This window comes from Phlebotomus papatasi, chromosome 3 (genome assembly GCF_024763615.1).
Source record: "Phlebotomus papatasi isolate M1 chromosome 3, Ppap_2.1, whole genome shotgun sequence".
In the NCBI taxonomy this organism is placed as follows: Eukaryota; Metazoa; Arthropoda; class Insecta; order Diptera; family Psychodidae; genus Phlebotomus; species Phlebotomus papatasi.
This window is the reverse complement of record NC_077224.1, coordinates 42,471,142-42,543,230: the sequence shown is the minus strand read 5'-3', so window position 1 is coordinate 42,543,230 and position 72,089 is coordinate 42,471,142. Positions and strand designations below refer to the sequence as shown.

Genomic DNA, 72,089 nt, shown 5'->3' with positions numbered 1-72,089 from the left:
ACAGTATTCACTATTGACATATTCTGCGAAAAATAGAGACCTCTTGCTGCCTAAACAATATGTATTCGACGTAAGGTAATTATTTGAAAATTTCTACATCAAAATTATTTGACAAAATTGGAATAAAATTAAAATACAAAATACAAAAGGTGGTTCTATTATTTTGGTCACCACTGTAGTTTTTATTATGTTGAAGAAAGATGTACAGAAAATATGTTTTTTTTTTAGTTTAGAAAGAAGTGGTTCTAACAGGATATAAACCAGTTATACACCGATTAGTGATTTCTGTCGATAAAAACAATTAAGTACCGTCGTTGCGGGTGACTTTGCACTCGGGGGGTGACTTTGCACTCTGCTGTTCGTGAGACTTTAAACAATTCTAGCACTTATTGATAGTCTTCGCCGATCCGGTCTACCATGTCAAAGTATATAGGGATATGTTAAGTACCAAGTAAGGTACAATGATCCTCAAAAGGATTCTTGTGGTTTCAGTAATAGTCAATGAAATGCTAATATAGGTATTTTGTCAAAAAACGGCTCCGTGAAAAAGTTATCTGAAGATGCAAATTTAAAATCGATTTCAGAGTAGTAAATTGCCCAAATCTATTCTAAATTTATCTGGCTAGAATAATCCACTTCGATTTTGTTGATTATTTTTATTAAAATATTTTTTTCCCTATTATCTTTCTAAGAACGCATGATTTATGTTATAAAATTGCATGTAATGGTCTTTCTAAAGCTTTATTATAAAAGTATTTGGCTAAAAATTATCCAATTTTTTGATAATTTAAGATAAAGTGACCGAGATCTACAAGATGGTGTGGTCGCCATCTTGGTTTGACGTTTCTGTCCGCCATTTTGAATAACTGTCAAAACCTAAAACTGGTCCGATTGAGCTGAAATTTTAGTATGTTCTAGCTGATGTCAAAACCTTTTCAGGACATATATAACATCCGGCCTAGATCAAGCGATTGCCTGGATACAGGAGCTCCAAGTTCAAAATTTTGACATTTTCATGAATACAGAACTACGGAGAGCTTCTTTTATCGAAATCATCACAAAAAAGACAGTACTATCGTTAGGCGATGAGATCTAAATAACAAATAAAAAGAAAAGTAATGTTTTTCTTTATAACAGCATATTATTTGAAGATCTGAAAAACTGTTTTTGCAAAAATGAAAAAATAAAAAAATTAATAAATGCACTTTTCATTTATTTTTTTTTTAATTATGTAAGAGTAAATAAATATATAAAATAAAAGCCTCAACCATTTTTAATGGTTACTGAGGCATTTCATTTAGATTTTAAAATTAAGGATTAGTAAATAAAGATCCCCAAAATATGATGATTTCAAAATTTTAAAATTTGAGCCTCTGTATCTAGGTTAATACTTAACGTAGACTGGGACATAGATACGTTCTGAAAAGGTCTTGACATCAGCTACAACATACTAAAATTTCAACTCAATCGGACCAGTTTTGGGTTTTGACACATATTCAAAATGGCGGACAGAAACGTCAAATCAAGATGGCGATCATGTCATCTTGTAGATCTCGTGCATATTACTCTTAGATGTAAAGATCTTCATTGTCGTTTATTATCAGAAATTGTTGATTTTTTAGTATTTATTTAAAAGTGCAAAGTCACCCGCACCTTATCCCAAGTGCAAGCCTTTTTTCTTGATTTTTTTAAACATAGTAAAATTTTATAAAATTAATGCTAGTGGCACAAAATCCATTCATTAACAACTGAATACAAATAATTTTACTCAAAAACCCCCCTCCCTTCACTTTAACTGTCCACTTTTAGAGAGCAAAGTTGAGAAATAGCGAAAAAACGTGCAAAGTCACCCGCAACGACGGTAACTCCTAATATATTTTGCCGAACTATTGACTGCTTTATAAATAGGTGCTCATCGGCTGTGAACCTGTAAACAATAAACAATGTGTAAGTATTTTCGAGGTATATCATCCAGATCGAAGTACGATGTTAGGCTGTACGATTTGACACTTTTCTTTATTAAAAACGTTCTATTGACTTTATCACAAAAAAAAACTTTATCGGTGTTAAGAAAAATTCAAGTGATGAGGATAATTTGTAGTCTGAATGGTCCCGGAGAAATAATAAAAAATAAATTTAACCCCTTTTGTTATTTATTTCTAAATGCAATCAAACTTCTTAATGTTACGTAATATTGATACATCTGTATTGAAATAAGCAGTATATAATCCTTGGTATAATCTATACAAATTAAGCAAAAACGTTTTAGATTTGTATAGAAAGTTCATGGAAAAAAAGTAGATCAGCAAAATTTTCATGAACTTCTATTAACTCTGATCGAACTAAAGCCAAGTGAGAATTTTTACAAACTTTAGTTCAATGTTAATTGTATTTATGTACAGAGAAATCGTCAATCAGAGCAAATGACACTCAAATCATCCAGTTTTTTCTCAGTGGAGACAGAAAAATTCCTGCCTTCACCCAGAATCAAACTGGAGCCCTCTCGTTAACTAGACGAGTGCTCTACACTGAGAGAAATCCGAAAAAATTAAAATAACATTCCGGAAATGTTAATTTTACCCTGCATTATTGATCCGAAATCGGTGTCAATATTAGTCCTTTTAGGTGTATTGGGGGTAAAAGTTACCCTTTTTCATATTAATTTTACCCTTAAAAAGGTGTAAAATTAACATTGAAAAATGTTGATATATTTTTACACCTAAAAATGTTAGTTACGAGGAAAAAATGTTAATCGTACCCTCTTTTTTTCTCAGTGTACCAATTGAGTGAGCTATTATTTGGGTGGAGGCAGGAATTTCTTCTGTCTCCACTGAGAAAAAAACTGGATAAATAAAGCCTTAAGATTTTACTTAATTTATAATTCGTATGATATATAGTAATAATTTAAAAACATATTTTTAAATAACTAAAACTTAAATAAAAAAATAATAACAATTGACAGGGAAATTTAGAATGAATTTCTCTCAATAGTGGCTCTTTTTGTTTTGAGGAAAAAGTTATAGTATCATTGAATTGAATTGTATCATTGAAGGATGTTCTTTTGTTATAAAGGGGTGGCAAAGAGCCCGAGGATTTATGAAATGTTCGAAATCATGAGAAGGGGTTTGCGCAAAATTAGTTCTTTAAAATTTTTGAGTGCATATCTGTTTAATATCGATTTAAATTAGTTCATAAATCAATAGAAAATTATTTTGAAATTAAACCTGAATTTTTGGTACATTTGGGTTTGAATAATTCAAGACGGTTACACTGGTAAAAACGAAAGGATCAAATTGATCCAAATTTGATCCTTTTGCATGGATAGATCACATTTCAAACTGTGAATGAACATTTATACTTATCATAATAGAACATGTCATTTTGATCTATCCTTTGAGAAAGGATCCAATTTGGGTTAATTTGATTCTTTTATTTTTACCAGTGTATTTTTCCGGTGAAAGGTGTCGTACGAAATATTAAGCAGGGCTACCCTCAAGACATATCCGAAAATGAACGACATCGCCTAATTCAATTTTGACAAAAATTCGAAAAAAATCATTTTTACGTAAATTATGGTGGATAGAGGGAAAATTAGGGGATAGGGAGATAAACCAAGGAGACAATATCACTTTAGAAGGGGTTATCAAAGACCGGAACTGTTTGGATTACTGTTGGATGTTGGATGAACTTACTGTTTGGATTTTAGATGGATCTTGGACCGAAAAAACTCGAAAAACGGTATTTTCAAAATAATAGCTTTATCGATACATTACCGATTCATTACTGATTGTGACCAATGCAGTCGAGCTTGTCATTTTTTGATTATTCAAATGAATCCAAATTTGATCAAATCGGTACAAAAATAGGTCGTCTTGACCTCGAGGCATTTAAAAATAAACTTTGACTTTGAATAATTCAAAATAACGATTTAACCGGTGTACGGACGAAATGTTCAGATGGACTACCTCCAAAATTTATTCAAAATAAGACGAAATCGCTTAATCCAATTTTAAGATAGGCCAAAAAAAAAAAAACATTTTTTGGTGTGGTTGGATGGCTTGGGGGTGGGAGTGGATTAAGTAAGTTAGTTCTCTAGGGCATGTTGATCTCTATGGGACATCGGTTTTCTATCGGTTTTAGAAAACAGATTTAAAATCCATTTCTGTAAAAATTGTCTTTCTATTGATAATAATGAATAAAAAACTTATTTCAGATTGAGCAGATAGGTTTACGTGCATCTTTTATCAATTGATATCGCTGAATTTTAAAATCTAAACTTTTTGCAATGTTTTGAAATCTAAAAATGCAATTGTTGAATTTTAATCTTGGAATGTGAAGAGCCTATTTAGTGCATAATAAGTTTTATAGGCACAATTTCGTCAAACTTTTCTCAAATTTAAAATAAAAAAAGGCATTTGTCATTACAAATGTTTCTTTCACGACTTTTAAGTCCTATCTCTTCGTTTTCAAAGCTTTTGAAACAAACAAAATGAGATATTTAGCTCATTTCTCGTGTCATTCAAAGGAATTCTTTATAAATATGAAAGAGCTTATTTGATCATCTATTGTGCATTGTGCCATCCTCAGCAGAAATTGTAAAAAATGATATTTTAAGAAGGTATGAATTGTATCATCATCTTTCACATTTTTTTTCAGTGAATATTTGTTGAGACAGTCAATTGAATGATATCACAATGTTCCTAGAAAGAGTAAACTTTTGCTTTTTCTTTTATATTCTCCAACTCTCGGTGTATTCGTAAAATTTTAAAATTCTTTTTATTGCAAAGTTTTATTATTTCCGTTATTTTTCTTTCCTATAAAATAAATTATGTATCATGTTTCTCCAAGCCTATTACGTATACACACCCTCATGCAGCACATTTCTATACACTTTATATCGAAAGTATAAAAAAATTTTATGTCGAAAGTTGTTAAAAAAGGGACGCGCTTCCCCACTAAGGACCTATACTATGTATGGTATCTATATATATATAATGGTGGTGGAAATGTTTATATATAGGCGCTTGGGCGCCATTAAAAACTACATCCGCGCACCCTCCACATCTCATGTAACTCCCAACGAGCACTAAAAACGAATACATACTTAATTTTCATTTCGATGAGCGGCGTAGAGATGGGGTGGATTGGCGGTTAGAAATTGAGGGGGATGCTGCTGCCGCTTCGCTCCACAAAAACGGAGCGGCAGCTGGGAGTTGGGGGTTGGCCCGAGCAACCAGGGGACCGAACCCGAGAGGGAGGATGGGTCGACGGAATAGAAATACGCGAGCGGGAGAGTTACTGGTGGAATGAACATAAAAAATACGCTTTTCCCAAAAACTTGCTTTTTATGACGGGGAATTTGCTTGGAGCCGCTAAATTCAAGTCAGAAGCTTCCCATCCTCCTCAGGCCCACTTTCTCCTGCCATACACTTACAAATAAACAGAATCCATATTTTTTTATTATTGTATTTTACACACAGAGATATATATTTGCTCCTTTTATTATACATCTACGCGTATATATATATTTTTTTTATATATTTTATAGTGTAGAATGAGGGTACTAGGGGGTGAAAAGCCCCGCTTCTCAGCTTCTGCTTTCAGCATCCACCGAAGAGGACGAGCCTGTGCCGAAAAGGACGCTACAATAAAGAATATATGGGTTGCGATGGGTGTGGGATGGTTAGTTACTCTCTCCTTGACTGTTCGCTCTGTCGAGCGACTGCCTAGGCTCAGGAAGGGAATAAAGAATAGAAGTTTGGTATATAAAATTCACTATTATCAGAAATGCATTAACTATAGCTCGCGGGCCAAATTCTTGTTTCTCAATGGAACATCACCCCTTTTTGCAACTAATCCTGTTCGTTGCAAAAGTACACTCATAGTTTTTTTGCTGAAGTCAACCACAGATGCATAATCATTTCCTAGAAGGGTTGGAAGATATTCTTTGGTGCAAATTTATATTTTAAAATTTCGGCAAGCTTTTGCCAAAATGGGGCGAACAATATTGTTATTAATCTTGTCGAAGACGAACAATGGTGTAAATAGTAAATTCATAGTTTTTTTAGGGCTTTGTAAAATGGGTATTTATATTCCTAGAATATTCGAAACAACCTGGCCTATCATATTCCTTGATAAACATGTGAATGATAGGTTCTCTTTCTAAATTGAGTTCTGTATTTACTTGTTGCATGCCTTGAGCTTTGAACTCAAACATTTACATCAATATCAATATCAATATCATCATAGGTGGAATGATAACTTTTCGACACTATCGAATCGATAGTATCGATAAATCTCTGTTACATTAAGTGAATGTCAACTGTTTACGCATTGCTGGGCCATTCATTGTGACATTCTTAAAAAGATGTGACTGTTTATAAATATTTACATTAGGGTAAATGTCCTAATTCAAAACCATTTCCAGACACTTTAACTTTGACAGAAGATTCAACCCATTAAGTTCATATTTTTTCTAAAGAGAATTACATAAATTTGCTCCTTGGCTCTTCTAAAATGTTACTGTTTAGTGAAAAATCTTTAGATTTTTCACTAAACAACCAATTTGAAAACTTCTTAAATACAAGAAAAATACGCGAGTGTAAAATGCTTGTATTGGAAACATATTAATCCAAATGGAGACAAGGGAAATGTTCTAATTGGAGACAAACAGTGTAAGTGAAACTGCGACGAAAGGCTTCCAAAACCTTGTTGAGTTGCTCTTGAGTGCAGGATTTGTTATTATTCCTGGTTTTTTTCTCCTTTCCCATCTAAAACAATAAGAAAATCTCTCCAAAAAAATCATATTTTCGAGGTTTCCTATTGAAGCATTTGCAGACACTTCAGAAAAACCCTTTTTGTTCACGGAATAGGTTATTATTTCATTTGAAAACTTCACGTACCATTAACAATAAAGATTAGCACTTAATCTAACTAAAATTATCCAGAAATATGACATAAATGTTAAACAAAACGAATAAACAACAGTCACTTTATTGTGTTTTTCATTGGAAAACATGGTCGATCGATGAAAAATTCTATGGTGAAAAGGTACACTTTTAATTTTTCTGAGAAATTAACAAATTAAAATTTGTGAATATGAATGGATTTTCTCTTTATTTGGAGCAAAATTAACTAAATAATGGAACTGTGGTATAGAAAATATATAAATATAATAATTTAGTACTGTATTTATCATGAAAACAATGACGTTTCCATTTGGAGTAGCGAAAAATTTCCATTTGGAGCAGGTTTTGAATTAGCTTAATTTACCCTAGTTATAAAAAGTGCAGCTATCATTCAAATTTTTCAGAATCGACAGTCGACATGATCGAAAAGAAATTATCATGTCACCCCAGGCTTTCGGTGACACGTACTTTATTTATTCATTCACTAATCAGATTGGAGAGACGTGTCTGTTGTCTATAAATATATGGATTTGCTGTTCTTCGACATTTTTCGACCTTACTAAGATAGTACTTATCCTTACCATACACAAGTGGAGTTTGAAAAATTTAAAGATATATATGAAATGCAAATAAAGGGACATTCTTACCTTTTGATAATTCCGCTGTGAGGCTGAAGTACTTCCTGTTCGAATTTCGAAGTGCTCAAGTGTCAAAATTTATCGATCGTCACTTAGGTAAAAAAAATATAAATGAAGCAATGACCTCAATGTGATCCTTCAGCTCTAGATCTTGGCTTCTGTGTACCAGAATGTACACACAGTGCTGTTTCTATCACGATACAATACACCAACCTCAGATGGATATTCAAGTACCAAGCCGTTTGCTGTGCAACAAAGAAAGAAAAAAAATCATTCCTAACTAATTACAAGAAACTGTTGTAGCAAAAAGTAGAGCAAAGAAAAAACTAACCACCCCATTGCAAAAGAAAGCGGAATAGGAATAACAAGCGAAAAATTCCTTGGAATTTTCCACTATTTTTCCTTAAAAAATTCCATAGGAATTTTCCATAATAGGTTCCAAGGAAAATTTAATGGATTTATGCTGGATTTTTTCTATAGAATACATCCATGGAAATGCTCCTGGAATTTATGTGGATTTTTCCACCAAAATAAAATGGAGAAAAAATGAAGCTGTCACATGCACCTCATGATTTTACTTCCGAATTTTATAGAAACGGCAAAGATTACGAGGATTATAATATGTTTTTATAAACCAGCAATAACGAATTGACACTTTGAGCAATAAAAAAATATTTTATTAAAAAAAAATTTTTTTCCTAAAATATATATTAATTAACATAAAAACAGCATTATTTTAGGTTGGCGACCTATTTAATGTAATCACTTCATTATTATCTACACGAAACGCAGCATCGCATAATTAATTATATTATAATTGCCACATGAATCACTAGAAATGTTTACGGAAGGTTTGGAAACAAATTCTAAAAGTTTTCACAACACCATTTTACTTGTTTGACATTTCAGAAAACTAGTGGAAAAATCCATATAAAACACTATGGAAAGATAGTGGAAATTTCCATATGTTTTTTCCAGCTTATCCCGCGGACGTTTCACGTGTGAGTTTCCATATAAATCTTCCGCGGAATACCGCGGAATTTAACGCTGGAATTCCAGCATGTCGTACTAGTAAATTCCATGGAGCACTATGATTTCCATGGAATTTCCGGCTTTAAATTCCATAGGAAAACTTAGTGGAATTTTAGCGTCAAATTCCAGCGAATTTAGCCATTTGGACGCAAGTTTTCCATTGGAATTTTTGCGGAATTTTGCTATGGGGCAAGAACCACTGAAGATGACACGATACGTGTCGAAAGCTCTGGTAAATTGTGTGTTTTACTTTTGCGTTGTACCCAATACATCGACGCTCACCAGAAGGATATTCTGTCCTAAAATAAGAGTATCAGATGGGTCAGTTGCTAAAAGGATCAGTTTAATAGAACTCTTTATATCGAAACTCGTTTTTGTACCAACCTCTCTCAGGTTGGACTAATTCTAGAAAGATTTGATAGCCGAAAACTCTGCAGCTACCCTGACTCGAACCCGGAGGACTTCACAGTCTTAAAAATAATACTCACTGCTCACTCTACCAAATGATCCGTAAGGGTCCTTGCTTTCTACTTTAACTTGAAGAAAAAAACTGGAACACATCGTTTGCTTGACAAAGTCTAAGGCGAACATCACCCATCCCAAACTACTTTATAAAAAACGATTTGTTTAAACATTTCAGAAATGGTTTTTCTATCACTTAGGATATATGGACAAAAACAATTAGGGACGCCGATCTCCGAGCAATGTTGGCTTAAATTGAGTGAAACTGTCAATGTATATCACCACCGATAACAACACCGAGAAAAATTTTATGGGTAGTATTAATGTTTTTCTGGGTAAAATCAAATGAAATTATGGGTATTTTGGCCCCAATGGTAGAATACATTTGATTTTAAAGTATTTTTTGATTTAAATACAGATGACTTTTACTTCAAATATTTTTACATTTGATCTGAAAGGCAGTAATCATAGCCACAACAAATATATTTGTATTTATTTTGAATGGCACTGTATTTGAAAAGAAAACATGTCTTTTAAATCAAATACATTTGCACTTTATTTCTAAAGTGGATTTTAAACACTTTCATGGGTAGAATCAAAAATTTCTGGGTAACACTACCATAGTTTCAATAGTAGAAATATTTGTTTTAACCACGATTTACCATTAATTTAAATACACAATGGGTAAAATTAAAAATTTCCTTGGTATATTTAAATGTACTTTACCATAGATTCAATGGCAAATATGTTTGCTTTGATATTCCTCCACATTAAATCAAATAATATTCTCGGGTAGATATAACAGTACCAGGGTATATTTAAAAAACTCTTGCTATGATTTCAAAAATAAATTTATTTGACATAAATAATGTGTATTCACAATAAAATTGTATTACATTAATTTCTATGGGGTGTTGCACGACTTTCTAGTAGTTTCGTGAAGTCTTCTTCTCAGCTTTTGGATGTATGTTCTTCTGCTTTCTCCCAATTGTGTTTACCAGTTTCAGAAGAAATAAGATATTTCAAAAGACTGATTGTGTTTTGCCCCGTAAAGATAAACGATGACATAATGAAATCTGAAAGACAGAAAATAAAATTAAATGGAATTAAAAATCTGAATCTATATGGTATCTATTGAAATAGCGGAAATAGCTATTGAAAATAGAGTGCTGAAATAATTATAGTCCTATCCCATAATCTTTAAAAGAAACCAACAATAAGTCTCGAAAAAACTTATACGTATAATATGATGTCCTTTTATGTTAATCATAAAAAATTTAATTTTGATTATAGAATCTTGTTTTCTCAAAACTTTAGTAGAATTTCGTTTTTTATTCTGGTGATAATTATAATTCCAGGTAATAATTGTAGGGCTACAGTATTTATTTTTCACCAATGGCGGTTAATAATTTGTAATTATTCAATGTAACTTACTTGATCAGTGGTAGTGCTCCTCGTCTACTTTTATTACAGCGCTCACTTTTCTAAGTTGTGTTTTGCAGATTTACGGCCTTTACTGTTTGCTCTGAGTTCTGCTGCTATCTGCGAATCACTTTTCCAATTCCATGGAAAAGACAATGATTGTCCTTTGCCCAGTGAACGGATTCAACGGTTACCACGATTGATAAAAGAAAGAATAAAAATAAAAATGAAATTAAAAACTTTTCCAGTATGATATTTTCCAAAGCGATAATTGAAAATACATATTCAACATAAATAAGTTGATATAATTAACATTTTTATAATAAAAAAATTATGCGAGGTCCAATATTTCTTTGTAAAGATCAATGCTAACTTTCACAGATTATGTAATTCTTATTGCATTACAAAAAAAAATCAATTTTCTTACCTTGATACTATTTAGGTCTCTCCTAGATGGAATTTTTGAAGAAAAGTAGTTCGATAAAACAGATGGGGATAATTTTCCAGCTTCTGCTCACGGACGTTTCCAATCAACAATGACTTGCAATCAGGATGATCGATTGAACTTGAAAAATATTGAAAATTACAAATCGTTAGTAAAGTATTAAATAATAAAAAATTCTTACGACGAATTTTAAATTTAAATAAAATAATAAAAAGTTTGACATTCCATTTTAGCTTAAAAGAAGAAATAAATTTAATTTAATTTACCGAATATGGTTAATACTTTTCTGGCAAATATTTTTTTACTTACCCAATCTAACGATTTCCAACACTTTATCAAATTTCTTTGTCGATCACTTGATGATTTTTGCCACTTTATAAGTTTACTTATTCACTCTAACATTTTTTTAGTTTTTTTTTCATTTTCAAATAGATTGGAAATAATTTGTGTGACAACTTTTCAACTCAGCGGTTTCTTCAAGACTGACTCGTTTTAATGTTTTCCGTACTGATAAAATCAGTCATAGATCTGAATGTAATTTCCTTTTTTTCAAATACTTATGCTATTGATTCAAAAAATAGTATTAGATTTGATTGGTTTTTCATTCTAAATAAATATAAATTTCATTCAAATTATTAATTGTTATAATCAATGCATATAGAAACTAATATTATTTATTTTATGCAAACACGTCATTTGAAGAACACAATACACTGACCCTCGTGCATTTGCGTTCGTGCGTGTACGTCAGCCAAATATTAAATTTTTGGATGATTTAGAGCGAAATTCATTCAATTTTTTTAAAATGAAAATTTAAAAAACCTAATCAATAAGAATGCTTTAATAATTGGTATTTACCTTATTCTTTATAACATAAGTAAGTTTCTTAGGCATGTTTAAGAGAGATTCATGAAGAATTTTTAGCTCAATCCGCTCCCTCTACCAAAATTTCAGCCCGATCCGTGCTATAGAGCCGGAGCTAATTAACTTAGAAAATTGGAAAGTTTTCTTTTTAATTATAGCACTGTAGTTTTACGAACTTATGATGTTAAAAGGAGATCGGCATTTCACGAAAGTTTACCAAAACGCCCTCATTGATCAAATTATGAGAGTTAGAAACAGAGCTATAACCATTTAAAGAAAAATAATTTGATTCTAGCCCGGGAAGTTTTGCGTTTTTTTTTTTAGTCGAAGCTCTAAGGCCCAGCTATAACATACTGAAATTTGAGCGTGATTGATGCCATAGAGACCAAGCTATTGAGAAAACAAAAAAGAGGGTTTTTACGAAAATGTGAAATTAGTTGCAAATGACATGTTGTTTCATTTGGCTAAAGTTTAAGTTTAAATAATAAAATGTAATTATTTTTACATATTGTATTCGATTAGAATAAGTAGTTATTCACTTAAAACGTATTGATATTTATGATGAAAGGAATTTAATTTTCACCCTAATTTAAATGAATAATTTTTCAAATTATGACGACTGCAGTAAATGTAAAAACTACTGTTATTTATATTTAACGACAAAAACCATTCGTATCAAATATTTACTCAAAGTTCTTTAATTTTTACATTTAAATGAAATGCATATTTTATACAGAAAAGTTTCCACAATTCAATTTAATACCTGATCATTTAATGTTTAGATAGAAAAAAAATCATTTGAAATAAAATTTTGAAACAATTGTTTAAAAAGTCTTTTTCATTTGAAATAAATACAGATAATATTAAGATGTATACAAAAATGTCAGTATTAAATTTTACCCATTAAATTAATGCTTGTTGCATTTGATTTCATAAAACAGTACTTTTAAATCAAAAGTAAAATTTTATTTTTGACAACACAACGTTGCACATTTAATATAAATGTGTAGTTTTTCATTTTCAATGTATAATTGTTATTTTTACCATATATTATCTTTGATTCAAAAGCTGAGGTATTTATTTCAAATATTTAAACATTCGCGCTAAAAGAAAAAGTATTTATTCTCCGTATGAATGTAAAAATATTTGAAATTATTGTTATTACTTTCAAAATCAAAATTATTTCGTTTGTATTGAAAGAAAAGTCAATTGATTCGAATATTTACCCAGAATTTTTAACATTAAATGCAAAATATTCAATTTAAATAAATTCCATTTTTCTCGGTGAATTAAACAATTTGATCACTAGATTGGACCAGCAAAAATTTATACACACCCCTTATTTACAATTCGTTGTTTGAAAATTGATTCGATCCGTTTAAGTATTTGCATTCTAGACAATGGAACACACAATTTTTATTTTTCTTTTAAAATAAAAATAACCTTATTATTCTACACTACAATAATACATTTATTAATAAAAAACAGGTAGGATCAGTTTAAATTTTAGAAATAGTTTAGTTTTTGTTGAAATGCTCGTAACGGGAAGTGATGACTACAAACTCAGGGTAAACCTGTCAGATCTTATTCCTTATCATCCTGAAGATAACTTACCTTATTAGAGATAATCGACGACGGTGAATCTTAACTAGACATTTAGGACAAATCGTGCTTTCGGTTAGCATTAGAATTTGCTAATAATAAGATTCTCAGAATTATACATGCAATTATTCAATTTCACAATTGTTCGGTTAATTTTTTCTTTTGGATTTTCGTTAATAAACTGTTTAAGTCTATATTCATGAAGGGGGGTCCACGTCCACGGCGCAATTGGTAAGTGCGTTCGGCTCTTAGGCAGTGTTCGAGTTACGCCCGGTGCAAATGATTGAAATATTTGAAAGGACATATTGGAATTGAACAATGTGCATAATGGCAAGAAAGCCCGGTATACTTCAAAATAAATAATATTAATAAATATTTCATGTACATAATTTTTTCAAATTAGATGTGGTATGCTCTGTATTGAAAGCTTTGGAAAATTATTTGATTTTATCAACAAGTTCTAACGCTGACTAGAAAGACAATTTATCCAAAGAGCTCAGTTACTAATAGTCCATTTGTTACGTATTTCGTGTATACTCTACAATTGTACACTTAAGCAAAGATTAGTTTGTTGATTTTTTTGTTGTAAAATTTTATCCAACAATTTATAAATATAAATGTCAAGCATCTGAACATCTTGGAAATTTCACAGTCTCTATTTGAATCTTGCTTATTGTGCAAAACAGGATAATGAGCAAGTAGAAACCGTCTCTTCACATTCACGCATATTGTGATTGTATTATGGATGGTGTTATTTCAATGAAAAATGAACATTTATAATTGTAGGTCTTTACAATCTCAGCTTTTGTTGTCTGAGGTAAAGTGCCACCATGTCAGATCGGGCTCAAATTTTGGATCTGTACATGTTTTGACACTCATATATCACAAATATCATGTGAACTAATAACAAATTTTCGTGGATGTTCGGAACATCCCGTCAAATCCATCGATGCTTCGTATAACCGCTTCTGGAGTGAGAACGCAAAGAGATATGGACAAGCGGTTTTCGGCAAAGCTTAAAAGTCGATAGGTGTCTAGAAGTTGGTGACGTCAATACTACCCGGTCCCTTCCGCCATTTTGGAACGCACTAAAATTTTGTTTTCTCAATAACTCAGCCCCTATGGCATCGATTAATCTCAAATTTTGGTATGTTATAGCTGGGTCTAAGACCTTTCGATTGAAAAAACTTAAGCATCCCGGCCCACCCACTGACCCGAACTATAAAGGGTCAAAAACATAATTTTCAAATGACCATATCTCGTGTTCTAATTGTCAGTTGTAAAATTTTGGTATTTTTGAAAACTCCCATACTCCCATGGAGCAAGTATAATTTTCTGACATCCTACCTGCATTCGATTTAACAGAATCGGTCGACACTTTTCCAACAGTAGGTCGCACTCTTCCCTAGATATTCCCTTACCTGAGCTATAATCAAAAATGTCTTGACCGTAGTGTATTTTCGGTGTTTATGAAGAGATTTGGATGAAATTTTAGTATATATTGGCCTCAATTCTGAGATCAAGATCAAGATTTCTCGCTGTCAAATTTTTCCAAGATCAAGATTTCATATTCTGACGCAAAGCATTTATGGAACTTAAAATGTCTTAGCTAAGAAACAAAGATTTCAACATTTTCCACACTTAACGAAACGTCACTTCTGACAAATATCTTAATTTTTTATTTAACGGGAATACAGAAAGTGCAAACCAAACTTGTGACCTGTAATATACCTTGAAATTCTTATGTAAAATAAGAGATAAGATTTTGCCAGGGGTCAGTTCTCCATTTCGGATATTCCGATGCATCCAGGCCACCAATTGGGCCCCTTATGCTTCCCCACTCCTATTCTATCTTATCCCCCGATACGGGTAGCCGCTCTATATCACAGCTCTGTGAGCAGTCAGTGCTGTTACTATATCACAGCATCCCTTCTCGGTGTGTGTTTTCGGATCAGTGACAGTGAATATTTGTATCGATTGAAGTACCACTTTCACATCGAAACTCGTTCTCGTACCAGCCTCTATTGTTTAGGCGGTTCACTTTTTTTGCAATATGCACCATTGACATTACTATTCATTTATTCACTGGACGAATTCAAAGCCGATATGGCATGAGAAATCTTTTTCTGCTGCTGCTCAGCTTTGAACTCCAGACCTCGCAGTCATAGAGCTACTACTCTATCCACTGACCCACTCGAGGCCCCAAATTCTTATGTAAGATGTGGTTTTTTTCAGGTATTATCAGAGTGTTGTACTTCGATACGAACATCTAGAAATATGTACTATTTCTATTAAATTACAAATCCAAACGCAGTACTTTTCTTAGTAATTCTATTTTTGTACCATCTCTTATAGAAATATTTATCATCAATAAGTCATTTCCGTATGAAACTCTTCAATTTGTTAGTATCTTGAAAATTCATTCCAAGCACCTCCGAGAATTTCTTGGAATTATTTCAAGAAAACAAGAAATTTGACGTCATGAAATCTTAAAATATTGGTTTCAGAATTAGAAATCTTGATATCCACACGGTTTATGTCTCTTGGATTTCAAGATTCCAAGACAATTGACAGATTTGACATCTTGATCTTGATATTTTGATTTCAGAATACAAAAATCTTGAAATTTTCTTAATCTGGATCTTGATCTTGGTCTCAGAATTGACGCCATTGTATGTGAGATCTAGATCTTTCTAACAGTGGGTGGAATTCGTCGTCACTCCACCCCACAGTACCCCGAGCCTTACTAAACCGAAATAAACAGCACTTTATCTCTAATGTTTATTAACCGATTTTAATTAACTTTCTTTTTCTTTTGTTGGCCTTCTGTAGTCAAACTATTTCAAATGGGAAATGATAAGTAGGGTAAAGTGATACAATTTGGACCTAGTGTTACAAGTTGGACAGGAATTTTTTCTTGATAAATACAGTACTATTTTTTTAAGCACAAGGAACCAAATTATAAAACTAAAAATTAAGTATACTAAATTTATCAAGAAAAGAAGCCCTGTCGAACTTGCTCCATTGTCCAACTTGTACCATGGTCCAACTTGTATCATTTTACCCTATTTGTTTTATCGTTTATACAAAGTCAAAACTCAAATAGAACGAAGGGTTTGTTTCTGATAGAAATGATCGGACAATTTTTGTAGGGCCTTCGTAAATTAGCTTCCATGGTCCAAACTTGTATCACTTTACCCTAATAAGCTCAAAAATAAGCTTATGGTAGCTGAGATTCTTTACAGGCGACCTTAAAATGTTTGCAACTCGGATTGCGTGAAAATTCGATTGCGGGCTGAATTTTGGGGGTAAAAAATCTCGTCGAACCAATCTTATCCGTTTCATCATCCAAAAACATCCAATGGAAGCTGCGTGCACTAGCTTAACAATTAGGAAAGGTTTTTTTTTCAATTTGACGAAATGTGATTTCAACATCAAATTCATCCTCATGTTTCAGGTATCTAATTTAGAAAGTATAAGAAATTCTTTCTTTGTGTTTCATAGCTACAGAAATTTAGCCCGCTTGTTAAAAGTTTGACGATGCCTGATATATTTATACTGTGTAGGTACACATTACAAAATATAATAGAGGGTTCGGGCTTCAAAAAAGGTGGTGGGCTGATGAGGAAGGTGGTTTTTGGGCGCGCGAGGGTGTAGCAAAAAAAGGGGGTTTGAAAGTGTCACTCATACCCACATAAATCGCACGCGAAACTTGAGCGACATCACAATGTGAACCAGCATCTATTACAGTGTTTAGAAAATATTTCATGTCGACCCTGGGTATAAGAGAATTTGTGAATTTAAATTTAAATAATACAATACTGTTGGTACTGTTTGTTCGACATTGTATAGTGCCTAACAGGATGAAGTGTATAGGGAGAAACACATTGCCACCCTTCTTGTGCCTCATCCTTGGGGCCACCCTTCTACACCCTATGCCACTTTCTATGTACAATTTAAACTCCGCATTGAATTATATTTTATGAATATAAAATATAGCGCAAAAAGAGACACCACTGTGTGCGCTGGGTAATGATTTTTCCATAAAAGCTCTCCCCAACAACTACACACACACACTGTCTTTACCATTCCTGGAGCTTCTCCATCTCCATACAAAAACGCACACATTCACGTTTTTATGACTGGTTTTATGTGAATTTTATTTTTAAACCCTCTGAAATATCATATTCATGTCGCATTGAAAAAGATGCGAAAAAGAATTGATGTTACAGCCCAAAGTTTGTATACCCATCATCCAACATTACACTTTTGCGACTGTATCACTCCTCAGAGTATGATGTTATTTCGCATTAGAATGTATTATAGTGCCTTAATTCCTCCATACTGTATTTTCCTTTTTTTTTAGCCCCTCTTTTCTGGATTCTGCTAAATTATTGCAGTATTAATAATACCTCTTACAGAGATTACATAATGGCCAAAGCCACATCCGAATGTTCTCCACTTCCACTGATACTTGTACTGAATCACTGAGAAGTTATGTTTATGAAATTTTTACAACAAAGGTTCCGTAACGACTCTCTGAATTCGAAAATGGGATTTTAAAATAATTCTGATAGCATATTTTCAAGTGATTTAGTAGAGAAATGCTGGGGATTTGTATTAAAAAAAATCTTTTAGAATGTGCTTAAAATATTTATGTTTATATCAAAACTAAAACCACAATCAAAACTCAAGAAGAACGTCATTAAAATCTGAATATCAAAAGTACATAGTGGAGGATGGGACAGTTTCCCATAGCACATTTTTGGCCACGATTTATCAAATATCATGGTTACAATCTTCATTTATTATTTCTTTGACATTGTCTAAATACAAGTAGGGGAAAGTACTCTCCATTCGAACGTTCATGCCTTCGAATAATGTGAATTTTCTTTTAGTTTTCCTAAGAGACTTACACATTTCTATCAAATATTAGTTGGCTTATCATTAATTGTTGATAATTCCGTGATAATTTAGTGTAAATCTCTTACGAAAAACAAGAGAAATTCACATTATTTGAAGGCATGAACGTTCGATGGAAGAGCATTTTCCCCTACATAACATATATTTTTTATGAAATAATTGGTTATTCTAAAATACAAAATATTTAAAGTAAATGCATGCATGAAACTACCCCAGCTTTCTTTTGCTTAAACCCTTTTGGGGTTGAGTGGGTCATTAATCAGTAAGAACATGAGTTTTGACTTATAATTTCTAAAGTGAGAGGAAACCTGATGTATTCGTCTTTAAAGGGTTAATCGGGTTAATCAGTCTACAGATTTACTGCTTAACCCTTTAATACGATTGGGTCACCCGTAACCCATAGAGAAAATAATTTTTCCTGACGACTTGAAGTTATTTCTTTCTAATGTTTGTGCGTAATCGTTAAATAGGAGGTTGTAGGAATCTATAATATTTTTTCCAAATCTCCAAACATTTCCTATAAGGTAAAGTGCTCTCATTCGACCGGTTTTTTGACATTGATTTTTGATATTGATTTTTCTATAATATTTAACGTATGATTTAACATTAATATGTCAATCATTTCATAAATAATACGAATCAGTGACAATTTCATAGAAATTGACCATCAAACATTCAAAAATTGACCCACCGGTCGATTCGAGGGACCCGGTCGAGTGAGAGCATTTTACCTTATACTTAAATATTTAAGCTCAAATATGACAAATTTTCAAATAATCGTATTGATGAATGAGTTATATTATTTTTTTTATATTTTCATTTCTTTTAGAAAAAACCTCTTGACACTGAAAACTACAATAACTATACATAATATTTTTCATAAGTACGATATAATTATAATTCATTGTTATTGTCGAAATAATGATTTTAATTTTTGTTCTATTTTTGTCCCTATTGTTCATAGATCCAAAAAAATACGGGTCCTGGTCAAAATCCCGAACGCCAAAATCTCGAAAGCCAAAATCCAGAAAGTGTCACAGCTACTCCCACGATTGTACTCGCGCTTGCTGGAGGCAAAGGGAAATCTTCTGTGTATTAGGAAATTATTCTAAACATTATCCTCCATTCTTTAAAAGCTTCTTTATTTCCTCCTTCTACGACGTTTCGGAGATTGGTTCTGTGTCAAACCGTCCAGATGGTGACATCGTACCAGAAAGTGTTTTATGAAGTCCAAGTGTATGTAATTGTTCAAGTGATTCCCCAAAAACCTGATAAAAGCTTCCCCATACCTACTTACACTTGAGGAAGGAGACAACCAATCTCCGAAACGTTGTAGAAGGAGGAAATAGATAAGTTTTTTAAAAAAAAGGTCTATACCGTGTTTCATGACTCCAAATTATCCACAAAAGACCGAGAACACAATTCATTATCCTCCATATAATTTCATCCCTTTCAGGATTTTGAAAATTCGGGATTTTGGCTTTCGGGTTTTTGGCGTTCCGGATTTTGGTTTCCGGGATTTTGGCTTTCGGGATTTTGGCTTTCGGGATTTTGGCTTTCGGGATTTTGACGTTCCGAATTTTGGCTTTCGGGATTTTGGCTTTCGGGATTTTGGCTTTCGGGATTTTGGCTTTCGTGATTTTGACCGGCATCTGTTTACAAACAAAAGTTATTGTGCGTTGGGCCTAAGACGTTTCACAAGTTTTGTTTATCGGTTTCATATTTATTGTCGATATTTGGTATTATTAATTGGTTTTAATTAGTGTTAAAATTCTTTTAAAAAGCCATTGTTAAATTATATTTTTGTGTTTTAAAGTCTTAACTGACTTGAATATGGCAATTTCATTCTATTGTAGTATTGAAAAGTTCAATAAACGCATATTATCTCTTTTAGAAATAGCTTCATACTTATCTTGAAATTGCTCCATAATGGGGTACTTTCAGGCATTCTGCCTTTCAAGTTAAATCGTCTTCTTTACAATAGACCAATGAAATTAAAGGATTATTATTATTTTTATTATCTCCAAACCCATTTATAACTCACAGAATATACAAAGTATTACATCTGCTTATCATCTTTTTTGTAAAATTGTCCCAAAATTAATTTTACAATTTAGGGGCGAATCTGCCCCACTCTCCCATAATTATGACATATTTTATGACCATCAGAATGAAAAAAAAAATAGATCAAATAGGATATTGTGATATCAGCCTACACATAGAACAATTCTTTTATTTGGTTTATTTCTCCTTTATTTTTTTTGAAACATATTTGAATTGGATTAAAAAACGTTTTTTTTTGTATAAGAAGTTCTTCAAGCTTCACATATACTCTGTCTTAAAAAACTTCAACACTTTGCCGGATAATGAAGAGCCGATTGAACTCTCTGACTCCATATAAAATAAGGAACTACAGAAAATCCAAAAAATTAGACGACTGATGAAAGTCTATATATCCAGGACTGAAAGATCTTGTCTAAAAATCCATGAACTATGATCGACCTCTACAAATATATATGAAGTTAGATTCTCTTTGCGAACTGTGTTATTTATATAATTAATAAGAAATTAAAAAGGCTGACTTATCTGAAGTGGGGGTAGTTCAACAAGTGTGGCTATCAACTTGAATGTTCTATGTTCGCAGTCTCGATAGGAATAAGCGCTACAAACTTAATCAATGAATGTGGAAAGACTTCATTTAAAAAATAAAGTTTAAATAAATAACTTAGTTTGGATTAATTAGGATTTTTTTTACGAAATTGTTTATACTAATATTCAGTCTCATTTTTGTAACAATTTTAAGTTCGAGTTCGGATGTGAGGTGATTTGGTGCTTTTACTGCTCGAACTATACATTTTATATACTAATCTATGACTTCAAATTTATTTTTATAGATTCTTTACTTTCAATAAATATGATATGATATAATAATATAATATGATAGAATTATTGATGGAGTCGTTATATTAATAAATCCATTAAGAAACTAGTAGAACAATTCAAAAGGTCAAAATTTTTAAAATTTATATCGCGCGTGAAGGCTAGTTTTCGCTGGTTCTATAAAAATTGTCCGATCATTTCTATCAGAAACAAATCTTTCGTTCTATTTGAGGTTTGACTTTGTATAATCAATAAAAGAAATAATATTGTTTTTTTTTAAATATTTTAATAAAAAAAGTCATTGCTCAATTGAAAAGCGGTATTATTTAACTAAAAATGCTTTCAAATTCAAAGTCTTCCGAATTTCTTTTTGAATTAAGTTAAAACAAAGAAAATATATGGCATTATTTTACATGTTGCTATAATTCTCGGAATGTTATTTTTCGAGAAGCTTATACTGCAAATTTTCCTAAATGAGCATACTTCTGGTGCATGTTGCATGTTGCTGGTGCAAAACACCATCACAATATTTCTGTCTTTCATTGTCCACATTGTCCACACTTTTCACCTATGTTTTACATAGTTTTCGTCGCGAGGGTAGTTTTGGATTACTGACCCATATTCGAAGGTTGTCCAAGATATCTCTCAATTTTACAGATTTTCGCGAAAGACAATCATTTGATCAAATCGATGGAAAAACGGCCCTCAAGAGCACCTAACTTAGTTATGGATAACGTATTTAAATATTCTAAATAGAGAATTCAAACGGTCACGGGCGTGTTTGGACGAAATTTTCGTTTCGATTACTTTTAAAATATATTAAAAAATCAATGAAATCGCTTTGCCCAATTTTTAGAAAATCAAAAAAAAAACATAGTATTGTGAAATTAGAAAGGAAAGGGATGAGAAGAAAAACAAGAAAACAACTAAAGAAACGGGTTTTTAAAAAGGGGCCACCCAAAGCCGAAAGTTAATACCTCTTATCGCTTGAGTTCCAGACCGATGATAAATTGACAAAGGTGGATTATGCTTATAGGGAGAAGTGGAGCACATTTGAATGTGAGGCAGCTTTGAAATTGGGGTTTTTCTCCTATTTTTAAATGGAATTGTGTCCACTTAATGTAATTTACCGTCTCAATCTGTTTGTGCAGTTAAATTATATCATGATAAGGCTCGAGTTTAATCAAAAATAGGACAAAAATCCCAATTCAAAGCTTGCCTCCTATGCAAAGGTGCCCCGCTTCCCCCTACAGAGTACAATGGCGAAATTTAAAACCGGAATTAAATTGTAATTTTGAGACTTCCTCACTGTTTCAAACAAACAGTATAAGAAATCCACGAAGAAGTAGGGTAAGTGTGCCAAATTTCGGCATAGTTGCATGCAAGCGACAAAGTCTCAAGTTTGAAATGTAATATTTTTAATAAAAATTGAATATTTTTATTACTCTTTTATAAGGAGTGTTGCTTGGAACCTTGCAGACAGTTTATCATCTTTATTTTCTCTAAAATCATTCTTAATACATTTTAAAATGAATAAAAATGTAAACATAGCATTGGTGGCCTATTTCAGCCACCTTCATTCTCATAGTTCCTTACCCTTCCAGAATTCTTTCAATGTCTTTTTCACGTCGTCTCGTTTGTCGAAGCTAGATTTTTTGTTATTATTTGCATTATATAATCTCAAGAGGATGCAAAAACTAAAAATTCATGGTAATTCGAGGAACAAAAAATATGGCCGAAATTAATGTTTGCTGGCCAGAATTTGGCACACTTACCCTACACTTGTAAATTTTATAGCACTTTACTGTTCTATAGTATACTGAAACAGTCAAGACAGGAACCAACACAAAGAAAATTCGAAAAAAACAGAAATACTTCAAAACAGCAAAGTTCTAATAAACATATTCATTTTTAATGGACTAGCACGATAAAACACTGAGGAACTCACAAAATTTTTAATTAGGCCCTGTTCCAATTAAACCTTTTGGTCCCTACTTCACACTCTTAGAAAAAATTAGTTCGTACAAGCTCATATGCAGTTATTAGAACTATAAAATATAGTAAATATAGACCCAACTATATATTTAGTTTGGGTAACTAAATGAAATAGTTGACCACAGTTAGTTAAAGTATCCTTTTCATTTAGTTATCACAACTAAATCAAAATAGTAATGGGTACTATAACATATTAGTTCCAATTACTAAATAAATGGGGTTGATACCCATCTTATTGGCTGTAATAACTATATCATAATAGTTGTGGTTACTATATAGCATTCATTGTGATGCATATTTCTTATTAGTTGCTCAAAATTCGAAAGAGCTTCAACGCATTACTAAAATAAAAACCACTCTTTACTATTGGAAAAGTAGTCATAACTTTATGAAAATATAGGCCCATCTATTTACATTGGTTGTGAGAACTAAAAGGAATTAGTGACCAATATTAGTTGGGATAATGATTTCATTTAATTAACACAAGCAAATACAATTGTATGAAAGCATTATGAAATAATTGCCGCAACTTATCCACATAAATATTGTCTTATATTCTCACTACTAATAAATTTATTATGAGTATAATGTTTTAAGAATATGGGAACTATTTTAAATAGATTTGATAATAATCGCCCGAACAACTAATTTTCATTAGTAATCACGTCGAAACTTTTCTAAGAGTGCAGTTCGGGCAGTAAGATTTTACAAACAACAATGTTGTACAATTCGTATACATGAATTCAACTTTAGTTTTTTATTATTCTACATTTAAGTGGGCTGTATTAAAAAAGATTTCTTTAAGATAAAAGGGGTGGCAAAGGGTCCTAGGCTTTGCGAAATGCTCGAACTCGTTACCTTTAGATACTATACCTCAAAAGTACTTTCGCATCATTTTATTTTCCGGTTCTCAACATATTTGAATCTATTCAAAATCTTTCGACTATGTACGGCCTGGTGAAGTGCAATATCTGGTGAAAACGGAGTAAGACCTTTTTCGCTTCTTTCAATTTTTATTCGCTACAACGTTTCGGGAATGCGATGTCCCCTTCATCAGGTATAGAATAATTAAGGAAGAAACACGTAAGGTTATCGTTACACTTGACTTGTACTGGTATTGGTGGACAAGATTGGATCGTGGAGCTCATCACCATGGAGAGAATAGACACAGAATCTATTACAAATTATTCAAAAAATCCTCCAAAATTTTTTTTTAAATGTAATAGAATTGATTTTCGGATAAAAATTAGTTATCGGTTATGAACCGGTTCATTAACTAAGTCATTTAAAATCCCGTCTTATGTGGTGAGATTCTTAAAAATATATGGTAATTATACCAAATTTTGGCATAGTAACATGCAAGCGCCAAAATCTTGAGATTTGAATGAAATATTTTTAATAAAAGTGAATTTTTTTCCTAACTGCTTTTTAAGGAGTGTTGTTTGGAACCTTAGATAGCTTATCGTCTTTGTGTTTTCTAAAGTCTTCTACACACTAGAAACAATTTCTTTAAAAAATGCCTTTTTAGAGAAAATTTCCCCTATCCTTGAAGGCAGAAATGTCATATTTTTTTTAAAAAAGGAAATTTTTGACGATAATATTGCTTCTAGTCTGTAGACACAATTAAATCATTCTTAATATCCTAAAGTGAATAAAAATATAGACATATATTTAGGTAATATTTCGACCACCTTGATTCTTATGCCCTAGATACACTTACGACTTAAGCCGAGAAGCGACTTAGTGGAAAATGAGGGAAATGTATTTTAACCATTAATTCTAATATAATTACGCTAAGCTGTCTCTCGGCTAATCCACAAGTCTGTCCAGGCCCTTATAGATCCTTGTCCTTCCGGAATTCTTCCAGAGCTTCCAAAGTCTTTTTCAAATCATCTCGTTCGTCGTAGCAACATTTTTTGTTTTAGTTTCGTTTTTGCATTGTTATAATCTCTAGATTATGCAAAAAATAAAAATTCTTGGAAATTAGAAGAACATAAGAAGTGGCCGAAATTAAAGACCTGAAAGAAATTTCGTAATGTTTGTTACTGTACTCTTTTTTTTAATAATAATAATTCACATTCAGGTTTATAATGTATAACACAGTCTTTGCTCCCTAATTATGACATTATTTTTCGTCAGATTAATCAATCAAGAATCAGGACGTAGAATTCCGAAAACATCCCTTATATTTACAGAAAACTGATTGACTATGGTGTCATCTCAATTTTTCTCATATCACGTGCATTTTTTGTTATTTCACCCGTGAAGCTGCGATGCACAAAAAAGCACTTTTCACTTTCAAAAGAGGAATAAAACCGTAAAGCTGGGTGGATGCAAGAGAGGAATCAGTCTATTGAAAATAGCAAACAAACGTCCGAGGATATAATAAATAGGAGCGCGGAACGTACATAAGAGCGATGAAAGTGAAATTTTTTCTAGAAGAACATGAGAGCATGTGTTTACATATGTGCACTGAGCGTGTGTTACGCAGATCCTGGAGTGCATGGCATACTTGGAGGACAATCCAAAGTTGCATGTGAAAGGAAAATCGCTACCGAAGCGTCATCTATCAGCTGGAGCTGGAAGTTTTCTGTTTGTGTCGGAAAATGGGAAATTTGTATGATCTCGAATGAGTCCTTTATATCGTGGAAAACAACCCGAAATTGGAATGATTTCGACATAGAAAAGGTAGAAAAGAGAAGGACAACATAGATGGTAGTTGGAAATTTAAAATGAAATTTTCGAAAATAAAACACACGGTTTCACGACTATTTATTGTTTATTTATTATTTTAAGTGTTATCAATGTATTAAAATTCAAATTGTTGGATGTTTCTGTATCCATTATCGATGGTTTTCATTAATTTTCTTTCACATTGTTTTCCAACTGTCTATCGTATCAACGTTTTTGTAGAAATTAAAGAAATCGGAAATTATACATTTCAGTTATTTCTTAAACATAATAATTATATAGATTACTACTTTCTTAACTTCACAAGATGTCCCAAAAAGATCTTTTTTGAGCAAAATAATCTCTTATATTAATGCCTAACTTACTTTAGGCTACTTTTCCTGTTAAGTAATAAGATCTAATGCCGTCGATATTATAGTCTTTTCTAAAATTTCGCTTTTCGTATTTTTCCGATTCTTTTTTTTTGTTTTCTTTCTAAAATATTTCAGTCCCATTTTTTTCTTACTATCTCTACAAATTTTATTTCTAGGTTTTAGTTCGACATGGAAAAATTAATCAAAACTAGTAAATTAGTGAGATGTCGGAATATTTTCTTCAAAGTGCATTTTTAATGTGAAAAAAAAAAATAAAAATAAAAATAGATTTTTGGTTTATTAGACCATTATTTTTGTTTTTCTATGGAGGATTTGATGCTTTCAAAAATTACCACTTTTCATTATAATTGTTTTCCTTAATTTCTGAGAATTATTTCTACAATTATTTTATTCATTTTTATCATCATATTTTGTCACTATTTTCTTTTATTATTAATGTGACGATGGACAAGAAATTGACATTACTTTTAACAAGTATAAATTTACTTCTTTTATATATTGTACTACTTTTTTCTCATTATTTCGCTAAATATTTTGCAAAATTCCTTGTTTTTTTTATTTTTTTTAGTTCTGCCTAAATTGAAAGTATGAGACGGGTTAAAAAGAAGAATCATATTTGCATACTAGCGAGTAATGAAAAAGCCAAGACATTTAGCACAATGATTTTTAAAAATGCTGGACAATGTTTTTTTTTGATTATTTTTTTTTGTTCTGCGAAGAGTAGACTAAGTATAGTTATTTTTACATCATTACATTACTTTGAAGGAGTAAGTTGTGAATATGAATGCTGACACGTCACATTTTTTTTCAATTAATAACACTAAAAATTATTACAAACATTTAATGTGGCTATAATTAGGTATGAGGACTTTATTATGAGTTCGCCAAATATTTCTCTTGAATATTTTATGAACGTTATACGAACATTTCACAATTTCTTTTATTAGTTCAAGATTTAATGTAAAAATCCTAATGACTATCTTTTTTAATGTATCTCTTACACAATTTTTTGGTAATAGTTTTTATCATTTTTTTTCATAATGTTTTACTTTTCCTTTTAGTAAATATTAAGCTTATTTCGTGTTTCAAAAATATCACTTATGTCATCAAAATTTCGACACTCTGTCGTCTATTTTAACCTAGTAGTAAGTTAAACATTTCTAATGTTATCCTTTTCCACAGTTGGACTGTCGGTATTGTTCTTAAGAAAAACGTTAAGTTCAAATTAAGTGTTACTGAGGTGGGATCTAATTTTTTTCTTTTGAATATTTATGAACAAGATTGAGTTTTTTGAGGTTATGTTCAGGTTTCGTCAAATCAAGTTGATTTTTTCTATGAATCTTTTTAAAGTTCACTAGAATTAATATAACCTCATAGAGTCTTGGATTATAGTAAGTTAGCATACAACCAGCTTTGTTTTGCCAACATGTTTTTGATGTTTCATCTACGGTGAACGTAATCGAGTTCTGAGATCGGATTCCGTAGATTGGTGAGAATTGTCATATGAAAAATATCGATGAGAACAGTCCTAAAAGCTAATGGTTAAATGAAAACATTACAATAGATGACTTAACTTGAATCGTGTCTTTCTAACCATGGTGTCACATATAAGATTAATATTAATATTAAGAAAAACCAGAGAGAGAGGTATATAGAATGCAAAATTTCAAATGGAATATGATGTGTATTAGAAAGAGTACACTCTAGTGGAGTAATACGATGAGTAAGATATTACTGTTCGTATTAATTTCTTTCTTCGAGCAATTTTCTATGCGAGCCAACTGTAATTCGGTCAGTTTTCGAGGGAAATGCGAGAGAGAGGTATGATAAAACACTTGCTATCTTTTTTTGCCATTCTCACAGTTCAGAAAGTATTAATCTTAATATTAATTTTATATGTGACATGGTCATAAAGGTGTATTGTGGGTTTATGTTTTTTCTCACTAAATTCTTTGATGGCGGATTCTGGAGACTGATTAGAAATATTACACGTCAACGATTTTGTAGAGAGTACCGAATCGATTAAACCAAAATAAGCAATTACGGACAAATTACGTTTACTGAATTGTCTCTGAAGTGAATACTCTCACTAAATTGCTTTATGTGACAAGTCAAATTTCTGAACTGAACCCGTTACCTGTAGGTGATTCTGCTAACTCGTGAGAATTGTCATTTGAAAACAATTATTGACAACAGTCTCGCAATATGTTGAATAAACCAATGAAGTGCGACAGCTGACATAAGCTGAATTGTGTTGCTTAAGTTGCTTTCGGGTTTATGACTTTTCTCACTAAATGTTTTCATATGACAAAAGTCATGTGCATACTAAGCCCATTCCTTGGTAACGCATTCTGATTTTTAGTGAAAAGTGTGACCGTAAGGGCAGGTGACTTTAATCCTCTCATGTTCGTAAGCTTTTCTTTAATTCTAGCACTTAATGATGGTCTTTAGCGATCGGATCTACCATGTCTAATCGGTGAAGAATATTTTTAAACATTAGAATTAAAGGAAAATTTACTAACAGTAGGGTGACAAAGTCATCTACGGAAGACAAAGTCACCCACATTTACGGTAAATGAGAACTCTTTTTAGGAACAGTCTCCAAAGCAATCAAATAAACAATTGATGTCAATTTACGTCAACTATAAATCACTTTGCTAAAGTTAAATCTTGATTTCGTGACCATTCTCACTAAATTCCGACAATTCTCATTTCTGTTCTAAGTCCGATAAGTAAAGACGGGTTCTTTAGACTAGCAAAAATTAGCATATGAGTTGTTTGTATTATTAGGAATAAGACCGAAATGAGTGACTCTGTTTTTTAGCTCATGACTTTCTCACTAAATTATTTTTATGTGACAATTCTCATTTAATGTACTAAATCCGCTTCTGGTCACTTCGTTCACTCTCATTCGAAGACCACAAAACATGTTTCAAAACAAAGGTAACTGGGCCTGCTTCATAAGAGATTTTCGTGAGAAGGGACATACTTTTATCTCAGACTAAAAGGAAAACATTGCTTCTCAAATAAATATTATGATTATTATAAAAAAAATAAAAACGTATACTGAATACTAACAACACGCAAGAGGACGGGAATTGTCAGAGACAAAATTTTATACAATAAAACTTTTAGTTCAAAATGTATAACTAATGCATCAAAAATTGTTTTTTTTTTGGAACTATCAAAAAGTTGTAGTCGGTGTTATTTTGGTCCTCATGACGCCATTGGTAAAATTTCCATAATTTTTGTTGTTGTTGAGTGGTTCTCAAAAGAAACAACTGTAGTATTTTAGAAAGTTTCTCATTCTCGCCTTTTTTTTTCAACTTTAAAATTTTCATTATGGTTTTAGTGTTCTTAGAATTAAAAATTTATCAACGTTAAATCCTATTTTATCGTCGTGCTGTTGTCTTTTTTTTTTTGTTTTTGCTAAATTTCTCGACCAATAACTCGATTAGAATTTCTCAAAGAAATAACAGAAATACAATTTTCTGACCTTATTTCACATAGTTCTACACATTTAAGTAGAGTTTTACAATTTTTTTTTGCTTTTTTCCTTTCAAAATCCTTTATTAAAATTCAGTTTATAAGTCCCGCTGGACCCTGGAAGGTTTTTCGGGGTTAATGGTTTCCTATTAACTCTCATTGAGTAGGGTCTGTTCGTCAGATTGGTTAGCGGTGGTGTCAACAGGTGGCGGTGGTGGAAGGGAGTCCATGTTATTTTCAATAACTGTACTGTCATTTAGATACTTAATTTCCTCGGAAGATGGTGGTTCGGGGTAGGTAAAGTTTTCTCTTTCGGCATCTCCATTGACAACAGGTTGGCTGTCATCCTTTTTCTTATTTTCTTCATCCACTGTAGCACTAATCTCCCCATTTCCAAGTTGATGTTGCTCATTTATGAGTTGATCCTCTTTGGTGGATTTTCCCGTCGACACGTCGTTGCTATCCAATGGAATTGATGACTCAAAATCCAAGGTGTCTTGTTTGTAAATGGCTCCTGTCACAATGGGCTTTCGATTGATGAATGTCTCTTCCCCATCCTCACTGTTGGATGGGGTTTCGGGGTCATTGCGCCCATCCATCTTCGAGATACGCGGTGATGACCCCTTGTAACCCTTTGAGTCCACAGTATAGGACTCCTGTGACCCATAACAATAGTCCTTGTTACTTCCATTGGACGAAGATACACTCAGGTCTGATTGCGTCAATCCGGTTTTGCTATGATTCATCAATGTTTCCTCCTTAACTTCATCGACCTCAATTATGGTTTCTCGAGCTGGAGCCTTTTCTGCCGGTGGAGGATCATGTATCTGCACTTCTTGATGATCAGTGGCAGGGTCTGTTTTAAATTCAATTAGAGGCTTCTGATCAACTCCGGGTCCAGTGAATTCAATATTCGACTTCTGCTGCAAGAGAATATCTTGATTGTTCTTGCTGAATTCCTCTGCAAGGCCTGTGCTATCAGCTCCTCGGGCTACTTCCACGACAAAAACTCCATCTTTTTCAGAAGGTGAATAGTGCATTTTAGTTTCCCTGGCATCCCGCGAAATATCCTGGAATGCAGATACAATTTATTTAATTAAAACTATGCAATAAGTTTAATTTTATTTTATATCTAAAGTTTAAAGTTTTACCACATTGAAAAACAGAAAAAACATGTCCTGTCAAATTAACAAGAAAAGTTTGTGAAAAGAATTTTCTTCCATACTGAATATGGAAAAGTTTTGTCAAATCGGCGGCCAACTGGATCTTGTTAAAAGTTTGTCAAAAGGATGTTTTTTTCACAGAGAAAAATTACCCTCTAAATTCAAGAAAAAAATACTCTAACTAAGGGTTCGATTTTGCTCCAAGCAATTTTTTTCTTAAATTTCGCTTAAATTAAGAAAAAATTTCTATAAGAGCATTTTCTTAAATTTTAGAGTACGATGGTTTTGAAATTCAGTAGCTTTGAATTTAGACTTTTTTACTCTTAAATTTAGAGAAAAATAGTTTTGAATTTGTAGCAAAAATGGTTTTGATTTTAGAGTATCATGGTTTTGATTTTAGAGTATTGTGGTTTTTATTTTAGAAACTTATGGGTTTAATTTTAGAGTATCATGGTTTTGATTTTAGAAAATTATGGTTTTGATTTTAGAGTATTGTGGTTTTGATTTTAGAGTATCATGGTTTTAATTTTAGAGTATCGTGGTTTTGATTTTAGAGTATCATGGTTTTGATTTTAGAGTATTGTGGTTTTGATTTTAGAGTCTCATGGTTTTGATTTTAGACTATCATGGTTTTGATTTTAGAAACTTTTGGTTTTGATTTTAGAGTATCATGGTTTTGATTTTAGAGTATTATGGTTTTGATTTTAGAGTATCGTGGTTTTGATTTTAGAGTCTCATGGTTTTGATTTTAGAGTATTATGGTTTTGATTTTAGAGTATAGTGGTTTTGATTTTAGAGCATTGTGGTTTTGATTTTAGAAACTTATGGTTTTGTTTTTAGAAACTTATGGGTTTGATTTTAGAAACTTATGGTTTTGATTTTAGAAACTTATGGGTTTGATTTTAGAAACTTATGGGTTTGATTTTAGAAACTTATGGGTTTGATTTTAGAGTATAACGGTCTTGATTTTAGAGTCTCATGGTTTTGATTTTAGAGTATCGTGGTTTTGATTTTAGAGTCTCATGGTTTTGATTTTAGAGTATTATGGTTTTGATTTTAGAGTATCGTGGTTTTGATTTTAGAGCATTGTGGTTTTGATTTTAGAAACTTATGGTTTTGTTTTTAGAAACTTATGGGTTTGATTTTAGAAACTTATGGTTTTGATTTTAGAAACTTATGGGTTTGATTTTAGAAACTTATGGGTTTGATTTTAGAAACTTATGGGTTTGATTTTAGAAACTTATGGGTTTGATTTTAGAAACTTATGGGTTTGATTCTGGAAACTTATGGTTTTGATTTTAGAGTATTATGGTTTTTTTAAATCATGACCCTGATACTCTAAAATCAAAACTATAATACTCTAAAATCAAAACCATAAGTTTCTAAAATCAAACCCATGAGTTTCTAAAATCAAAACCACGATACTCTAAAATCAAAACCATAATACTCTAAAATCAAAACCATAAGTTTCTAAAATCAAAACCATAAGTTTCTAAAATCAAAACCACAATGCTCTAAAATCAAAACCACGATAGTCTAAAATCAAAACCATGAGACTCTAAAATCAAAACCCTGATACTCTAAAATCAAACCCATAAGTTTCTAAAATCAAACCCAAAAGTTTCTAAAATCAAACCCATAAGTTTCTAAAATCAAAACCATAAGTTTCTAAAATCAAAACCATGATACTCTAAAATCAAAACCATAAGTTTCTAAAATCAAACCCATAAGTTTCTAAAAACAAAACCATAAGTTTCTAAAATCAAAACCACAATGCTCTAAAATCAAAACCATGATACTCTAAAATCAAAACCATGAGACTCTAAAATCAAAACCATGATACTCTAAAATCAAAACCATAAGTTTCTAAAATCAAAACCAAAAGTTTCTAAAATCAAACCCATAAGTGTCTAAAATCAAAACCACAATACTCTAAAATCAAGACCATAATAGTATAATAGAATTCAAAACCACTATACTCTTATTTCGAAACGATGATTTCGCTAAGATCAAAACCAAAATAGTCTTAACTCGAAACCTCTATACTCTAAAATCTAAACCATGACCTTCTAACTTTAAAACTTCTGTATGCTCTATCAGTGTTCAAAACTACGATTCTCTAAAATCAAACCCACTGTTCTCCTATTATTAAGCACAATTTATTCTATTTTTTAAACTATCATACTCTTTTAGAGAAATTCAAGCGCAAAATATCTTAATTATAGGGGAAAATAGTTTGAAATTCTTGTACTCTTGATTCAAAACCACGTTTCTTAATTTTTTCTAACTCAAAATTTTTCTCTGTGTTCATATAAAGTGTGAGAAAAAAATTTTGTCAAACTGATAATATTATCCTTTTGACAAAATTTGAACAAGATTCACTTGTCAGTTTAACATGATATTTTTCCAGAATAGTGACAAGTTGTAGATTCAGTTAAGAAAATGTAAAATTGACTAAAGGAATTTTTAAATACTTTTTTAAAGACGCTGGCACAACTTTTCAATTGAGTGAAATTCAGTCAATTGAAATTTTACCTCTCACTCTTTCAAACTGAAATCAAATGAAATTTAAAATTGAAAATGAAATTGAAATTTCAATTTTTATTTGACAGAAAAAAAAACAAACATATCTTATTTCAGTTTGAAAGAGTAAGAGATAAAATTTCAATCGATTGAATTTCACTAAATTGAAAAGTGTTCGAGCGCGCCATAAGCTTTTAGGTCAATGGAATCGATTTAAGCGAAAATATTGACATAGAAGGGATCCCTGACTTCTTTTTATTTTCTCTAAAATTCTGCGAAAAGAAGGAAAATATCAAATGCCATATTCATATTATGATTTCTCATTAGGGGGAAGTGAGGCAGCTTTAAATCTTGGCACCTTAGAAATAGGGCTTCTTCTCCTAATTTTAAATGGAACTGTGTCTTATCATAAAATAATTTAGCTGGACAATTGATTTGAGGAGTTAAATTAGATCGCGATAAGGCACAGTTCCATTTGAAATAGGAGAAGAATACCAAATTTTAAAGGTTCCCCATTTCCCCTTATTTTTCAAACATATTTTGTTATATTTATTATACTATATTTTTTGCCATTAATTTTTTAAGCAAACTTTAAAATTATTTCATTGAGATATGATAAAATTTTATTTTTATTTCCAGACCTGATGGAGAAAATTTTCAAAAACTTTAAATATTGTGTAAAATTTTAAGATTAGCTTGAAAAATGTAAAGTGTTATAATACTTAATCCAATATCTAGATAGAATTAAATATTTAGATCGCATTGATTTCCCTGAGTGGCTCGCGTGTAGTGCTAAGCTCTATTATTTTTTTAATGAATAGTATTTAGTTTTTTGAAAGTGATTGAACAGAGTTCTGTTCGCTTGGTACGTAATCCCAAGAATTGTGTTTATGCACAGAGAGCGACAATCAGAACAAGTGATTCCCGACCACAATTTTAACCCAAGTAGAGACCGGAAAAAATCCTGTCTCCACCCGGGATCGAACTGGGGTCTTTTCGCTGTCTAGGCGAATGCTCTACCAACTGAGCTATGGGGACACACTGGCTCTGACTGTCTTTTTGTTATTTTTTTTAGTTTGTAGTTTAAATTAGTATTTAGTTTTATTTTTTAATGAAATCTTCTTTATTATGATGAATTTGAAACTTTTTTCTTCGGATAATGAATCTCTAAGTTGAATTTAACCCTTTAAGGACGATTGGAATACCGGTGTCCCATAAAGAAAATATTTTTCCTGACTACCTAAAGTTATTTTTTTTCTTATGTCTGTACATAATATAGTAAAGTAGAAGGTTGAAGGAATCTAGAATATTTTTTGCAAGTCTCTAGCTATTTGACATGTAGTAAATATTTAAGCTAAAAAATGTCGAATTTTTAAATTCTCAAATTCATAATTGATTTTATTTATTTTTTATACTTCTAATTTTTTTTAAGCAAAACCCTTTTGGCAATAAAAACTACAATACTCATTCATACGTAATAATTTTCATTGAAGCGAGAAATATTATTTATTGGTATTTTCAGAAAAAATTACTTAAATTTTTGGGCTATTTATGTCCCTATTGTTTATAGAAGCACAAAATACACCGAATCAGACTCTGTTGGGCTTTCCAAGGTTAGATGTAAGACTTAAGATTGATTATGTTTCTCAGTTTAATGTTTATTGTTGATTTTCAGTCCGTAAAAAGTGTCTCGTCATTAAAGGGTTAAACTTTCTTAATACCAAAATTCAGTACTATGATGTTGTATGCGGGATTATACGCTGTTAAATTCAACTTATTAAAAAAATTAAAATGAATTATCATAAATTTTCTTAAGCATGAAAATAATGTAATTTTGTTGGCATATTAAATTAGTAATGATCTGCTTTTGAACCAAAAGTATACTTTATGATGATTTATAATCTATTTTAAATTATTTTACTATAAACTAAATTAGATTTTTCACAGACTAAAATGGTTTTTCTAATATGTATTCAATTAATTTTGAGGCAAAGAAAAAAGTGTTTAAATTCAAGTTTAGTGAATTTACACGACGTTTTAGAAAGTTTCCTTTTTTTTAAAGAAACCTCAGGTAAGCTTTATTTAACATTTTATTATACATTATTGAAATTTGTTCTCTCGAAAGATAAAGTAAAATAAAATATTCTAAGTAAATATACTAAATGATTGTCAATTAATTGATTTGATATGAAGCATATCTAGGTAAGTGTCAGTAATTATTTAATTAATTATATTTTTAAATTGAATTTCTATTGACATTTTTTAATATAAGAAAGCATCATAAATGTGGAGCAAATATTTGAAATAAATAAATCCCTAATGAATGCTTTATAACTACTATGTGAATTATACGAAACTTTACCTTGTATCCGAAATATGGATTGATGGATGAAAACTTTGTATTTCTCTTGATAATGAATTCATGAGAAATTAACATAATAGTTGAAAGCTCTATAATCATCAAACGCTAGTAATTAAGCAGATTTTGAGCAATTAAGTTGGGATTAAGGATGGTATTATGTTAGATTTTCAGATATTTTAAGTACTTTTTGAACCACTTAGTTTCTAGTTCGTAAATTTATAAAATTGAAATATATTAAATTGACTCGTAATTGTTATGCGAAATGTCCAGTGATTTTTTATGATAACTACTAAAAAAAATACTTAAAAATGTAAAACATACAGTTAAAATAGCAAATGAAAAATGTTATCTGTTTATTTATAAATTGAACAATATAATAAAAATTGGTATAAAATTTAATTTTATTGCAATAAATGTCTTTTTCCATTCTCTAGCATTTTAAGCACTTTTTGTGATCTTGATAAGCAATAACAAAACAGCTAAATGAAAATATATTTTTTGCGACTGAAATTGGATTCTACATAATTGCTCTCGCTTATAATACTATAATATTGTTTTCAATCGTCAACACTTTATAATTAAAAAAACAGATCAGTATATTATTTATTTGTTAAATAACAAATTAAATTCAGTCGGGATAAATATTATTGATTAATAAGGAAATATCAAGTGGACCTACAAATTTTTGATTGTGCAAAACATCAAAGTGTTTAGAGAATTTAGACTTAGGTTGCCTGATCATGAGTACAAAAGTCAAATACTTTTCTTCTACGTTTTGTATACATATATCTATCCCACATTTTCGCACTCATCTTCTTTTTTTTAAACATCATAAGAAATTTAACCCTCTAACGGGTAAGACCGCCTCCAGGCGGTCTTCACAAAAATCACATTTACAGCGACAATAAAGGTTTTATTTATTTAAAAGTGCTATAGGGTCCTCGGTAATAGTCTTATAAACATCTCTTGAAAGTTTCAACTCATTTTGACTATTCGTTTTGTTGCTATTCCCAGTTTTGTGTGACAGGTCAGACAAAGAGCAACAAAAAATATTTGTGCAAAAAAACTCATTTCCAATTTCCATAAAAATACCGATTTAAAGTTATCTGACTAAAATATTTTTTTTTTACTGAAAGATATGTCATTCTACTTTGTATATTTTATTTAAAAAATTTGAAAAAAGTAAAAATGGGAATTTTAGAAGCGAAAAGAGTTTCAAAAAATTTTTATATTTTCTCACCTAGCGCCTAAACTAAAAGAGATAATGAAGAACGGATGGTTTTTTCGACTTTTATTGGATCATAATTATCCTAGAAAACATTGTTTTAAAACTTTTTTTTGCATATTAAAGAAAACACCGTTAGAGGGTTAATTTAGTTCAACCCAATTTTGAGTCGTAAAGAAAGAGATAAACGTATGCGAAACGTTTTGAGAAAGAAAGGGATATGAATCTTGATTTAATTAAATTTTCCTGATCTCAAAGGTGTACCGGAGGCTTTAATATCTGAATTGATTAAAAGAACGAGTAAGTTTTCTTTATTCTATCCATTACACGAATATTACTTTCAACACAATGAAATTTATTAGTCTATGAGTTGAATTTTATTTCAACTTAACGATTTTGTTAACTGGTTGTGTTTTATTTTAGATTCGGATAAACAGAAAATGGATTCTAACAGTTTTTTTTATCGTAAGAAATCAAAAATTGAGCACATTGTGTTTGACTTTCAATATACAATTTCTATCAAAATATACGTCAAACAAAATTTCATGAAATCGAAATTTCCATCCTTGTCTTTTAGCTGAGATGCTTTTCAATCTCACCTTTTTGTTCCGAGGTGAAATCCGACCTCATCAGAACGGGTGCGCAAATTTTGGATGTAAATGTTTTAACATTCACAAAGTTCAAGAATATCATAAGTGCTAAAAATCAATTTCCGTGGACGTCCCGTTACGAATGCTTATAACAGTTGAAATTCTTTAAAGGCGACCTCGGAATATTTGCAACTCGGGGTTCTTGCACCTCGGAATGCGTGAAAGTTCGGTTTAAAGTTGAATTTTTACCTCCAAATTTATTTAAAAAAAAAATTAAATCTATCCTCAAAATTCAACGTTCAGCCGAATTTGCACGCATACAGAGTTTCAAGCACCTAGCTTGAAACTCGGTTCTCTCAGCTAGCATAAGCTTAACTGGGTTTATTACAGGTTTCAAAACATATTACACATTCCTATCCCATCTTTCTGACTTTAAATTCAAATTGGCAAAAGTGAAATCTAAATTGAATTTTATTAAATTGAATAAAACAAAATTGAATTTAGTAGAAAGAGGTAGAAGTATGAATGGAATACATTTGGAACGGAAATATGTCGAAATTTTGATTTAATAGAATTTTTCTCTATCTAATTAGATCGTTGGATGAATTAATAAAAAAAAACAAATGAGCAGTAAAAAACCAGGGACCCATCAAGTATAATAAAAAGTGAAGCTATTTTTCAGTTTTCCTTGTAAAACTTTTGCAGATATTGCACCGTGACTTAAACAAATTTGCTCGAAGTTCTTGTATTATTTCGGCGAACATTATGAAATATATATTTTTAAATAGTTTTTAATACACAATTTCGAAATATATCAGACTGATAACTCAATTCTCTTTAGGAAAAAACTTGCCATTAGTCTTCAGTGTCTCTATGCAAAAATGTGGAAAAATGAAATGTCGAGAGGCCCTTGAAAAAAATTAAATTTGGTCAGTAAAATATTAAATTTTGATCAATAAAAAATTGAGTCTTTATTAAGAGGATCTAGTAAATATAATTAACATCTATGATGATTGTAGGTAAAATGAAGACTTTCTTTTTACTTCGTGAAAAATTGTATGAGAAATTTACATCTTTCAAAATTGTAAATTAAATACTTCTCAAATTTGATTTTTCATTGACCTAATTTAGTTAAATATAGATCAGCAGCTGCATTATTATTTTTATTGTTTTAATTTTGTATTGAATTGTGTAAGAAAATGAGAAATTTTTATGATGAGTAAAAAAATAGACCTAAAAGAAGTTTTTAGGTCTCATGTTCTTATTAATTTAGGAGTTTAAAAATATGAGTGAAAAGGACATTTATTTGACACAAAATTTCATAAAATAATAAAATAACAGTTTTCTGCTTTCTGAAGAAAGCTGGACCTTACAATAATTTAATTTAGATCCACAATTATGTTGCCTATCTAAATTACGTTACGCTAAAGCCCAGTTTCCTTTAGAATTATGCAAAAAGAAGGTATATCAATGTGACATTCACTTCTACAACTATTCAGTTAGTAAAATTTCCTGAAATTAAAATTAAAACATATTTGTTTTTCAATTGTTTTCCATACGTCTATTCCCCTATTTGACACTAAAATTAAATTGAAATAATCTGAATTTACTGTGAAATTCAAAATAAGAAGCATCATTGGACTTAACCTTAACAACAAGCTTTTTTCTTCTATTGATTAAAAAGTAAATAAATATGAAAATGAATAAGGCACATAGTCTGATTCCTGACTCAATCCAGAAATGTTGGATTCGTATTTTTTTTTTGATTTTAATTAATTTTCAAATACACATTCTTACCGTACAGAAGTAGATCTTAAAAAATTCGAAAATTTATTTGAAGATCCAAAAAAGAGACTTTCTTACTTCTTGATAATTCCGCAAGGTGGTTGAGGTACATCCTGTTCGAATTTTGAAGTGCTAAAGTATTAAAATGTGACGGTCATAATATTGTTGTGAGGAAAAAAACAGAACAACGACGTTTACTGTTCTTGCCACAGTATTTAATCACTGAGTAACTCTTTTGCCAGCTTTCTAGTGTGATATTTGATAAATTTTCCTCATCTTGTTCGAAAATTTAGTATGAAAATTCGAAATTTATTTTGAATTCCTCGAACTTCAACGACTTTTTGTGTAAATACAGTTCGATTTACCTTTTATCCAAGACATTATTGCAGAATCAAAATCTACTTCTGTTTGGGCTCATTTATAACTAATTTGAATTACATGCTGCAGCAAAGACAAAAGATTTGTAACCATTTTAAAAGAAAAAAATCTAGAAAACTGGACTTTCTAACATATGAAATGTTAGGAAAAATTTCAATTATGTTGTTTGTTCCCTATTCTAAAGAAATATCGCCTTAATCTTTATTTAAATGTTCTTATTAAGCAACTTTGTAAATTTAGCAGATAAAAAAGGGCACGAAAATTAAACAGGGGTATAATTTTAAACATTTTAAATATAATTTTTGCAAAAATTAAATTACGCTGCTTAATTTTAGTTTAAATATGTAGCAGAATTATTTTATGATCGATTTGTGCAATGCAAGTAACGAGTCCGTTATAAAGCCGTCTTTTCTATATCTAACTTGCAATAAAGAATTTAAGAAAAACGAAACAAAAAAATTGAGTCCCTAAAAGTACTTTTACGTAAGCATTATTCATATTTTATTAAGTGTGTAATCCCATTTAATATTTTCGTTACAAGGCGCTTTCTAAATGGCTAAAGCTTAGAATGCTTTTGGCTCTAGCCAATCAGAGTATGTGATTGGTTTATAGTATTCTATCGAATGAAATATTTACTAATTTGTTAAAAAAAATTATTAAATTAGGGTAAAGTGGGGCATTTTTGAATTGGGGCTGTTTTGAAATTGGGATTTCTTCTCCCGTTTTTAAATCAAATTGGACATTATTGAAATACAATTTAGTGCAACAAATCCTAGCGCTCAATTCCTTTTAAAATTAGGAGAAAAAGCTTAATTTCAAACCTGCTCCAATTCAATTTACTCCTACTATCTTTTCTATTTTCTCAATGCATAAAACAATTTAGGCAACAATTTTAAGGTTATAGGCACCGCACATAGCTTTTTTACGTAAAAACCTTAATTTTCACGCTCTCCAATACGAAATTGTTTTGGAGTGAGTGAGAGAAAAGCGTTAATCGCAAGAAAATCTATAAGATAGGGCTTCTTGCAAAAGCTTTTCCGCAAATTTTGATATTAGTGAAGTTGTTACACAAAAAAGCTCAGTGCGAAGCACTTTAAAAACAAAACATTCCGTCAAATCCTTACATTTCTCTCCTCGGTCTCAACAATGAGGTGGTTATTTTTTAGCGTCATGGTAATTACGGAGCCATTTGCACCAGTGTGATTTGACTTAGTGCCGAGAGCACTATTGGGGGCAGCACCATTGCATGTGTTGCGACCCTGATCCGCAGTAGACTCCAAAGTGTCACTGCTGCGATTGATCGTGTACTCGGAATCGGCAGATTTCAACTAAAAACGAGAGAGGCCAAATTACAAAACTATAAGAAATGTTTTATGCTCCTCTTCGTCAAGAAGAGTTCAATCACACATTTTTGCAAAAAAAAAAAAAAGAAATACACCCCTCAGGAGTGTCCAAATGCCAGTGACATGAGGAAATTGAACATGTAATAAGGTGGTTTTATTGCAAAAAACTCGTTTCTGAACTCTAATCTACATCATCCTAAAAATTCACTAAAATTACAATGTACGCTCTCTTGACTCGAAATTTGGGAAGGCATTTTTGTGCACGTTTTTTTTTTATTATTTAATCGCAAACTGCACTCGTGTGTATAGAAGTGTATACTAGCGGTTAATGTCCGGTCAACGAACCACACAGAGATGGATGTATGTTATTCCTCCTGGGCACAACATATATATACACATACATGCATTTCAAACATGCAGGCACCAAATGTATATTTTTGTACATTTTTAGGCAGAGAGGAAGAATTTATCTTTTTGGGCAATTCTTGAGAAACTAGATGTTTATACACATCGACCAAATGCCTTCACATGTCATTGGACCAATTTGCACTTGAAAAGAAGCATACACTAATTAAAAGGAAGCTCATTGTTTACATTTACTGGAGGAGTTTGTGCAAAACTCTTGTCAGATTAATGTGCTCATTCTCACAGGAAAATGCTATATTATACTTTGGATGGAATTTTCGGTAAATATTCTGCTAATGGTCACATTTTGTGAATTTCAGAAATAGCTTAGTGCCGAGAAATTGCAATGCTTCTGGCTGGGAACGGTCTATTAAGGTGAACTTTAGTAGTTTTAATGTTGTCATTTGAGCAAAACACCCCTGCAATATCCAAACCTCATGTTTCCCGCCAAAAGCTGCAGGTGACACGTAATTACTATCGCAAGGCGTCAATTGTGTCAAAGATATTACCTTGAATGTGGCTAATAAATAATTGACTCGCGTTCTCAATTCTGCATATATTATACGGATTTTAGATTATGATCTTATTTATAAGAACAGTCATTTAGTACCGACAAATATGGCTGCACAAGATTGGTTGAAATAATCAGTACATATACGATTTCAAACATATACGAACTTTTTTAGTGGGCTATGCGCTTTCCGAGCATTTCGTAAGTTCCTAGTAGGAATTTACAAACATTTACGAACAATTTTATGAAATATTTCTTTTTGTGTAATGAATAATTGTATCTCTAATAGCAAAAAAAAGGCAACAGAAAATACATATTAATCATACAAACTATGTCTTTCCTGAAAAATATTAAAGTTTATATTACATGCTTACGGGAAACTGAGGCAGTAGTAAACACTGATTTTTGTGTACACTACTTGGACTTATAACGACCATTTCTTTAGTGAACAAGTATCCCAATAATATCTATGAATTCATATAGTACTCGCCTTCTGACATCTAATATCTATTTAAAAGGGGTGGCAAAGCATCCCAGGCTTTGCGAAATGCTCGAACTCGTGACTTAGATGCTATACCTCAAAAGTACTTTCGAATCATTTACCGTTTATCGGTACTCAACCGATTTGAATCGATGCATGAATCACTCAAAATATTTCCCAAAATACACCTCAGGAGTAATTTAATTGAATTTCGTATAAAAATTAGTTATCGGTTATGAACCGGTTCATTAACGATTCAAAACCGATTGGAACCGATTCAGTTTTTTCGGAAATTCCAAGACCTTTCCAACGAGTCCAAGCAAGACCCCATTCGCTTGATAAATGCGCTCTCTAGTGTCTTTTTAATTTTTGATCTTGAAAAATCGTTATTAAGAATGATTCAATGGAATTTTCGTGTAAAAACGAAATGTGCACCTGGGTAATCTCTAAAACATATCCAAAAAATGAAAAAAATCGCAAGACGCATTTTCGAGCAATCCCAAATAACATGGTTTTGTATGGGAAGGGGAGAGGTGGGGAAAAAATGAGGGGCATATTAACGATTCTTGGATCGACTTATGGGGGGGGTGTCCCCCGAAGGTCCCAAGTCGCTATCTCTAACCGTTTGGCCTCTAGAGCTGGCGACAGCCGGACGGACAAACGGACAAACAGCGTGATGACATTTCTCAGAATTCGTCTGAAACGTGAAGATTTGTTAAGAAAAGTGGTCTCTGGGGGGTGAAAAAATCGAGAGAATATATATACTGAATACTGCTCTCTCCTCCGTGGAGTTCGAGCAGTAAAAAAACCGTACTGTTCCACCAGTTTCCCCCTACACATTTATAATAATGTGAAATCTTAAATTCTGTTAATTAATTCATCATTCCCAAAATGACCGACAATTTGAGTACATAAATTTTTTCGCTTTACTTTCGGTCTACATTCGATTGAAGTAACGGGGAATTATTTCGGACAGCATGAATTCTCGTCCACTTTGCGTGAATTCTTCGAATATACCTTACTGAATATACCTTTCCTACAGAATATTTATTATTTTTGCAATAAAAAATTGTAATGCGAATAAATCTATGAAACGTGATCGAATTTATCCCAGAATAGGGAGAAGTGGGCTAGTTTTAAAAATAGGCTGTTTTCTACTATTTTTAAATGAAACTGGACCTTATAATGATATAACTTAGCTCAACAAACCGATTGTGAAGCTAAATTACATCATGATAAGGCTCAATTCTAAAAAAAGGAATAAATTTAAAAAAAAGGAACAAAGAAGCCTATTTTTAAAGCTGCCCTGCTTCAAAGGTGCCCCATTTGCCTCTATATTCAATAGTTCATTAATTCAAATTGTATCTAAATAAAATAATTTATGATTGTATCTATAGAAAAAAAAAGAGATGGAAAAGCGTCCTAGCTTTGCGGAATGCCCGAACTCACGAGATAGAGCTTTTGATAGAGATAGACGTTTCGGAGCTTTATAGCTCCTTCCTCAGGTATGCAAGTAACTAGTGGGAACTAGTAACTACTGCATACCTGAGAAAGGAGCCAGAAAGCTCCGAAATGTCGTTTTGTAGTAATAAAGGAGGATAAGATCAGATTAAATTCCATGTTCTCTTTATCCAAAATTCAACTCTTGACTGATTCCTAAGCTTTAACCGATTCATTACTAAATTCCAAGATATATATATTTTGTTTTGTATGTAGTTATATTTTGACTTTCGAAAATTCAATATGGTGATTTTTTAGGTCATAGGAATTATCTTTTATGTTTGGACGAAATGTTCGCCTGGACCACCTTTAAAATACTTATATCCAAAAATAAAAGAAGTTGTAGGAGCGGTTTTCGAGAAAAACTAAAATAACATGGTTTTGGAGAGAATGGAGAGAGTGTAGCAAAAAAAAGTTTATAGATATTATTTACTTATTGGGGATCACCCAATACCGTAAAAAGTGGATTATTTATATTAAAATTATATTATACTTTTAAGTCAGTACATTGTTATTTTATTTGGAACCTATTCGAAATATTGAAATACCGAAATCCGAAAAAATCTATCACTTATCAGTGAAGCAATTACACCTGAAGCTTAAATAATTCGAATATTGATTTCGAAAGCCAAAGAAAAGACACTTTTACTTCTCGTTTCATCCGCATTGTGGTCAGAGTGCTACCTGTTCGAATTTCTAATTAACATCAAATGAAAATCATCATAATGAAAATCAAATTAACAAGGCTCATTGTTTCATTATAATTCCCATTATAATCACTGAATAATATTTATAACAGCTTCTTAGTTAGTGTAGTGTTCAATAATTTTTTACACCTTGCGTGGAGAAAATGTAGCTTCAAAACTCGAAACTTAGTTTGATTTTTTCGAACATCGACGATCTTTTGTGCAAACACAGTTTCATTCTTTATCCAAGACACTATTGGAAAATTTTCTCTATATGAGAAATGTCGGTGATTGTCATTTTGTTCCAATATAAAATTCTTTTTAAAATTATGTTTTATGACATAGGGGAAACTGGGGCACCACCAAACACGGGGTACCACCAAACACTAATTTTTATTTCTAAACTACTTGGACTATCTCGGCCATTCCTTTAGTAGACAAGCATCCCTATGGTGCCTATAAATTCCTATAGGTCTTATCCTCTTAAGTCGAATATCCGATTAAAAAATCTCAGTGTCTGGTGGTGCCCCAGTTTCCCCTAGCTGTCAAAGTAGAAAAGCATTTTCAGAGAATAACTGTGTTTTTTCTATTTCCTAACAAAAAAATTATAATAAATTTCGATTTAAGAGAAAGAATAAAACAAATTTAGTATTTGGACTCTAGAACAGTGAGATATAAAATAATATAGAAAATTTCGGGCATATTATATTTTACAAAGAATTATTATAATGTCCATTTACTTCTATTTGCACTTTTACCGTGAAACTTGAGAACTAAAAATTGAGAACTGACGTCAGCGCTACTTATGGGAAACAACAGTGGCCCCATGCAAAGAAAAGTTATCAGTGTCAGTGAATTCTCGGCAAGTGAATGAAGCGATTCAATTTTAAAAATGTAATCCAAAATCTTGTGCCAGTTAATATAAATGAACAAAACTAAATAAATGTTGGTCGAAATATTCGATATGTATTAATTCGAACATTCGAAACGAGCTTACTTAGCAAGCTTTCGAAAATTAACAAGTAAGAAATTTTGCTTTTTTGTCTTAAAAGAATAACTCGGCAATTGATGAATCTGACGAATCTCAACAATTCAAAGAATGGCTAAAATACTTAAAAAAGTCTGGAGATATTGTTTTTTTTATCTTTTACAGTTTAAGCTCCAGGGCGGTGACAAGTTGAAAAAAAGTCGTTTATAAAACTGGTCTCTCTTTAAGTGTGAGCAGTAAAATGAGAAAAAGCCCTAGGGGGAAGTGGGGCTACATTGTTATACGATTTTTTCGCATATTTTTAATGGAAACTGGGTTTTAACATGATGTAATTCGGATAGACTAAAAAATTGTAGATCTAAATAAAATAATTGTATAATCCCCTAGACACACTTACGACTTAAGCCGAGAGACGACTTAGTGGAAAATGATGGAAATGTAGTTTAACCATTATTTCTAATATAATTACGCTAAGCCGTCTCTCGGTTAATCCTTAGGTCTATCAAGGCCCTAAAGGTCAGCTTCATTTAGAAATAGGCGGAAAAGTCGTATAACAATCCAGCCCCACAGTGCAAAGTAGCCCCACCTCCCCCTATTTCAAAAGTATCCCAATTCAAAGGTGCCTCACTTCCCTTTCATAGTGAAATATTCTTGGCAAGGATAATTAGTAAATTTAACGTTATTCTTGTTCTTCAGTAATTGTTTAAAGTGATTTTAAATCAATTTTACTTTATTTACTGAGAAAAATGTTTATTCATTTTTTGTGCAATTATTTTTTCTGTTTTATTAAAAAAAATAATAAAGACATAAGTATGAAAAACATTTAAATTAAATTAATAGTGGTTTATTAAAATACTTAAATATATGATGTCAGCCTCGTAAAAAAGTCACATAAAGTATACAAATGGTGCTTCCTTGTAGAAGAAAGCTGTTAAATTGAGCATAAAATTTTTGTTCTTTTCTATCCAATTTACTTTCTCATATCTATCTTTGTTAAAGTGCTATTAAAGTGCACAATAAAAAGCATTTTTGCGTTTGCAACTGCCTTTGTATAAATTTTAGCGTTATCAAAAATGGAAACGACATATTCAGGCATTTTCATGTGTCAGTCTCATCGAAATTAGGTCACTTTAAATAATGAAATGTTTATTTACACACAGATGCAAGCAAGAACTAAATGCATTAGTGTAACTACAAAACACTAATAAATTGTTCAACAGCTGTAAAGGACAAATACGAATAATTCTCTAACTCATAATACATTTCAAGAAATGATTTAAAGTTTTGGAAGAATAATAAATGAAGAAGAAGAACCCAAATTGACTTATCTGAACAAGAAATTCATGGGGAAGGCCTCAAATGCATAAAAAAAATAAAAGACAGTGCGAGAGAGAGATAAATTGCTCCAAGAGATAGCACGAATGTAAGCTCAATTTTGGATTTAACTCGAGGGTATCGAAGCATGAAAGTTTTTGGGAGTTTTAGAAAATGATGTTATAGTCAGAAAACACCCAAAATGTGCACTCGTGTGCTTCACCCAAATTCCCTTCAGTTTAGAACTTCAACAGAGAATTTAAATGCAACATTGGCTATATTTTATGCAATTCCCTTTTCGTGGTTTTGTGTAGGTCCTGACGCTTGAAAAAAGTTTCTTATATTACATCCACGGAACATGAGGTACTAAGCAAAGAGGTGGAATAAGTAAAACACCTCATGTTTTATGAAATAAAATTTAAAATATAAGGTATGCGTGCTGAAGTATACGTTCACAGTTCTAGTATACATAAGTTGTTCTTTTCTTGCTATTGTGGAAACTGGAGCAAAATGTTGAAATCAGAATTCTAAAACAATCGCTGTTTTCCAGAATAAAAGACCGAGGCTCCAAAATTTTCGCCATATTACAGAAAAAAAATATTTTATAAAATGCTCCTAAATCGTATAACCCAGAGATAGCAAAGCGTCCCAGCTTTGCGAAATGCTCGAACTCATGTGATAGAGCTCTGTCTGAAATAGTTTTTCGCATGATCTTTTTGGTGCTTACTGATCTACTAGAGATCAAAGTAATCACAAAAGCATTTCAATATCAAAAATCGGTAAATAAATGATAATTTTAGAATGTTATGGTATGAGTTACAAGTATATAGTTGGCCTTCCGCATTCAGACTATCTAAAATAGAAATGACCAGTGATAAGCCCAGATAAGCTTATGGTAGCTGAGATTCTTTACAGGTGACCTCAAACTTCGTGCAACTCGCGGTGCTTGCAACTCGAAATGCGACAAAATTCGATTGTGAGTTTCATTCTGGGTTGGGGTAGAGACGGATGGATTCCATCGTTGGAAAGATCGCGATCTCAGACACAATATATACTAAAATTTCATCGAAACCCTTTCAGAAACAACAAAAATGTAGTCCGGTCATGACATTTTTGAATATAGAATTCCTCTACAGGTCATGGAACATCAAGGGAGGAGTGCAACGCACCCGAAAGGAAAGGTCTCGACCTCAGCTATAATATACCAAAATTTAAAGAAAAAGCATCGTCTAGTTTTTGAAATATTCGAGATTGATTAATCGAAAATCATTTTTTTTAATTAATCGAACCTTCGATTAAATCAGATGAAATTTAGGTGTCATGAAGGTTGTAGTACTCCACGAGAGCTTTCAAAAACGACAAAAGTTTTCGAATTCTGACAATCAGAACCGGAGATATCGCCATTTAAAAATTGAATTTTTGACCTCTTCTAGTTCGGGTCAGCCCTAAGGCCCAGCTATAACATACTAAAATTTGAGATTCATCGATCCCTAAGGGCTGATTTATTGAGACAACAAAATGGGGGTATTTCAAAATGACGAAATGGGGGTAGGGTATGGATCTGACATCACCTACTTCTAGCGGACCATCGATATTTAACCTTATCCGAAAACCGCTTGACGATATCTCTCTTTATTTTTTCTCCAGAAGTGCTTATACGACGGAAAATCTATTTTTAGCACATTATAATATTCGTGATCTATGAGTGTCAAAACGTGTAAATTCAAAATTTGGGCCCGATCTGACGAGGTCGGATTTCACATGTGGTCACAAAAGCTCAAATTGTAAAGAATCTCAGCTAATTCAAGTTGAAAATTTTAATAAAAGCTAAGTAAAAATTCCAGTAGGGGAGACCGGGGTGGAATTAGCCACCATATGAAATTTTTCATTTCGTATAATTTGTACAAAAAATGTTTGTATGAGGCTGATAAATATTTCAATGAATAGGAAGGGATGTATATTAGTAGAATAAAGAGTGGTTTCCTCAATATTCTTTCGTAGCAAACTATAAGGTACCACAATCTAATACTATACGTGGCTGATTCTACCCCGGTCTCCCCAATTTTTGTTTACTTTTCAGTCCGCATACCTTAAATGTGCAAATGCAACGGTAGTGCATTCAGTTTGACAATTTCAGTGTTTCTCAGAAGGTGACGCTCGTATTTTTAGTATGGACATTCACCAGATATTTTGCGCCTGAGCAGTGGACAAAACATGCAGCTTCAATGTAATTATATCTTTAATTGATGAATGACAGTTTAAATTTATTATGATATAGCGCAAATAAAACCAAGTAATAAATAATATTTGTGCCACATATGTACGGGCAATAAATTGCCATCGTTTGTTTTAATCCCATTCTTATCCATCAGTCCCATACATAAAAATTCTTCCCATTTCCCTGTTAATATTCAATTCTATTAAATGACGGTGAGTTATAAATGAAATTTTGCGGTGGCAGAGAAAAGCAAACACCTTCGTTAATATGAACAACCTAAAAGGGGAATTGTGATAAAAGAGGGAGGTGGGTGGTACTTCTGAATGCGTAACTGATCAATATTTCTATCTCGTTATGTTCGGTTGTTTGCCAAGAAAATCATTTACTTCAACGCAACATCTCATGTATTTTGCTCTTGTGTTTCAGCATAACGCCCTTAAGGTAAAAGTCACCCTGTCTTGTACCATGCGACCTTTATTGTGCCTATCTTTGACCCCAAAATATGCGCATAAATCTCCACCCAAAATCTATCTATGGCATTTTCTCAATAAATTGGAATTGCCACAGAAAATCAATAAGCAATCAGCAAAGATTTTCTAAACATTCTTGCAAGCAAATGCGTTAATTTCAGAAGTTTTCTGCACTTGGTAGCTAATGCAATTAAATTGAATTTGCAAAAGGGTTAAAACACCCCTTACTGCTACTTTTTTTGGGGTTGTAAATATTTGATTTCAGAGTAAATTGAAAGTCCCCTTTGCATAATTTGGTAAATTCTGAGCCTTATTTACTGTAAGTTTAATGAAGAATATGGTTTCGAAAATGAAAAGCAAAAAATAATCCTTCCTTCTCTTTTTATAGATAAAAATAAAATTTTCAGTAATTTAGGAGTAAATAAAGTTTCTCGAAAAAGAGTTATAATGATTCCGGAAATGAATAAAAATTATTATTTTTGGAAAGTGTTACAGATTCTTAATTTGTAACTAATTTTCATAATATGTCAGAACTAACTTGTAAATTCAGTGAAAGTGTCTCAGATTAATACAAAATGGAGTGTTGTACGAAATTATTGGTTTTGGTAATGGCTAAATTTCCGATTAATCAGGCAACCAGCAAACGAAATATGCAACAACCAGTATCGGAATCGGTTAAGTACGGATAATTGATCATTTTTTTCGAAAATTACTTTTTACTTGACCTTAAGTTTATTAACGAGTTAGAGGTCAAACGGTAAGGGATATCTATTTATGATCTTCGATGACTCCCTTTTTCCCATAAGAAGATATTTCCTCGGACGGTGTCTTTTTCGGTTATACCTAACCCCCCTTCATTTCCTATAGCACCACGTTTTTCCGGTGTTTCTCAAAATCAGCCCAATTTTTTCAATGATTTTCGGATATGTTTTAGTGGTAATGCACATGAATATTTTGTCAAATCATATGTATGATTGGGAAATTTGCCATTTCTATAGAATTTTAAAGTCAATCAGTTTGGAGAGCAAAATTTTTCAACTGATTTATTGAATTTGGATTTTTTGGAAAGGTCGTGACATGTCTCATCCAGCTATATCAGTCTCAATCGGTAGAATTGGTCAAGTAATGCACACGCACACTTCTTAGCCAATTATCAAGTTCAAAATTGTTTTTCGATTTTTCAATGAATTTAATCGTCAATAAACCGGTAAACAAGATAAACACCCTAAAACATCCAAAAATATTGTTCACAGATAAGGTAAAGGCTCATAATTTTGTCCAGTTTCTTATTTTGGACACTTTGAGGATAAAATTGGACACTAAAAATAAATTGATTAAAATTATGAATTTTTATTCCAATATTTGATGAATAATGAATTCTATCTAAATATTTGTTCTTTTTGGAAAATTTTATTACTAAATACGTTAAATTTTGAATATGATTTGAGTTGAAATTGCTTTGTTGAAAATTCAGTGTGAGCAATTGCTTACGAGAAATATAATAGAACTTCGTGGTTACTTCAGTCTTATTTAGCTGTGGTGAACAATGTTTCCTCGTTTTTTTTGAGTGATATTATTGAATATTCATTGAATATTGTGTTAATTCACGTTAATGGTGGGTAAATTTGCCCTGAAGTCAGATTTGCCTGGTGAATTAGATTTTTCATATGAAAAATTGGAAATTTTCTAAGACATTCACCAGTGATAAGATACTCATTATTTTGGACAGGTGTTTTTTCACGAAATTTCGTGAAGTTTTAGCTTTTGTGATGACTAGGTTGGACAAATACCTGGAGAAACAAAGGAGCATCATCTCTACGAAAGAGATGTAGCGAGAAATGCCTTGAAAGGCTTCCGGAAAGGCCAGGGAATGAGCGAATCCGCACGTACTTGGAGTACCGAAGTCAACTCACTTTAATGAATGATAGCAAATTTCTGGGCTTTTTGTGACATTCTACGTTTCCCTTACATGAACAGGAAGAGGACTTGGTAAGATTGGTTCATCAAATGAAGAACAATGGGTATCCTATTGAGGCGGATTAGCTGTCCAGATTTACAGCCAAGTTGTCCAAATTAATAAACAAGTTGTCCAAAATAAGAGTCAAATTCACCTCTATATATCAATTCATTTTTAAACGTATTAAGACTAATTTTGGTAAAATCAAAGACAATAAACCCTTGCCAAGTTTCTAAACAACCCTTCTGAATAGAGAGTAACAAAAAAAATCAATTAGTATTGAAAATATCGCACTTCAAACTGGGAACATCGATGCTTATAAGCAGAATGTCCAAAATTATGAGCCTTAACCCTAGCTATATCTCTTGGAATTTCCTATAAAACTGAACCGGTTCTAATCGATTTTGAACTGGTAATGAACCGCTTCATAGCTGTTAATTAATTTTTATTTGAAAATCAATTCTATTACTTTTAAAACATTCTGGGGATCTTTTGAGTGATCAATCGGTCCAAATCGTTTGAAAACCGGTAAATGATGAGAAAATACTTTTAAGGCATTGAATCTAAATCTCGAGTTCGAGCACTTCGCAAAGTCTGGGACGCTTTGCCACCTCTTTTAATTGAGAAATAGTAGAGAGAATATCTTCCAAGCTAATAATTTATTGAATTTGTACAATCTTTAAGTATGTAGTGTAGTATAATAAGTGAGTTAATTATTTGAAATTGAATTGAAATCAAATTATTTTAAACATTTCCATCACTGCCTAATTAGGATAAGAAAAATGAATATATCAAACTCATAAGATTCAGTACCCTACTTCCTGTTTTGAGGTTGTGAACCATCGAGACCGAGGTTAAGACTTTAATCTAAATGTTAGTTCAGTAGAAGAATCCTAGCCCTCGTAAATAGATAGATCCACTGATACATTCACTTATTTGCCACAGCAAAATTTCTTTAAATCTGTAAATCCGATTATAGACGTTGAGAAATGGGATCTTAAGTTGCGTGAAGTGATTGTAATTTAAGGAATTGGGCTCAGGTGCATAATTGGCTATTGAGAGAGGGCAAAGTTTCATCGATGGGGGAATCTTCATTAAATTAATTCGCAGAAATTGACGGATAAAACTAAGTGAATGAGGCGTAAAAGTTTATGATAGATGAGAGGCCATATATAAAAGCTCTTTTCTGAGTATTTCTGACATGATGATATGTTTTATTTTTGGTTAGAACGTGGGAGTATTTTGCGAAGAAAAACAATAATTCTTTAGTGGGTGTTATCGTGAATTTTCCGTTTTGACAACTGGGCCAAATTTTCACAACACATAATGTAATAAGTAGAAGCGCTTTAATTTAAATTAAATTTAAAGAGTTCCTACCATTAATTTTAGCGAAACAAAACAGAATCGCCAAACAAAATATTATTTTTCGCATCATTATTGCCTACCTACACCACGTATATTAATTATAATTTTATTATCTAACAAGCAACACGGATAAAAAGAAAACTGGTATTAAATTTCTATGCTATTTCATCTCTAAAATAATTCCCATTTCTGTAAATTTCAGGGAAATATCATAATATCCAGATGAAGTCTGCTCAAATGTAAAAATCTTCTACGGAAACACAATTAAGGGACATAGAGAAAGCACAAACACAAGTACCATGAAGCATGCTTGTTATGCAAGTGGTTTGAAGTTTGAATTGGAAATTTGCATTTAATACCAAAGTGTTTTGAAATGCTATTGAAACCATATGCTCTAACATATCAGATTACATATTTACCTCGTCGGTCGACAAAGTTCTAGATTTAATTGCCAGAGGGTCCGTGCTACTGTCCGCAATCAATCCATTAACTGCTAATTGATCTGGTCGATATTTCCGCCAGAGGTATCTGGAATAGGTATGGAATATGATCAAAAATATGAAATTTAATATTGAACATAAATTCAATAAAGCTTTCACAAAAGAGGACTTTGGTAAATTTGTTAAACTAATTGTTTTAAATTTTTTAAACAACATTTGGTTATATAGAAAAAAAGTTTATGGTAAAATATGGGAATATTGATAAAATATTTTGGGATTAAAGATAATAAGAACTTGATAAAAAAAATGGACATTAATTCAACAAAATATCATTTTGCTAAGGATGTGGTTTGGTGCTTTATGTCAATAATTTTGTTAAATCAGTTTTTTTTACTTCTTTTCAAAAAGAAATTCTACTAAAAAGAGCCCTAATTTTGTACGAGGGCGGCTACTGGACAGGGGGGGGTGGAGGATGGGATAATATCCATGAATTAAAAGCTTAAGTAGGTGTGGAAACCGGTGAGCGTCGGGTAAGAAGAAGCAAAGAAAATTTTCAAATTCTTCCCAAAGCTTTCGGCTCGGATTCCAAGCCTTCCTCAGTGGTCAATTTTTTAGTCTTTTCTTGCTTTGTCAAAGGGTCTTATAGTTCACAGGGCATGTCATTTGGGGCACTGCACTTAATTTTCTATAATTTCTATAATTTTCTATAAATTAAATACAGTGATCTTTCTTAAGATCTTAAAAAAGACACACAAAGAGAGAAAAAATGGTAAAAATTCTAAAAATAAGTAGAAAATTAAGTGCAGTGTCCCAAATTCCATGACCTGTGAACTAAAAGACCCTTTGATAAAGCAAGAAAAGACTAAAAATTTGACCACTGAGGAAGGCTTGGAGTCCGAGCCGAAAGCTTTGGGAAGAATTTGAAATTTTTCTTTGCTTCTTCTTACCCGACGCTCACCGGTTTCCATACCTATTGAATTAATCGTCGGAAATTACCAAATAATAAAAGCTTAAGTCGCACACTGACCCCATCAGACCGAATTTCAGGAAAATTCCTTCAGCTGATCTTAAATAATTCTATGTCAAAATAGTAATTTTCCGAAAAAATAAAGGCGTTTATACAGAGACTCCTGGCGAATATTATTCTGGGTCTCCGCTGTTTTTCATCCTACACCATTACTTATAAGATCCATAAGATGCTCTTAGTCCCTTCTGTGGACGTCATATAAACCACCTCCCGCACATTTTTGCCCATTCTCCTTTCATCAAGTTTGGTCGTTTCTTTCTTATCGAGGAAAATCGCGAAAAATAGTTAATAGTTGGCCTCCTAATTAAGTTTGGAATGAGTACCCACTTGAATGTGTGGTCTTTGGATGGTCGAAATGTTACTGTACCAAGCGCTTCAAAAGTTTAAGTTCTGTTTTGTGAGAATGTCAAACTACAAAATTAGATAATCCTCTGCTTTTCAGATCAAAGTTTTATAGGGGCAGTGAAATATTGTTAAAATCAGTGGAGTTCTTCATAATTGTTACAGTTTCAAATTACAATAATGAAAACAGTTCATATTAAGAGTGTTAATTTTAAACATAAATTAGGCGAAATTAAATAATTTATGTCTGAAAACTTAATAATACACGTATTGGTATCTAGAAAGAATGTTAATTAGTAAAAGTATAGCTTGATAGAGGTTGAAATGGATTTTTTTGCATATTTTTGCAAGAGATAGAAATTTAGAATATTTTATATCTCGTATTTCTAGAAAAATATAATTCTAATCATAGAAATATAAAATATTATTTTTAACTGATCCTTATCTTTTCAAGGGGGCGTGGCCAAAAATAATTTGAGATGGGATTTTTCAAATGTTATCATTGAAAATGAGTGTTTTCATTCAAAAAATACTCATTCCATAAAGCACATTTTAGAATGGCCTTTTTAAAATAACTTAGGATTTAAAAAAATGTATTTCAATATCAATAACGATTAAATTAAATGTAGAAGGAGGTCGGGTAATATTGAAGCTGAGGCTACATTGAAGACGCTAATTTACACATATTTCTAAAGAAAGCTGGTCTTAGCCAGAATTTAACTTAAATCCTCATTTGATTTGTATATCTCAAATAGGGTAAAGTGGTATAAGTTGGACATAGTGTTACAAGTTGGACAATTTGCCGGTACAAGTTGGACATGGCTTTTTTCTTGATAAATACAGTACAAAATTTGTTTTTAAGCACAAGGAACCAAATTATAAAACTCAAGCATTAAAAATATGCAAATAAAAATGAATTACTAAATTTATCAAGACAAAAAGCCCTGTCCAACTTGTACCACTTTACCCTACTTTACGTTAGAGCTCAGATTCCTTAATAATAATACGAAAAATAACGTTTTCAATGTAGCCCCATCCCTTACTTATTTTCAAATAGCAAAAATGTTATATATCAGCATTTTTTATGTCAATTTCATTTAATTTTTTGGATATTTTTTCATAAGGATAACTGGAACCCTTAATACACATAAAAAATAATTTTTACATTAATCTCGATACATTACCGTAACGGAATGTTGTTTGGATAATCTCGCATTTCACTCACAAGGAAAGTTTTTTAATTCTAAATTGAATTTGCTAATGAAATTTCGTATATTACTTAATTTAATCCCAAAGAATTAATCGGTGATAGTTTTAGTATTCAAAAAATTGCTGTTTGTCCTGTACAGAAAGGTTAGACGTACACTTCGTAATGGCAAGAGATAGTGGTTTGGGATGTTTTCAAAATGTATACAAGTGGACCTAGAGAAATAACATAGGATATAGTATTACTTTGTTCCTGTTTCTTCTCCTTCTTCTCCAGAAACATGTTTATTTAGGATATCACAGATTGCAATATTTATTGACAAAAAATATATTTCAAGGGTAATACCTTTGATCTTGAAAATAAATTAAGTAATATTTCAAGGTTATTAGAATGTGATATTCTAAAATTTGTGTTTCTGGTGAAGAAGAAAGGGAGTGGTGGGAAAATCAAGATCATATTTTGATTCCCAGAGCGTGTATATGGAGAGGGGTTATAAATAATATTCTAACTCATTAACTACCGGCATGTAGGAATTTACGTCTGTAAAATGCAATTTTGACCTTTTTTGACCTTGTCGTGGAGGACGAACAAGAATCTTTCGAGTACTGAGACCAGGGGGGTGACATTAGCTCTCAAAAATGTAACCAGTTTTAGTGTAATTTTTTCCTGTTTTCGTACACATTTCACGTGATATCTCCGAAACTACGTAGGTTGCCAATTTGGGGTTTTCGGTTGCCCATTCCATATTAAATTGGCTTTTATTTTGTATTAATATTTTTTGCTAATTCATTCTACAATGACAGAAAACAGCTTTTAAACTCAAAAGTTTTCTCGGCTCGCTAGAAACATATGGGAAACATAGGAAACGTCATGCCCTTGATTGAGACTATCACCAAAAAATTTCACTTCTCAGAATCAGGAGGTTTTTATGAAGTTTCTTTAATAAATTTGATCTTGAATTGGAGAACTTTGCTTACCAGCTTTGGTTTGGATTATTAAATCATCTCGAGCTTTATGTACTTTATATATACTTAAAAAAACTTAAAAAAAAACACTCAAGCTAAGATTCAACACTGACTGAGTGAAATGTAAAATGTGAAAACTATTCCGGAAATGTTAATTAGTTCATTAATTTTTTTCATTAAATTATTTTCAGGCGCTTAAAATATAAATGTCTGAATGTGTATAAAATAATAAATTTATTTTATTGAAATTATTCAAGATCCCTGAAGAACCTATCAATAAGTTTTGTTATTTTTTATCACTGACCTACACACTGCAATTTACAATTTAATTGTTTTCTGTTTTCTTTCAATTTGTTGTATTTATTTATAACACAGAAAAATGTTTTGCAATCATTTTTCTAGGTAAGTTACCATATATTATTTGAAAAAAGAACAATTTATTTACGGAAAATTAAGCAAGTAAATTAGAAATATCAGATTATGTCACCTTTGGTTATTAATTACGTGCCTCACCATGAGTATGTGATACCTATAAATTTCATAAAATCTTCTTGAAACGGTGTTTGAGTTTGACCTCTAAATTTATGTTCATATGCTGTGGTTTTACGGGTTACAGCCCACACTTCCCTGTCTTTTGTAAAATAATGTAATTTTTACATGTCTCTTTAAATTTTAATAACTTTCGGATACGCTATGTGACGCTATACATCTAATGTTAGTTTGTCCTGATTTTCTCAATATTGAACACTGCTCTCGTATACCGTTCAGAGCATCCGAGCTTCGTTCAAAGCTGCTCAGAGTGCTTTCAAATTCATCCATAAATTAGTACACTTTCTCATATAGACGGAAGAAATGAGCTTTCACCGGGGAAGAATATTTATCACCATGTCAAGCACATTTCGACTAGGGATGCTTTAATAGGGAAATAACCAGCCTTGGAAAATTATTTAGTGAAACTGCACCAAACATGATATGGGTTTAGAATACCATGTAGGAAAAGATATATTTCAGAGATTACAGTCATTTGCTCTGTAAATGGAAAAAGCCAGAGGTCTTACTTTTACGAGCTTCAAGTCTTTTCTGAGCATTAAAATACTTAATTAGTAGTCAACAGAAAAGCTCTTTCGTAACTTGTATTCTTCAGCGAGATAAACATCCTTTTAGATACTTTTATCTCACACTTTTTTAGCTTTCAAGCCAGAATAAAATCCCTAAATCACATTTTACCATCCATAAATTTGTTGAGAAAAACTCATGGAGGCTTTCTGTCTGAATACACGAACATTATTCTGCAATTTGAATTTTTTGAACAAGATCCAACACTTTGGATATTTAAAAGTTTGATAATCAAAATTTCATTGCGAAGAAAGTTTCCAAAACAGATTATCTGCTTTTATTGATTTCGGGATTTCATTAGTGAGAGTCAAATTGCTTTAGGACTTTTGTATAATGGATTTGTGTAGAATAAACTTTCAGGTGTTAGTTTAAAATTTAATTTTGTCGCTCTTGACTAAATACACAGCAAAACTGCATTTGCAATGCAGTTTTGTTGGAATTTTAAATTACAGAAGAGAATATTAAAAGAACATCTCATGCTGAAATAATATTTGTATAATGGATTATCTTCTGGATTAGTCCTTCTTTGAGCACCTCGAGAAAATCCTGTATTTTTCTGAAGGATGTTTACAAGGAATTTTAAAATCAATATTTTAATTTTTTTTATTCCTTCGATTGTACTCTACTGAATTTAATATAACTAGGGTAAGTGTGCCAAATTCCGGCCAGCTTGCAATTTCGGCCACCTTTTTTGTTCCTCGATTTTCCATGAGCTTTTAGATTTTACGTACTCTAGAGATTATACAACGCAAAAGAATAACAAAAAATGTAGCTTCGACAAACGAGATAACGTGAAAAAGATATTGGAAGAATTCCCGAAGGGCAAGGAACTATGAGAATGAAGGTGGCCGAAATAGGGTACCAAAGCTATGTCTATATTTTTATTCATTTTAAAATGTATTAAGCATGATTTTACAGTAAATAAAGACGGTAAACTTTTTACAAGATTCCAAGGAACACTCTTTCAGAAGAAAGAATAAAAAACATCAATTTGTATTTAAAATATTACATTTCAAACTTGAGACTTTGACGCTTGTATGCAACTATGCCGAAATTTGACACACTTACCCTATATTGAACATCGGGCGAAACGTAGTCAAACTACCTAAGGGCTAAATAAGCTTGTGGAATATTCTAAAGTCTTATAATAGAAGTATTCCCGGGGTTTTGCTCATGCTACCGGGGGTGGCGGGAGTCAGTAGACGGCGGATCACTGAACGGTCCTGGTAGAACTCGTGTAAGAGCTGTTCAGGGTTAGCTGCGATGGCTGCGATTAAGCGATTCTTCGTAAATAAGTAGTCCTCGACCATGAGCTAAACCATGGGTTGTACAACTTCACGCCCAAATAAAGCTTTAGAGGCAACACAATATCCGAAGGCTTCTACGAGCCTCCTTCATCTGAATAAAGTGAACTAAGTGGTTTAACCCTTTAAGAACGAGTGGAACACCGGTGTCCCAAAAATAAAAATATTTTTTTTTTGACTAGAGAAAGTTATTTTGTCCCCTAAAAAGTCAGAAAAAAATCGGTTTTGGGACACCGGTATCCCATTTGTCCTTAACTCTTTCGCGTCTTTAGGGTAATGTCATGACTCGGGGAAAAAAGTTTTTTTTGGGTATTTACATTAATTGAAATCTATCTGTTCGTGCACGACATCATAATAGAAGGATGTAAGATTCTTGGCTCATTTTCTCAAGACTCCAGTTAGATTTCAATTAATGTAAATAGCCAAAAAGAAACTTTTTTCCCCGGGTCATATATGACCCTAAAGATGCGAAAGAGTTAAAGGGTTAATTGTTGTATAAAGGGATAGCCGACGGTGGTGTAACTGAGCTAGGTTTTTCCCGGACAATCTGTCCTTCCGATGAGCGTCGGAATTTGTTGATCAAATCCTATGAATCAAACACACAATTTCACCAGAGCTTTCGATACTTATCGTGTCTTCCTCAGTGGTTCTTGGTTGGTCTTTTCTTTAGGATTTTTGTCACTAATTCCTCTACTTTCCTATGCATTAGTTTTGAATTTGGTTAGGATCTAATTTTCTTCTTTCTTTTTTGCACAGCATTAGCTCCTAACCAAATTCAAAACTGATGCATAATTAAGTAGAGGAATTAGTGACAGAAATCCTAAAGAAAAGACCAACCAAGAACAACTGAGAAAGACACGATTAGTGGCGAAAGCTCTGGTGAAATTGTGTGTTTGATTCATAGGATTTGATCAAAAAATTCCGACGCTCACCGGAAGGACGGATTGTTCTGAAAAACCTAGCTTAAAGGATTAATGGACAATCTCGACATCACATTAAATACCATCACCAGACATAAGCTGAATGGTGCCTGGGAAAGCGTATCAAGTAGCTTAGACGATCATTGGTCTAATGCCTATTTTCGGCTCTTCTGGGAGCCACATTTAGGACCTTTTCAATGGTAAGGTGACCAAAGAGCACAATATATACTGGGCTAAACGGCCCGGTCTTGGGTGTTCTAGGCTAAACCAGACCGTAAATGGAGGAAAGAGATCTTAAATCCCAACAATACACCAGTTAAGAACTCTATTTGGCCTGCTTACTGTACTCTTAGCTCCGACTTAAAAGGAATAGGTATCAGTTCAGATGAGATTTGCCAATATTGTCTATAGATGACGAAGAGGACAATATTCATATTCCAGGCTAGTGTTTAGTATTTGGGATACAGCGGAGGATATTTTTGAGTGACACTGTTTGCCCTACCTCTTTTATGAAATGTTCCCAACCTAGATTTAGATCAGGAAAATTTCATGAAATCCAACTTCATAGTCCCTTTCTTTCCTAAAGGTTTTTTATAGTTTGCATATGTCTACCCTACTCCTTCGTACTGTTCGTCGTTTTTTCAAGAGCATAACAAATTCAATTGAATTAATGTGAATCACTAAGTAAAATAGTAAATTATGTAAATTTTGCTTTCATGAAATCTTAGATCTGATTGATATAGAAGAGGTATTAATATTTTAAGTTAATTATTGAATATTTTTCTGTATAAATTTATATTCAAAAGATAAATTTATTCAACTTTATCACATTGATTCTTGTGATAATAACTTTATCTTTAGAAAAGCTTTTCACTATATGAATTATTTGTATTTATAATTTCAATAATGTGGTTAGAAGGGTTAATAAATTTGAATTGTATCCAAAAAAAAACCCAGTTTGACATGTGCATGGCATGCATTAATAATTGCGAAGATATTTTGTAATCGTTCTCGTAAAAGCGCTTTTGAATAACTTTTCGTGCATCAGTGTAAAGTGACTGCTTCTATTAGCTTATACAATTAACGATGCCTAAAGGTTGAGTCTCTTAAGAGCCATTTGTGTATATGAAAATGTTTGAACTTTTAATTAAAAGCTCGCCAGTGTAAGGCCCTGCCCTATTCTTTGCCCCAGTAAATTGAATACTGATAAACAAAGGTCGCGCTGTGAGATTGTCGTGCTGTGCTGAGGTATGGGGGATTAATTGAGTGCTTAATTGAATTGGCTGTTCTCACCTGACACCAAAGACAATCACCAGCACAACCATGAGGAGGGTGAGGGTGGCAAGGCAGGCAGTAAAGAGTGTCTGAAGGTCTGACATACCTGCAAAAGAATGACAAGAGTTGCCATATCGGACAATTAATCTCTCAATCAGTTACTTGTATCAAGGTCTCCATCATCCACGAAGGGGGTCTGCCCGGTGGCACCGGCAGCCGATGCGTTGCGATGCTTTGCCGGTGATGATGTACTGGACTCAAGGATGGGTATTTCGGCGGATATCGAGGGGTTCTTCACCAAATAGTCACCAGGATGGGCGAAAACGTGTGATGTATCACGCAAATCGATTTCGAAGTTATGGTGCAGCTGAGCTTCATGGGTGTCTGTATCAACTGCTGGCATCAACTCAATCTGGGGTGGCAATTCACCAATAACGGGTACACCAATTGATAGGGGTACCTCGGGCATGGCTACTGGTTGGATGATAACGTCGGAATTCAGGGGACTTATGAGATTGTTACTATCCATCTCTGTTGTAGATTCTTTAATTTCAATAAAGGATTCACCAATGTAGCTTATACTCAAATTATTATCATCACCATCCGTATTGTGTTCCAAATTGGCGTCATTGGCACGACTATTGTAATTATTTTGAAAATTTGTCTGTTTGCTGTATTCATTGTAATGTATTTTCTGCGTGGATTGTTTATTGAGGGGATCAAAATTGAGAGGCGACAAAATAATGTCTTCCTCTAACTTATCTGATGCCATACCCCTATGAGAATGATTTTTATTAGAAAAATCGATAAAAACATCTTCCTCATAGATTTCTGGAAAAAAATTATTCTCCTTATGTGTGTCTGGTGTTGGTACCGATTCAACAACTTTTACCTCTGTATTGGATATATAGAAAAATGTGTCCGAATCTCTGTCTATTGGTGCCTCTGTCTTATCGTGATTTACATTTTGCGACGGTGTCTTCGTTGACATGTCCTTCGGTACATCTTGGACGACATTTCCTACGGTTGTGCTGTCTGCACTATCAGGGCGATCAACGAGGATGGGAAAGAAGAGTTCATCGGTCATATCTTGGGGGTTGTTTGATTGTTTTATTTCTGGTTTTTCATCTTTAATACCCGGCACTTCCACCACAGAATGCGATACTTCTGTGAAATTTTCCGTATCCTCAATTTCAACTACCAGTACATCATCTTCATTCTCTGGCTGTGAATAATCGTCCCCAGTCCAATCGTCTCGACGCCCCTTGGGTGTTGTTTCCGCCATGGCCTCCGAAGGTGTTGCCGTCGAGACTGTCACTGGAGCCTCTGTTGTCTCTGTCGTCGTTAGAATTTCATTAGGACCGGAATTGGTGGTGTAGGTGACTTGGGTGGTGGTGTCTTCAGCCGGGCTGGATGTGCTATGCACTATATCAGCCTGAGGCATAGCTGTTGACTTTATGGTGAAGGGTTTCTTCGATTCAACACTTGCCTTTGAGACCTTCTTCTTCAGCTTAGTGCTCTTGGACTTTTTTGTGGATGTGTCCACAATACTAGTCTCCGTGCCTACATTCAAGCCTTTTCCATCCACATGGGGATTTACCGTGGTTGTCACTGTTAATATATCAAATTGTGGAGTAAATTGAGAAATAGTTGAAGCTACATGCGGCTTCTCTGTTGTCGTATCCACTGAGATAGAGTCATTTTTCTCATTCTCAGTGGTCGTCTCACTGTTATATCCCATCCCATTTGACGATGGTGCTAAATTTGTGGTAGACTCCGTGATGTTTTCTCCACCTTCCTCAAGTACTTCCGTATTCAGGGCACTTTTCACCATAGAATTAGTCACTTGTTCGGCAATTTTCTCCACTGATTCTGTAGGTGACTGCGTTGGTGGTTCTGACGTCGAAGTAGATGAGTCCATTTTCTCCATTTGAAAATTCTGCTGATTGGCAATTTCATCAACAAATTCAGCTATTCTGTCGATACCGCTGTTTTCCATCAGTAAATCCGACAGACCATTGATGAAGTACGTCTCAGTTGACTTCCACTTCTCCCCATCATCCTCAGTCGATGTTGGCTGTTGGGTCATGACAATTCCCTCTGTCTTGACGTCAGTGGGATTGGGAACCGACGTGGATGGATAGAGAATTGTGGTCAGGAGGATGTTTTCCGTGGGTCTCGATGTTTCTGTTGCATTTGGTGTAGTTGGTTTATTTCCGGTCTCACTCACCCCTGACACATCTACCGTTGCGTATGTGGTGGTCTCATGTGCAAATGTAGCAATACTGCTGGGTACTGACGTTTGTACTCGTCCTGCCCCCGTTGTCGGCATAGATGAGAAATTTTGAGGAGCGGCATCATCGTGGTGATCAGTAAATGGAATTTGTGTCATATCCACTCTGGATTTATTTTCACTCATTCCATTTGATGTGTCATGGATGTATGGTATTTCCGTTGTGGGGGCAGCATTAATCAATAGAAGAGTGAGAGTAAAATGGATCAGCACAAGATACAGCCAGACACATCGACACTCCATATTGTCCATTAATTGATTTTTCTCTCTTCTAGCAGCCTGAGTGCAATCCCCAAAAATTGATTTTCTTCTCTCAAATTAAAATCTAATATCAGTTATCTCGTACCACAAACCCCAACAGTCAACCAACTGCACCACAAATAGAACCTTGGCCCAAAAAAAAAACATAAAATTCACTGTCTCTCACTATCACAGTCCTCTTGGCTTACCCCAAATGTCCCTTCCTCCTCTACATCCTCGACCACCAGTAATCACTCACATGAAAAGTGGAGCAAGTGTTGGGTATGTCTCCCCCGGGTTTTCACTCTACAATAATTTCTCGCTCTTCAATTGTATGACAAGTTTCCGGTTTGCTAGGGGTACAAACTACCCTGCGATGACTTCAATCAATCATGAGACTCTTGCCAATATATCCACCCCGGGAACGAAAGAAAAAAAAAACAAACTAGATGATCCTTTAGGGCGATGTATCACGTAGTTCTCTGGCCAGACCTCGCTTCCGCAATGTAAACAGCAATTCGTCTTCTGCAAAAATAGGATTCAAGGATTTTAGGATGGGCAGGGTGAGATGGAAAAAAATACACCAATTTAAAAATCTCTCAAGAGTGTACACAAAAGCCACTATTGACATGAAATTCTCAATGTCCATGGAAAAAAATGGGTGATAAAAGAAGGAAAGGAAAACACTCTGCCTCTACTTTTAAATCCTCCTCACTCTCAACATATCATCCCGGTTTATTCTATGTTATGGGAATCTCGAGGGTACATCTATCTCCTCGACATAGACACAATGCAAAATGATCCTTTCAAATTTGATTTCAACTCAAGAGACTCCTTCACATGAAATCTCTTCTATTAAATATTTAAGCAGAAGTTATTGTTAAAAGGCAGTCATGTGTCACAAATAGTATGGAAGAAATGACGTTTTTTTTGGGTATTGTTGTGAAATTAATGCATATATATTTCTCATCGTTCAGACTTACTGTCCAGCTTTCAGAAACAGATGTTTTAAACTAATTAAAGTTTCATAAACTATGATTGCGCAAAAAATTGATGAATATTCTACTGGCTTGAATGTATGGAAAACCAATTACTTCTTGCTAATACAATGAAAATTTAATTAATATTAAACTTACTAAATCTCAATGGATTTCAAGACCTAATTAGAAATTAGTACTTTTTGATATAATGATTAAGCTCTGTATTTATGTTGCATTGAAAATAATGGAAAAAACCAGCGAGAACGACTGAGAATTTCACAAGTGTATTATTGACCATAAGCCCAAATAAGCTTATATCAGCTGAAATTCTTTAACGGCGACATTGGAGTGCTTGCAACCCTAAATTTGCAAAAATTCGGTCGAAAACTTTTCTGAGGCTGAAATAGAAAAAGAAATAGGAAACTGATCAGAGCATCAAAGAGGTTAAGTTTTTTTTAATAAAAAACAATTAAGCCCAGCTAATAACGTATTAAAACGTGAGACCAAAATGTGTTTAGGGCTCAGTTATTGAAAGAAAACTAAATTTTGGGAATGTTCCAAGGCAGCGGAAGAAAATTTAAGAATAGTGAGAAACCGATATCAACAGGTAATGTAGCTCATCCGGTATTTAATCTTTGCCAGAAAGAACTCATTAATATCTATTTTCGTTTTCTCTCCAGAACCGCTTGTACCACATAGAAATGGACGGGCGGCCGTACGGACATCCGCACGGCCGGAGAAATTGGTTTTAACGCGTACCATATTCGTAATTTATGAATCTCAAAATGTGTACACACAAAATTTGGAACCAAGCTTTCGAGGAGGGATTTCATTATGGACCACAGAAACTGAGATTGTAAAGAATCTAGGCTAATTGGAATGGCTCAAAAAAATCGTTTTCCCAATGCAGCCCCTACCTACGCTATTGGGTGATTTCAAATTTTAGAATGCTTTAGTTATGTCTTAAGCCTTTCAATTAAAAACTGTAGAAATTTGGATTGATATTATTGCTCTTCTTTTAACCCTTTAAGGACGATTGGAACACTGGTGTCCCATAAAGAAAATAATTTCTCCTGACTACCTAAAGTTATTTTTTTCTTATATCTGTACATAATTGTAAAGTAGAATTGAATTGAATTGAATTGAATTGAATTTTATTATCATGTTTTTCCCACTCCCCATGCGGCCATCGCCGTCTTAGTGTCGATTCCAACCTCCGGGATGAAAACGATGGAAAATCCCTTCATTGGTTGTATATTTCGGGACCGTACATATCCACGTAGGTCACTTATATGGGAAGATGGGTATGCTCACAGAGAGAGGTTTGAAAAACCTAGCCAATAAGGCTGTTTGGTTTTCTATCTGACTAAAATAAAATAAATAACTAAGTATATAAAGTTTTCACTTAATGATGTGGATTGGCAAGTTCAAAAACACTCATAAACTTCACTAAACATACGTGGAGCTTAGGATCCTCACGACCTCCTCAGTGCACGCCGAATAGAGCCACGATCTGACTATCTCCATGGACAGCGCCGGAAACTTCAATGTCAAGGTTGAAGGAATTTATAATATTTTTTGCAAGTCTCTAGCTATTTAATATGTAGTAAATATTTAAGCTAAAAAATGGCGAATTTTTGAATTCTAAAATTCATAATTGATTTTATTTATTTTTTAAACTTCCAATTTTTTTTTAAGCAAAATCTTTTTGGCAATAAAAACTACAATACAAAAAGTAATATTTTTTTTATTAAAATGAAAAATATTATTCATTGGTATTCCCAGAAAAATTACTTAAATTTTTGGGCTATTTTTGTCCCTATCGTTCATAGAAGCACAAAATACACCGAATCAGACTCTGTTGGACTTTCCAAAGTTAGATGTAAGACTTATCATTGATTATGTTTCTCAGTTTAATTTTTGTTGTTGATTTTCAGTCCGTAAAAAGTGTCTCGTCGTTAAAGGGTTAAGGTCAAACAATTAAAATATGGTACATTTTAATCCCCGTAACCCAAGCTCTAAGGGGTACAAAAATGCGTATAGGGTTAATTTCTAATATTTTACAAACCAACTCGAGAAGCCCTCACAAACTTTGTCATACTTGTTAATGCGCATCATGGTCAAAATTCCTAAGACTTAGTTACCGGAAGAGTCAAAATTAATATTTGACCAAAATTTCGAAAACCAAAATATCGAATAATCGAAATCCAAAATTCTTCATAATCCCGAAAAGCTAAAATGCAGAATGAATGGGTCAAAATCCCGAATGGGCCGACATCCTAAAAAGCCAAAATCGCAAATGTCAAAATCTTGAAAAGAAAAAGTCTGCAAATGGGGCGAAATTTCGAAAGCCAAAATCCCGAATCTTTCCGTACAGAAGTAGATCTTGAAAAATTCGAAAATCTATTTGAAGATCCAAAAAAGAGACTTTTTTACTTCTTGATAATTCCGCAAGGTGGATGAGGTACATCCTGTTCGAATTTCGAAGTGCTCAAGTGTCAAAATGTGACGGTCTTCATATTATTGTGAGGAATAAAACAGAACAACGACGCTTACTGTTCTTGTCCTATTACTTAATCACTCCATAATCACTGAGTAACTCTTTTGCGAGCTTTTTAGTGTAATATTTGATAAATTTTCCCCATCTTTTTCGAAAATTTAGTATGAAAATTCGAAATTGAATTTGAATTCTTCGAACTTCAACGACTTTTTGTACAAATAGAGTTCCATTTACCTTTCATCCAAGACACTATTGGAGAATCAAAATCTACTTGTGATCGGGCTCAATATGTCGAAATATTGTATTATTATACTGGCTTTCGTGTTTTTGACTGGCGCCGGTTAATCCACCGGTTGGTGGCGACATTACTTGTAGACTCTTTCTTTATTTATGGCCTCATCGCAAGAAACTTTAGATTGTCACAAATTGATTTCGAAAAACCTCAAAATTAAAAAGATTTGTTGTGTTATGATAACACATAACCTTTTTTGCTGTGTTTTTGGAATTAATTACTGGTAAAAAATGCGACGAGGCCACAAGTAATGCCACTACCCTCGAGATTTCGCAATCCTGTTATAGGTATTGTATTTTAATTTCTTTTTTTGTAATATCATCTTGATAATTTTATTAAGGGGCCCATCAACTACTTACTTTTCCTTGTAAAAATTTTGCAGATATTGCACCACGACTTAAACAAATTTGCTTATAGTTCTTGTATTATTTCGACGAACATTATAAAATATGTATTTTTAGATTACCTTTTAACGCACAATTTCGAAAAATATCCAACTGATAAGTCAATTTTCTTTAGGAAAAACTTACCAATAGTCTTCAGTGCCTCTATGCAAAAAACGTATGGAAAAATGAAATGTCGAGAGGCCCCTGATTTTATTATTTGAACTCCACAGAGAGATCAATATGTATAGGGTAAAATGGGGTAATTTGGAAACATTTACAATTTGGGACATTTGAGATTTTCTCACTGTTTTATATTTATATTCAAAAGGATGAAAAGCTATTTCTGTTCTTCTTAAACGTATTTTTCTTTTATTTCGCGGTCGTTGTTTTCTCTTTGCTCATCTGAAAGAGTGAGAAAGTCTCAAATGTCCCAAATTATAAATGGTTCCAAATTACCTCATTTTACCCTAATCCCTCGATTTTCAACTGCAAAATTTTTACTTTCCACCCCTCGGAGATTACTTTTCTCAACAAATTTTCGCGTTTCAGACGCTTTCTGAGAAATGATGTCACACAATTTTTCCGTCTGCGCATCTGTCCGTCCGGCCGTTACCATGCCTAGAGCCCAAACGGTTCGAGATAGAGACTTCGTACCTTCGGGGGACACCCCATAAGTCAATCCTGGGACCATTAACACGCCTCTGATTTACCTCCCATCCCTCCCCTTTCCAACCAAAACCATTTTCTGGGGATTGCTCGAAAACGTGTCTCGAACTTTTCTTCTTTCTGGGATATTTTTTACGAAAATACCGTTCCATCATTCTTATTAAAAATTTTTAAAGGTTAAACATTAAAGAGGTGCTAGAGAGCATATTTCTCAAAACACTGAAAGATATCCGAAAAAGTTAAAATAACATTCCGGAAATGTTAATTTTACCCTGCATTATTGATCCGAAATCGGTGTAAATATTATGCTTTTTAGGTGTATTATGGGTTAAAGTTACCCTTTTTCATGTTAATTTTACACTTAAAAAGATGTAAAATTAACATTAAAAAATGTTGATATATTTTTACACCTAAAAAGTGTTAAAGTTACGAGGAAAAAAGTTAATCGCACCGCCTTTTTTTCTCAGTGAAACGAATGGTATCAATTTTGGGCTCGTTGGAAATCTCTTTAAATTTCTAACAAGTCTAAATCAGTTCCAATCTTTTGCCAATCCAACAGTAATCCAATTTTTATCCTAAAATCAATCTTAGAACACCTGAACTATTTTGGGTGATCTTTGAATAACTTATAAATCATTGCGAATAGGTTTTGAATCGGTAAACGATAAATGTTGCAAAAATATTTTTGAGGTATAGCATTTTTGAGTCACGAGTTCGAGCATATCGTAAAGCGTCGGACGTTTTGCTGTCCTTTTTTTTTGTTAAAATTGGTCTTTATCCGTTATCATCAATTTACAATTAATTGGAAAAGAAGTTCATATTTGCGAAAACATTTATCTATAACAATACACTTTCTCTGATCATAATCTCTTCCATACTCAGAACACTTCCAAGCCTAATTTATTTAAGCATAAATGTGTAAATATGTAATTGGAATCTGGATTTTTCTCGGTGAAATACATTCCAACCTCAACTGATTTCGTAATTTATTCAGAACAAGTTGAACATTTTTTCTGTGCCTTTGAGAACAGCCTGTTTGAATATTCCAAAGTGATTTGAAAAGAAGGATGTAATGATATGGCTGCGGTAAAATTCTTTTTGATACGAAATATTAAATAAAAATGAGAAGTAATGTTTAGTCGTTATACTGATGACGTCGCACAGTCTCGAATATTAAGGAGAAAAATTTCCGCAGACAAGAAAATCCCACAAATGTTGAGAGAGAAGACTTGAGGGGTGGATTGGTGAGAGTGGAATAAATGGTAGATTTGCTGAATATCCTGTAAGATGTTCACTTCAGTCTAGAAGTCAATTGCTCTGGAAATTCTTAGTGTGCAATATAGAAACTATATAAGTATAGTCGTGTTTTGGGGAAATGAACATTTTCTCAAGACCATTGAAATGTGCACAAATATGGTGCAATTGTACAAGTTCACGCAACTATTCCATAAGTCAAAATAATCTCGTGATTGTGGTGAACATTTGTGGCAAATTCCGTAATTAATTGAACACCGGTGGAACGAAGTTTATGTGTACGTAGGAGGATGTGCTGACCGTATCCGTTTGAACGAAAGAGAATAAATGATATGGCTGAATCCTAATTGGAGTATGGTAGAGTGGATACACCCCCAGGGACATGAAAAAGCCAATGAAGCCCAGTAGGTGCCTGTGATGGTCTGTGCAGCATCAAAATGAACCAATTTACTTCCTTTTTGCTGGTTCATTCGTGCATAAATTCCGAATTTGCTACAAAAACGTATATATACTTTTTCCCAATTTAAAATCCTCTTAATGCACTTATCTAACATTCTGGAACATCAACCCTTTTAACACCCTCTCTCAAGTGTTCTTTTTTATGCCAAACCCACCCCCCTCTTCCCTGAATTTCCTAATCAAGAGGGGTTGGAAAATGTTACAGTTGAACAAGAAAGGGTGATGCTCTGAGCATCCGGTGCAGAATTGCAGACAAATGGAAAACGCCTTAGGACGTATTAACTAGAAAAATTCACCAGAGAACAGAGAGAAATTTTTGAAATACCAATTCTGGAGATGAAAATCAATGTGAAGTGGCTTTCCTCTTGACGAAACTGAACTTGATACTTGGCTCACACCCATTTAGTAGCGCCATCCAAAAAAAAAATCTTTTTCCCTGAGTAAACTCACACATACACGCAATACCACGCAAACTCCTCTCGCAGGATACAACAAAGCACAGAATTTTCACACAATATATACCATGAACAAAAAAAAGGAGAACTCCAACACAATAGAACTTTTCTATTATCTCAACTACACCATTTTCAGCCGCTTTTCCAGCGGCTTTTGTGGCTATTTTCACGGTTAAAATGATATTTTGGGGACACACCTACATTTTTTTTGCAGATATTTTCGCTGGAATTGGCTCACTAGTTTTTGCACACAGGACTCTAGGTCCTCTCACTGGGGTACAACACTGTAAATGGGCACTGCGAGAAAAGCTCAACCTTCTTGTTCAGGAAATGAGAACCAAGTGATGCTGCTGTCTCCTCTCAATTGCGTCGGAGGGAAGCGCGATGGAAATTGCTTTTCGAAAAATGGACCGAAGGATGTTCAAGGAGCTTTTTCGATATATTATTTGGAAGCTTTTAGTGTAGATACCAACCATTTGCATCAATATTTCAGTAGGACAAATCATATCTTTTACCTAGAATAGAGCAATACCGTTAAAATCTTTCCGGTCAGCTTGTATACGATTTGAAAGAGTAACGAGCAACGTTTGTTTAAAATTTAATTTACATATACGGGAATGTTGGCATGGTTTGCGCAGAGTGAACCTTCAAACAACGGAAATTTTCTCTTTTTTTGCAAAGAGCTACACCGGTAAAAATATAAGGATCAAATTGATCCTTTTGCAAAGGATAAATTAAATTAACATGTTCTATTATGATAAATGCGAATTCAAAGTTCGAAATTTGATCCGTCCTTTGCAAAAAATCAAATTTGGATCAATTTGTTCCTTTTATTTTTACCAGTGTTGTTTGTCATATCTTAGCCATAAGATAGACAATTTATGAAACTCATGAGACTTATAGATGAGAAATGGTTAGTTCTCTTTGCAAACAAAGAGAAAATTCGCATCGTTTGAAGGTTCACTTTGTGCGAAGCATGCCG

At 32.7% G+C, this 72,089-nt stretch overlaps 1 protein-coding gene and 1 long non-coding RNA gene across 5 annotated transcripts; both read right to left on the bottom strand.

Annotated features, from left to right (window-relative positions):
* Positions 1-9,346: 9,346 nt before the first annotated feature.
* LOC129805736 (uncharacterized) lies at positions 9,347-11,648 on the bottom strand. Of its 2 annotated transcripts, XR_008752116.1 has the most exons (4): positions 11,217-11,648; positions 10,890-11,027; positions 10,475-10,626; positions 9,347-10,116 (listed from the first exon to the last, which is right to left on the bottom strand). It is a non-coding gene; the product is annotated as an uncharacterized LOC129805736 (long non-coding RNA). The 2 variants fall into 2 exon arrangements; XR_008752115.1 differs by having other exon boundaries at positions 10,890-11,648.
* A 14,283-nt stretch (positions 11,649-25,931) lies between these two features.
* Positions 25,932-71,434, bottom strand: LOC129805735 (uncharacterized). Of its 3 annotated transcripts, XM_055853847.1 has the most exons (7): positions 71,309-71,434; positions 64,325-64,640; positions 61,745-64,262; positions 61,601-61,688; positions 53,406-53,514; positions 40,873-41,076; positions 25,932-30,792 (listed from the first exon to the last, which is right to left on the bottom strand). In XM_055853847.1, exons 3-7 carry the CDS (start codon positions 64,125-64,127, stop codon positions 29,872-29,874), a joined length of 3,705 nt encoding a protein of 1,234 aa, XP_055709822.1. In that variant the 5' UTR covers positions 64,128-64,262; positions 64,325-64,640; positions 71,309-71,434; the 3' UTR covers positions 25,932-29,871. The 3 variants fall into 3 exon arrangements, with proteins under 3 accessions (XP_055709822.1, XP_055709821.1, XP_055709823.1); XM_055853846.1 differs by lacking the exon at positions 71,309-71,434 and adding an exon at positions 70,978-71,263 and having other exon boundaries at positions 61,745-64,640; XM_055853848.1 differs by lacking the exon at positions 40,873-41,076 and having other exon boundaries at positions 61,745-64,640.
* Between the last annotated feature and the right edge of the window lie 655 nt (positions 71,435-72,089).

Excerpts from the sequence above, each read along its gene's own strand:
- LOC129805735 (XM_055853847.1), bottom strand. The coding sequence starts at position 64,127 with ATGGACAATATGGAGTGTCGATGTGTCTGGCTGTATCTTGTGCTGATC. Across the intron at positions 61,689-61,744 it reads TGATGGAGACCTTGATACAA|GTATGTCAGACCTTCAGACA; the intron begins GTAACTGATTGA and ends ATTCTTTTGCAG. Across the intron at positions 41,077-53,405 it reads GAACTTTGTCGACCGACGAG|TTGAAATCTGCCGATTCCGA; the intron begins GTAAATATGTAA and ends TCTCGTTTTTAG.